Source organism: Haliotis cracherodii, unplaced genomic scaffold (assembly GCF_022045235.1).
Source record: "Haliotis cracherodii isolate W230 unplaced genomic scaffold, xgHalCrac1.p SCAF_11, whole genome shotgun sequence".
In the NCBI taxonomy this organism is placed as follows: domain Eukaryota; kingdom Metazoa; phylum Mollusca; class Gastropoda; order Lepetellida; family Haliotidae; genus Haliotis; species Haliotis cracherodii.
The window spans coordinates 14,316,700-14,378,783 of NW_027266266.1; the positions used below are offsets into that span (position 1 = coordinate 14,316,700).

The 62,084-nt window shown below is 42.2% G+C and overlaps 3 protein-coding genes across 3 annotated transcripts; 2 read left to right on the plus strand and 1 right to left on the minus strand.

Moving 5' to 3' along the window:
* Positions 1 to 776: 776 nt before the first annotated feature.
* Positions 777 to 7,903, plus strand: LOC139455422 (F-box/LRR-repeat protein 15-like). Its single transcript, XM_071236977.1, has 5 exons — positions 777 to 1,274; positions 2,526 to 2,701; positions 3,460 to 3,575; positions 4,705 to 4,921; positions 6,369 to 7,903. The coding sequence occupies exons 1-5, from the start codon at positions 1,112 to 1,114 to the stop codon at positions 6,708 to 6,710; spliced, it is 1,014 nt and encodes a 337-aa protein (XP_071093078.1). The 5' UTR covers positions 777 to 1,111; the 3' UTR covers positions 6,711 to 7,903.
* Positions 7,904 to 7,982: 79 nt separating this feature from the next.
* LOC139455423 (peptidyl-tRNA hydrolase 2, mitochondrial-like) lies at positions 7,983 to 14,091 on the minus strand. The gene is made up of 5 exons (XM_071236978.1): positions 13,659 to 14,091; positions 12,424 to 12,522; positions 10,764 to 10,885; positions 9,640 to 9,752; positions 7,983 to 8,093 (listed from the first exon to the last, which is right to left on the minus strand). The coding sequence occupies exons 1-5, from the start codon at positions 13,785 to 13,787 to the stop codon at positions 8,044 to 8,046; spliced, it is 513 nt and encodes a 170-aa protein (XP_071093079.1). The 5' UTR covers positions 13,788 to 14,091; the 3' UTR covers positions 7,983 to 8,043.
* Positions 14,092 to 14,270: 179 nt separating this feature from the next.
* LOC139455425 (anaphase-promoting complex subunit 7-like) lies at positions 14,271 to 43,936 on the plus strand. The gene is made up of 17 exons (XM_071236979.1): positions 14,271 to 14,364; positions 14,774 to 14,902; positions 16,168 to 16,239; positions 17,346 to 17,429; positions 18,694 to 18,809; positions 20,059 to 20,172; positions 22,142 to 22,229; positions 23,000 to 23,095; positions 29,966 to 30,054; positions 30,853 to 30,982; positions 32,453 to 32,594; positions 33,582 to 33,682; positions 34,644 to 34,688; positions 35,701 to 35,813; positions 36,350 to 36,466; positions 37,847 to 37,964; positions 40,659 to 43,936. The coding sequence occupies exons 1-17, from the start codon at positions 14,299 to 14,301 to the stop codon at positions 40,713 to 40,715; spliced, it is 1,677 nt and encodes a 558-aa protein (XP_071093080.1). The 5' UTR covers positions 14,271 to 14,298; the 3' UTR covers positions 40,716 to 43,936.
* The last annotated feature ends 18,148 nt before the right edge of the window (positions 43,937 to 62,084 follow it).

Here is a 62,084-nt window from a genome sequence, read left to right on the forward strand (position 1 = left end):
GATCTGCGGTGCATATGGTTAGGTCGATAGCCGACATTTTTTGGTTTATCTTATCGTACCTCGTGGGTTGGTTGCTATTAAGGAGTACTAGGTCGTTTGTTTCTATCCATTCGGAGATTAATTTGCCATGATTATCTATTTTATCATCTATGCTCCACGTAGGATGGTGAGCGTTAAAGTCTCCTAGGAATATAGTAGATTTATCGCTTATTCGGAGTAGTTTGTTTAGATCCTCAGGTTGGACTTTTTGTTCCGCCCAGTGGTAAATATTTATGATGTTTATGTTTCGGTTATTTAATGTGATTTTAATGCCGTTGGCTTCTAGGTTTGGCGTGTCTATTTTTATTTCTTCGTAATTTGATTTACAGAGTGCAGTAAGCAAGTATATATACAAGTAGGAGGCAATGTTTATACAGTAGGGTAGATATTGTATACTGGAGTAGAGAAGCCTGTTGTGTACACACAAGGGCAGTGATGATGACCATGGGTGAAGTCAGTGCCATGAACAAAGGATGAAGCCAGTAATGTAAACAACGGGATTATGGCTGATTGGGGTCTTTGATGAGTTGATGGTACGCCAGGGGTATGTAATAGCCTTGGTCACGGTTGATTGAGGGCTGAAGTCTTTTGATGTTGATGGCTTCTTGTTTAAAATGATATTTTACAGGCGCTTTGACTACTTTTTCACTATTACATTGAACGCTGTAATAAATATCAAATGTTTAGAGTAACCTCCCTTCCCAAACAAATGTAAACAAATGACGAAATTGACAGAAAGTTGTCGGGAAGAAATCTTCAGTGCATGGCTGATTGGGCCAAGATAATATTATGTCAATAATTGTGCGAAAAGTTTGTATTGTATTTGAGTTGAAGAGCTGTTATGGATGTCAATCGTTTTGGCCCTGCGCCAGTTTAATCATTCACTGTTGAGTGTAGTCAGCCTTATCATTGTAGGTTGCACAACCGTTCGCAAACAACATTCGCCGACATGAATAAATGCCAACATTTTCTGATGACTCGTTCATTCTAGCAGTACTCGCCGTCGACATTCGATCATTTTCAAGAATATTGTTCTTAACGTTTGTGTGACCGGGAAATTCTAATTTTCATCATGAGTGACAACGGCAATGTATCTCAGTCGACCAATTCGAAAAAAAAAACTGGGTGGGTAGGACCGCCGACCAAGGAATGGCTTGAAAACAGGTTGCCCAAGAGGCTGTGCTATCTGCTCCGGTATGGGGCTCTCAAAGAAGGCCTTCACGTTGATGATCACGGTAAGTTAAAGAAAACACATCGTGTATTCCTGTCACTGACCACCAAATCCAATTACCGTATTTGACGTAATAAGCGCTCCGCTCTGATAAGCGCCCACGGCTAAGAGTTGCACCCGACTCGCCTAAAATCCAACTCGCCTAAAAAAATCTGACCTGACTCGCCTAAAAAATATATATGATATTTTGGTATGCGTTTGGCAAATATAACTTAGGTTAGGCCTAATGATCACAATTACTAGTAATATATTCATACACAAGTATGGAAATAATATAAAAAACAACAACGTATCATCCATAGAATTTGTCTTCTATCATATTTACATCTGCACTTCATGCTGAGTCAGTGAGTCAGAGCCCAGTCGCTTACGCTACTGGGACCGAGACTACAACACTAACATTTAGTTACATTATGTGTATAAAATGCATTACTATGCATTTCTGATAGTTACATACTTATTCTAAAATACAAAAAAACTACCGTAGTTCGATCAAAAATATTTTTGGCGAGTCGGGTCAAAATCTTGTTAGGCGAGTCGGATTTTAGGCAAGTTGGGTGTATCCCACGGCTAATATATTTGCTAATATATTGGCACGTTAACAATCCCAATTAGCACCCTTTCCGATTGATCAATGTAAACAAGACTGATTCATTCGCATATAATACACACTCCTTTGTTATATGCACTATTAATTATGGACCATTAAATTCTGGAAAATATATATCTGCCGTACATAAACATTTCAGGCTGTCAGCATGAACCATGAAATTTATCTTTCAACTCTTGTTTTTTTTCACCCAAAAAATATTTTAATAAGAGCCCCCCCTATTTCTACTTTTGAGAGCGCCCTGGGCGCTTGTTACGTCGAATATGGTAGTCTCCTCTTACGACAAGCGTGTGTTGATGAAGACCAATTCTAACACCGTATCTTCATGCGGCTCCCCCATGAAGATCCATGTTGGAATTGACATATATAACAACTCATGCTTGTCCCCAATAAAGATCTGGGTTAGAATTGATCTTCAACAACCCATACTTGTCGGAAGAGGCCAATAAAAACATCTGGCTGTCAGACTCACAGACTGGGATCATCGTGTCCTAATTGCATAGATCAATGTTCATGATGTCAATCACTGGACTTTCTGGTCCAGACTATTTACAGACAGCATCATAAAGCTGGCATATTGCTGAGTATCACGTTAAACAACAAAGAAACCACACAAAAAAACAGAGGATGATGTACTCCTTGCAGGGTTTGTGGACATCGAGGAGCTGTGTTCTGTGAACCTCCTCCAGGACCACGGACTGGAGGATGTGTTGGAGGAAATCAAGACATCGACATCATGGCGGAAGACAAAACGGTTCCAGTGGAAGGAGGAACGTGGGAAGATCTATGTGCGAGCACAGTACGCTCGGCGCCTGGAGAAGGTATTGTACATCACTCCATGACTTTGACATTATCAAATTACAGTGAACTATAACAAGGGTTAAGACGATAGGGCAGGCGTAAGACACATACAGAAATAAGTATTGTAGTGGCAGTAAAATGTACAATACATTGTAATTGTATAAAATAATTCAATTATTTCAGGCCATTTAATTTTGGTTTGAAAGTATTAATAAAATAACTTTCTTTTATCTTTCTCAATGCATCTTTGTCACATTTGTAAAAACGGAATATATATACATTTATTTGTGTTTAATACACACTCGTGTGTTTATATGGACACGTAATTACGGGCGATTATTAAATTCTGTAAAAATATATCTGTCATGTATAATACGCACAGACTTTTCTTTTGTATCATTTAAGGCTGTCAGCATAAACCACGTAATGTGCGATCTTTCAACTCTTTCACCAAAATTATTTTCTAATAAGAGCCCCCTATTTCTAATTTGAGAGCGCCCTGGGCGCTTATTACGTCAAATATATCTTATGTAATTCTGTAACACAGGATTTCAGATTGAAGTTTGTTACTGGAAATGTAGGATAACAGTGAAATGGTAAGTGAGTGAGTGAGTTGGATTGAACACCGCTTTTAACAGTATTCCAGTTATGTCAGCTTAATGTGGGAGGAAAGCCCGAAGTGATGCAGGTCTCAGACGTTTACACACAGTAAGATTCTATTGATCATTTTTAGTGCACAGTTGTCAATAAGATGATCATAAACTGTTTCCTTCTCCAGAATCCATGCCACGAAGACAGCAAGGTGTCAACTCTGTTTGAGCACTGCATACAAAGTGTCATCACCAACATAGAAGATTATGATCTGGACGATTTCCCTGATGAATTTATCATAAGGTGAGAACATCAGTACAAATTACTAACTTCACGTTATTTGCAGTGAGCCACTTTTAACAGTGTTCCATCTATCAAAGCATATCAGCTTGATGTGGGATGAAAGCCCGAAGTGATGCAGGTCTCAGACATTTACCACCTTGGTGACACCTCGAGCACAGGTTTGGTGCTGACAAACAGAGAAACATAAATGGGGCGAACCAGGATTCAAACCCACAATGATAGGTTTCTGGTGTGTCTAAGGGACACAATTCTGTACAGCCAATTGCAGTGCTTCAGATGACTGGGCCACCCGAGCCCCGATATTTACTGTAGAGACTACAACATTGATGGACCACCAACACAGACATACCTTATACAAGATATTACGTTATCCTCAGGGTGAGTGAGTGAGTGAGTGAGTTGGGTTTAAGGCCGCTTTTAACAGTATTCCAGTTATATCGCGGCGTGTCAGTTTAATGTGGGAGTAAAGCCCGAAGTGATGCAGGTCTCAGACGTTTACCACTTCGGTGAAACCCACAAGCACGGGTATGGTGCTGACAAACCTAGAAACATAATCGGGGCGAACCGGGATTCGAACCCACTTATCCTCAGGGACCTATCATTTAATATTCTGGAGGAGGGTAGGGGGAACCTAGGAGTTTGTATTCAGATTACCGGGAGATATTTTTTCCAGCTTTTCAGCTATGGCTACAAGTTTTTTATTTATAACTATGAGCCTGAATTTCAATTTAATTTGTTTAATATGCAGGTAATTTTATTTTCAAAGTCTGAGTGAGTGAGTGAGTGAGTTTGGTTTTACGCCGCTTTTAGCAATATTCAAGCAATATCACCAGAAATGGGCTTCACACATTGTACCCATGTCAGGAATCGAACCCGGGTCCTCGGCATGACGAGCAAACTCTTTAACCACTAGGCTACCTAACCACCCCTTTAACTGTCTGCAGCATAATTATTTCTTTCAAGAATTTTTAGGATTTTTTTTTGGTGGGGGGGGGGGGAATATGAAAGGCGTCTACAGAAATTCATCTAGACCAGCTCAGAAGCTGATATCTTACACCAAGACCACAACTGTCTTTTCAAAATGTGGTAGAAGACTTGATTATCAAAAATTCTCTTTGTGTTTTGCCAGTACAATGATTCATCGTCTGAAGCGTCAGAAGAAGCTGAACAACAAAGCCCTGCAGACCCTGCTGGTGCCCGCCCTGGAGCACGTGGACCTGGAGGGGCTGTACCTCACCAACAACATCCTGAAGATGGTGTGGACCAAGTGCCCCCACATCAAGACCCTCAGCCTCATGAACTGTGGATATATCATGACTGATAATCTCATGTCTCAACTAGTCAAGGTACATGATAGATCGAGCCTTGAAGGTCCTGGGTAAAACAGGTCTTCAGCAACCCATGCTTGCCGTAAAAGGCAACTATGCTTGTCGTAAGAGGTGACTAACGGGATCGGGTGCTCAGGCTCACTGACTTGGTTGATGCATGTCATTGTATCCCAATTGCGTGGATGTCCATCATTGGATTTTCTGATCCAGCCTCGATTATTTACAGACTGCCATCATATAGCTGGGATATTGCTGAGTGCGGCGTTAAAAAAGAAACCAACAAACAAAAAACATGATACATGTAGATGATTTAAGTAGTAAATGTATATGACACACAACCTTATGTCACAACTTGTTAACATTCATGACGGTAAAGTGCTTATTTTGTTTGTTTGGTGTTTAACGCTGCACTCAGACGTGTTCAAGCTATGAAGGCTGTCTGTAAATACCTGAGACTGGACAAGACAATCCAGTTATTTATATCATGCGCATGCATCAATCCACGTAATTGGGATACGATGACATTGATCAACCAGGTCTGATACCGTTAGTCGCCTCTTATGACAAGCATAGTCTCCTTTTACGGCAAGCATAGGTTGCTGAAGACCTATTCTAACCCAGATCTTCACAGGTCGACAGTCCAGCAAAAATTACAAAATAGTGTATAATAGGATAAGCAACTTATGCTTATATGAGTTCATTTCTGCTGCTGTCTATCTCTTCAGCAAGATAACAAGCATTCTACTAGTTCCTATTTTTCAATGGGTACCATATTTGCTATATTAAGCACCCCTTGATTCTCAATCTCATTAAAATCAGACCTCAGTTCTCGCTACCGCTGAACAAAGAACTGAGGACATCCCATTAGGGGTCACGTCAGAACGACCTTTCATCCGACCAATCAGAGCATCGCTTACCAGATTATGAAAGTGACAGTCGGAATGCGATTTCTAATCATGCAACCTCAAAAACTTTATTCCGATTGATAGACCATTTATTCGCTATTCCAGAATGTTCTTTTGTGCAGGTTTCAAATTTGTAATCAAGAATTTGTCAAAATATGTTTCAAAGCGTAGTCGCCAATTTGAAATTAGAGCCATAAAGCACGAGAAAGCTGCCTTCTGATTGGTCAATCCATTTGTCGGTCAAAGTTTGCGCAAGGTCGGTCTGACGTCACCCATAATGGGATGTCCTCAGATCTTTGTTTAGCAGTAGCGAAAACTAAGACCTGATTTTAATGAGATTGCTTGATTCTAAACCAGTCTGTAAGTAACCTGTATAAGCGCCGCCTCCTTAGTCTGTTAACTACCGCTCTATCTGTGAAAACTATTGTAACTTGTTCTTAGGTTTTAGTAAGCATACTCTGGTGATAATTTTCTGAGCACCCAGCACATATATTATGGCGAGTACAATAGTTAATCTTAAGATTTTGATGTTATTAAACTGTTTTTTCAATCTATTTCAGAAACTGCCAGATCTGACGTCACTCAATTTAGCCCGGTGTCAGCATTTAACAGACATTACACTCAAATCTATCAAAAAACACTCCAAGAAGTTACGAAATATTAACATATCTATGGTAAGGAACTTTACAGAGGCATGTGTGTTGGATTTTATAATAAGTCTTCCTGGCCTAGAGCAGGTGGACATGTACGATGTGAGGATATCCACAGAGGGACGAGAAACACTGGCGGAGATTGGCAAGCACAGAAAGTTGAAAATTATTCTGTATGAATTCCACAGTGAAGAGGCAGCACAGAAAAACCCATCAGAGATGTTGCCAAATTTTGGACAAGTTTGGTACTGAAGACAAGTTCCTCGAGGCTGTCATAACTTGATGTTATGGGGATTTGTGTGCCGGTGGGATTGGTCAAGGCAATCATATTTTGCTGACCATTCCCAATTACCCTCCCGCTAAATAACGCTTTTTCATGTCCCCACATACCTACAAAATGTTCAAATTCACTCTCATAACACCCACCCAACTGACAATGGTTTTGATTCACATGAAGCAGGAATATTTTTTGGACTATGTTTATTTTCTACTCAAAAGAAGTAAAGGAATACCTGATTTTTTCATTCGACTACAGCTAATCTGTCAGTTTGTGAAGATAGCAAGTGATATTATTTAATTGAGTGAGTGAGTGAGTTGGGTTTAACACCACTTTTAACAGTATTCTAGTTATATCACGGCGTGTCAGCTTAATGTGGGAGGAAACCCTGAAGGGATGCAGGTCTCAGTGCGAACCGGGAATCGAACCCACAATCATAGGTTTCTGGCGTGCCCAAGGGACGCAACTCTGCACATCGAATCACGGTGCCTTAGATGACTGGGCCACCCGTGCCCCCTATTATTTAATCTAACTGCTACCAGCTAAAAATACAACCGAGTTCTGACAAAATACAACCAAGTTCCCAGTCTGTGGTAATAGATGAAGCCTGCATTTATCAAGGAAATTATCTGCTTGTCAAACATCTTTGCAACTTTGCAACTTAAATCTATTGATAAAATATGATAAATTTAAATGAAATACGTATTTTCAGACATTGTGAAGAGTGATAGATTTTATAAATGAATGATATGACAGGTAGGTTCATGCAACTGTATTGTATATATTATTTTGACGTGGCTATGATTTGGCCAGTATACCGGTCTGCGGAGCTATCAAGCTGAGTACTTTGAAGCTGAACCCTGTTTCCCCAAGCAATCTCAGGGTTATGCAAGGGCCTGCGGAAATTTATAACTATCAGCCCGAGAACAAATCTGTTGGCCTCGGGCCTATGTCTATTTCAATTATGCTATTGTGTTTTTGAGTGCATTTCATAATAATATACCACTCAACATTTGATAGGGATAATATACACATGACATGAGTGAATCAGTTTTGTGAACCATGGAAAGATGGATATATCCTTGTCAAAAATGGAGTGGTACAATAGTAATAACACTTGAACATTCCCTCCAATTTGAGCTACCAGTACTACTATAAATGCTGAGTGACATGTTTTAAAGCTTTGTATATCGATTTGAATATGAAATAAAAAGTAACTATTTTACTGTTTTTGTGTTAAGATTTATTAAAAATCCAAGAGTACAATTTATTATTTACAGTTAAATGTGCATAATGTACAAGATATGGTCACAACAGCTTGAGATGTCCGGTCACTCTGTCCACAAGTTCGGAAGGGCCTGAAACATATCAGGTATATACACCAATGTTGAGATGAAACACACAAGAACATACGATGAAACGCACAAGATCTTAAAACACGTAACGATCTGGGTAAGAATAGGTCTTCAGCAACCCATGCTTGTCGAAAGCGACGACTATGCTTGTCAGAAGAGGTGACTAACAGGATCGGGTGGTCAGGCTCGTTGACTTGATTGCAACAATTATGCAACAATTAACTCAATTAACGCAATGTTTCTAAATTTCCAAGAATGAAAGTACTATTTTTAGAACATTGGTGCATCTGGTGAATCTCTGGATAACTGCTTAGTAATGTCAACATGTTCCTTTTTTGTGACATGCACAGCTAGGCACAATACAAAGTGACTGAATGCAGTGTTCCCATTTACAGGTTATTAGCAGTTTTTAACCGGTAGAAATTTGACAAGGACCGGTAATTCATGTGGCTGCCAGTCCCTGTGGACCGGCAAATAGAGTACCTTATAAATCCTTGTTGTTGAACAAAACATTGGCGATATTCATACAAGTATATTTTTCGAATGAAGTCAGCTCGTCTGTTACCCTCAGGGTTTTCGCTTGTCTGTTTTTAGTGCAAGGAAATAACATTTTGCCTAGGTTAAATCGAGGTTAAATATATATTTGCAGCGACTTAAGTCTTGAAATATAAAAAACAGAGAAAATAGTGACTGAAATTAGTGTGAATGAACTAAAACCAGGTTTTTATACATATTTTTAATTGTTGAAAGCTGGGACTGACAAAAATTAGGGGGACTGGTAATTTTTAGTGTTTTGCTTTGGTTCGAGGTTAAATATATATTTGCAGCGACTTAAGTCATGAAATATAAAAAACGGAGAAAATAGTGACTGAAATTAGTGTGAATGAATTAAAACCAGGTTTTTATACATATTTTTAATTTAGTCTCCCCAAAATTAGGGGGGACTGGTAATTTTTAGTGTTGCCAGTCCACCAGGACTGGCAGGTTCGAAAGCCAGCGGGAACACTGTGAATGTAGTTTTACTGCTGAGTCAGACTGGGTCATGGCAGCTTGTAAATAATCAAGTCTTGGGCCAGACAGACTGGTGACATGGTGACATGATCCATGCCATTTGAACAGGATGTATTATTTATTTATTGTTTGTTTAACGCGGCACTCCGCAATATTCCCGTTATACGATGGCAGCCGGTGAATATGGTGAATAGTCTAGCCTGGGCCAGACATCTGCTGACCGATATTGTGAACAACAGTCCACACCGCTAGGGTAAGAGGACATGCTATCAACCAAGTCGCCGAGCCTGACTACCAGATTCATTTGATCGCCTCTTGTAGGGCCAGCATGAGTTGCAAGGGGCCTACTCTAAACTGGAATCACCACAGGGACATTCGAGCAGGATAACACACAGTTGGCCAAGTCAACAAGGCTGACCACTGATCGTCTTTAGTCTGTTATAATGACAAGCAAAGGATACTGGATGGAACAGTCTACTACATCAAATATCCATCAATGGCTATATACTTTGTTTGTTAAATAAACTCAAGCACTGACCTGGTCCGACCCCCAGCACTGTCCTTGACCCTGGAGCTATCTGGGTGCGTCCTGCATCCTGGATGATGCTTGTCGTCAGACCTGCTGACTGGGCCGACTTTGCCAGCGCTAACCTGAAACAGCACAATAATAATTAGTGACAAAAGCAGATTGAAATAGACCAAACTAGGAGAAAAATATACAGTTTTCAATTTTTAGAAAAGTTACATGTAGATTTAACCACGCTCACAGAAACCGGTCGTGCAGAATCAAATATTAGCCCAATTCATGGTAGAATGTTGTTTTGTGCTTGTTGTCAGTTCTTTATCTATATCAACAAAACAATCAGGTTAGCCTGAAAATAATCTAGTCCAAGCCAGGAACTCACTCCAGCGGTTGTGCTTGACAAAATTTCATGTCATTGATCGATGACACACGCACCAGGCACACCGCCAGGTCACATTAAGAAAAGCATGGAGTGCCTGTGTTGACCTAGAATCCCCACTGTCAGACACTGTCAGACACTTTGGTGAAGCCAATGATCATGTGTATGATAAACCAAGCATTATATTGTGGTGAGGGGAAATAGGGTTTAATGTTGTGTCCAAGATTATTGCACTTATATAGCGACGTGCATGCACTTGTGTGGGGGGCTGCTTGTACTAGTCTGGACTGATGCCAATTTTATAGTACTAGCCCATTGGTTGTTTGGTTGGTTTGGTGTTTAACGCTGCACTCAGCAATATTACAGCTGACGGTGGTCTGTAAATAATCGAGTCCATGCACTTGGGATCCATGACATGCATCAACCAAGTCAGCAAGCCTGACTACCTGATCCCGTTAGTTGCCTCTTACAACAAGCATAGTCGCCTTTTACGGCAAGAATGGGTTGCTGAAGATTTAATCTACATGAATACCCAGTCCTCATTTTATCCCCTTATTGCCAAACGTCAGTCAGGGTAACAACAAATACCATCTTTTGGCATCATTTGTTTATGACACGACTGGGGACTGAACCCCAACCTGCAGCTCTCCAGGCAGACACACTACAACAAGACCACAGAGGCGGTCGCATCATAATGTGATCTGGAATGAAAGCATAGTGTTTGGTTCACACCAGCAGTTGATGGATGCCCTGGACTTACAAGGATGGTTCGTCATCTGTCTTGACCACCACTTTAGGCTGACCGCTTGACCGCCACTTATACAGATGGTCCTGGTTGTTACGAAATGCCTTCTCGGCCCCGGCTACAGCAGCATGAGCACACTGAAATACAAGGACATGCGAAGTGTTGGTTGGTTGGTTGGTTGGTTGGTTTGTTGTTTAACGCCGCACTCAGCAATATTCCAGCTATATGACGGCGGTCTGTAAATAATTAAGTCTGGACCAGACAATCCTGTGATTGTTATTATGAGCATCCATCCACGCAATTGGGATCGATGACATGCATCAACCAAGTCAGCGAGCCTGACCACCCGATCCCGTTAGTCGCCTTTTACGACAAGCATGGTCACCCTTTACGGCAAGCATGGGTTGCTGATGACGTATTCTACCCCGGAATCTTCATGGGTTGACACGAGAAGTGAATAATTCACTGCCACAGATACATTTACATTTACTAGGATAACCGTGGGTATGATGGACTATCAGAATGCAGAAAATTTAATTTTGAACATGTAATGATCAGCCTAGTTCATATTTAGCATTACACTGCAGTTATATATTGGTAATTTATATCTATACAAAGGAGAATAATGAAACTTATTATGAGTCAATATTTTGTGTACTTCTAGTCGATACTATCAATACTAAAATTTCCTCTATCATGTCTATGCCATCCCTACCCTATCCTTCTAAACTGATCGTGCTGAAATAAACTGAAAAAATCTAGACTGGACTGAAACATGAGAGGTACTTTACACTTGGGAATCAAACGCAAGGGGACAGCTCTGTCAATTGAGTATTACTCAAGATAAATTGTCATGGGAGCATAGCCAATAGTTACATATTACTCAAAAGAATTTAAGGACCACCCGATTCTTTCATATTACTATAGTTAATATGTCATGGCATGACTACGGCAACAGGAAAAAATAGGTTGAGTTCTTATTGCTTTTTTAGCAGTATATATATATACAGTAGAACACGGATATAATGAACTACAAGGGACCAGAGAAATCAGTTCTTTATATCCGTTGTTCATTATACATGTTATCGCTCGGACGTGTCCGCCATCTTGGATAAGACAAAACGAAATACACGTAATTGCAGTATCCTCTACGTCTTGGTGATTGGCAGCTCGTAAAATTTATATGTTTAATGTTTGTTTTACAGACAAGATTACATGTACAGGTAAGATTAACAAAATGCAAATTTAACACGGTTGATCCGTCACCGCTGATTGTACTGATTCGCCGCCATTGTGTTGATTCGCCGCTGATTGCATACAGCCAATTGTCAGTGACACTTGACACTGAGTGAGATTTTTTAGTTCGCTATACACGTCACTAATTAGTGATAGATGGGCTTGTCGGTGATCAGATATCAGTTCGCTGTTTCTGTTAGTTCGCTGTAGAGAGTTCATCATATACGTAAATTTTATATGATATTATATAGGAGATAAATTGTTTTTTTTTTAACAGTTCGTTGTATCCGTTTGTTCACTATATCTGTGTTCGTTATATCCTCGTTCTACTGTATATATTTTACATGCTGCACCCCACCAATATGTCATGTCAAGCATGCATAACTTTCTTGAAAACCAAACCATCCTTACGATTTTGTTTAGAGGTGTCATTTCTCACCTGAGCGGCAATCTTCCCCTTCCCCATCTTGAGGTCAGTGCGGACGACGATCACCATTTTGTATTCCCCCGAGTCAGAAGCCAAGAGAGGGCGGGATAACTGCAATAGAAAAACACGTCTTGTTCAATACATTATGGCATCAATTTGCAAAAACCTTAATTAATAGAGACAGGGCATTATTGAATATTGTAAAAAACATAACATATCTGGCCAATCCAGCAGACTTTAATAACACTATCCTGCAACAAAGATCCGTTAAATTTAACTATCAATACCAAATCAATTTTGAATTTCGATTTGATTACCATACTTTAAAATGGGTAGGACCTGTGAAGATCCGGGGTAGAAAAGGTCTTCAGCAACCCATGCTTGCCATAAAAGGCGACTATGCTTGTCATAAGAGGCGACTGAGGAGATTGAGTAGTCAGGCTCCCTGACTTGGTTGATGCAGGTTATCATATCCCAATTGTGAATCACTGGATTGTTTGGTGCAGACTGGATTATTTACAGACCGCCATCATATAGCTGGAACATTGCTGAGTGCGGTGTTAAACAACAAACACACAAACAAAATTGGTAGGAACGATTATTTAAACACTATTGTCATGCATGTCAGAGAACTACTGTAAACATGGTAAAGTCAGAGAAGACTAAAATCACATGGGTCTTAATTCTCTTAACTCTTAATTCTCTTAACCTGGTAATATAAGGATTAAAAAGACAACAATAATTTTCTTGACAGAAAAGTATTGGGTTCAGCACGGACTTGTATGTATATAGTTATATAGGTCCGTGGGTTCAGTTACAGTAACTCTGGTACTCAGGTCAGGTGGGTCCTGAGTAGGACCCGGTTTCCCACATGACTACCAAGACCTATGGTTGGTCATGTGATATACTGTTGATGACATTAACAATAAAACTCAATGGTTACACTACAAGTATAGCTAATGTTCACATTTCTTTCTCACTGTGCAAGCATTCGTTCTGAATTTTATATGTCAGAGTAAGGATAAAGCATCAATCAACTGCAGTGTATGCATGATCAGATCGTTTTGTACGTGTATCTAAATAGTTTTTGCGAGGGCTGCAGTAAAACAATTCCTATTCGGACATTTTGTACCCAACTCTTGAGACCTATAGTGGGTATTCGGGTAGGGCTGGGTAATGGTGTGTCGAGTACCCGGGTAGTAAAATTGGACTCGTCCCAGCCCTAGTTACTTGTATGTATAACTTACATCATCTGAATTATTTGCCGTGAACTTGATTCGCCTGGCAGACCTTGCCTTGAAAATCCAGCCAACTGCAATACCAATTCCAAGGCCCAACACGAATGTTGCTGTCTGTTTCTGATCAATTGACAACATCTTTTTCTTGCTTCAAGCGAAGTAAAACGCTTAGTCCTGATGTGGTATGATCCAGCGTTGTGCAATTGTGTCCACTGATGCGCTAACTGTATAATCAGTGATAATTGTGTATTGTCTTGGAAGTCTGGTTGTGTAAACTTGGCTCTAACATGTATAGATTTTACAAAGAGAACTACAGTCTGACCTTGTTATGAAGCATGTTCATGCGAATAAATGATTATAGTTTGACGGGCTAATCAGCTGGTAATAGAATAAGCTGATCAACTCGCACAAGTTTTACTTCACGTGTTGAAAGCTATAATAATAATAAAGCCGGCGGATGTTGATAGCGAGCACTTCCTGTTCTTTCTTACACTGAAAATGGTTGCAAAAGAACGTGTTTTCATTGGTTGATATTTACAGTACAGCCAATCAACGCTCTCGATTTCTACACTGAAAACAGAGAATATAAAATGTATTATTAGAAGCGAGTTTAGTTACGATTTGCGGGAGAACGAGAGAAGGAAAGAAGATGAACTTATACGATCATATCAAACAACTGCATCAAGCAGAGCTTTATGGCGATTTAAAACATTTGGTAATGATGTATTTAAATGCCCACGCGCAACAATTATATTTGCTTTGGCAACAATTTCCGTATAATCTGTTTTCACGTCAGGGATTTCTCTCATGAATAGCATTTTCATAAATTTTGGTCTAGACCTATTTTGTATTTTGAATTGCATTGATTTGAGTTTAATTTTTTCCTTCTCATATAGCAATAAAGTGTTTTACAAAAACAAAAGCATTCCATTATTCAACAGATTACAGTCAGTGTAGCAGTATTGAAGTTTTTTTTATGTTATGGGTTCTGGATTGTCCAATGAGTTAATTTTTTTCTATGCCAGTATGGGATAATCAAGAATGAAATATTGTTTTTTGAAACGGTAAAATATATAATAGAGTCAGGTTATTCAATGAGTTTAGAGTTCTAGTGTTTGTTTCAGTCCTCCTTTGTGCTGTCTTTATGTGACAACAGTGCAGAAGTGGAGGTACTGTCCCTTCCACAGAAATACCAGTGTCTTGTACACTTTGGTGACGCCTTGTACCACACAGAGGAGTTCAAGAAAGCTGAGGTAGGCCCGCTGCCTCATCTCTCTCGTAGCCAATAAGCTTACAATTTACAACACTGTAACAACATGCTTACAATTTACAACACTGTAATAACATGCTTACAATTTAAGACACTGTAACATCATGTTTACAATTTACAACACTGTAACATCATGCTTGCGATTCTACAACACTGAAACAACATGCTTACAATTTGCAACACTGTAACATCATGCTTACAATTTGCAACACTGTGACATCATGCTTACAATTTACAACACTGTAACAACATAGTTACCCGTTAAATACTAGCATCCAGCGAAAGTAGACAGATGTTCACAATAAACTCTGACCCTGCCGAGTATCCATTTGGATGACTAGTGACTAATGAACAAAACTAAACAGATCATGGTTTTAGGTATAGTCTTATGCTGGACAGGGGCTTGTCTAAGGCATTGCAGTTCACTGTGCAGAGTTGCATCCCTTAGATGTATCAGAAACCTATGTGAATTTGAAGTAACTTGAATTGCCCAATACTTGATTTGCCCAGATTATGTTTCTAGGTTTGTCATTTTATAGGTTTCACCACAGTAGTAACTGATATTCTGTATAAACTTACTCACTTACTCACACACTCCCTCACTCACTCGTATATCATTGTAAACTAATATGAAGAAACACAATCAAATATGACTGATTTAGTCTTCATACTAATCATTGCTGATCACCCATCAGTATGTATTTCACAACATTACTGCCCCATATTCAGATACAAACCGACCCGTGAAGATCAAGGGTAGAATAGATCATCAGCAACCCATGCTTGCTGTTAAAGGCGACTATGCTTGTTGTAAGAGGCGACTAACAGGATCTGGTGGTCAGGCTTGCTGACTTGGTTGATGCATGCAATCTATCCCAATTGCCTGGACCATGAAGATTCCGGGGTAGAATAGGTCTTCAGCAACCCATGCTTGCCGTAATAGGACACAAATCAATACAAGCTTAAAAGTCTGAGGTTTATCTTTCACATCATTCTTCAAAATTTTCAGCTTGTAAACAGTAATAGGCAGCGTCTTGAGTGTAAAAAGTGCAGCTTCAGTGGCAGAGAGATTAGTGATGCCATTTGATTGTGAAATCATGGTAACCGATGAGGTCACAATGGTCTGCAAAGCATTCTGATGCATTTCATTGTAGCAATATCTTCTAGCGATATATCTCCTGTGGATGCCAATTTTGGATAATTAATGTGTTTAACATGTTTAAGCTAACATTTCATGATATGTTTCAGAGTATATTCAGGAAATCTCTGCTCCTGAAGAAGGCTATCAACAAATCAAAAGGCAAATGTTCAGGATCAGCTGTGAGTTGAAAGATAATGTTCAGACAAACAGGACTAGTATGACAACAGATGAAGTCCTATTAATGGTTTCAGAGAAGCACTACTTCTTTATAAACCCCTGAAGATCCGGGGTAGAATAGGTCTTCAGGAACCCATGCTTGTCATAAGAGGCGACTAACGGGATCGGGTGGTCAGGCTCGCTGACTTGGTTGATGCATGTCATCGATCCCAATTTCGTGGATCGATGTTCTTGATGTAAATCACTGGATTGTCTGTTCCAGACTCGATTGTTTACAGACAGCCGCCTTATAGCTGGACTTTTGCTGAGTGCGGCGTAAAACAACAAACCAAACCAAAAAACTTCTTTATGAAATGCTCATGATGCTGTGTACTCATCATTATACTTCATCATATGATGGAGGGCATGGGTGGCAGAGTTGCGTCCCTTGGGCCCGTAAAAAAATCTATGATCGTGGGTTCAAATCTCGGTTCGCCCCGATTATGTTTCTAGGTTTGTCAGCACCAAACCTGGCTCGTGGGTTTCAGCAAAATGGTAAACGTCTGAGACCTGCATCTCTACAGGCTTTCCTCCCACATGAAATTGACACTCTGTGAAATAACTGGAATATTCTTTAAAGCGACGTTAAATCCAGCTCACTCACTCACTCACTCACTCACTCACTCACTCACTCACTCACTGAAATTATGGTTGTCTGAACAATTATTGAAAAATGACTTATGGTTTTCATTAACTTGAAATACATGTTAAATGGATATGAGTAAGTTTTGAAACCATTTTTGCAAAGTATAAATGATTGCCGATAGACGAGAAGACTTTGATATATATATATATATAAATATCCCCATATTATGGATTTTCTGACACTTAAAAAACATTGGTAATTTTCTCATTAATAACAGATACTAACTGTAAAATATCTCACTCACTTATAAAAGATAACTTTATCTTGAATTAGACCATCATTTGAGTATTTACAATGTCTGTGTGATGCCACAACCCTTCTTGTAGTGCAAGTAGTCGAATAAACATGGCCGTTCAAAAACATAAGATGTCCGAAAATCTATGATCCGATGATATATATTGCTTGGAATGGTTTACTTTTCAGGATGTCATCTCGGAAGTTGATGTCAAGTTCAAGCTATATCAGTGTCTATTCCAACAAAAACAAAACACAGAAGCCCTCAATGTGGTAAGTGGTCAACAGAGTGTGTATAGTCTACTAAACCTCCATGTATCTTGAGGAATGTTGGAACGAAGAATTAAGCATGAACGTAATGACCTCCTTGTAGGCATTGTTTGTGGCGTACAGTAACATTGATGTATTGCACTAGGGGCGTACAGTAGTATTGATGTATTGCACTAGTGGCGTACAGTAGTATTGATGTATTGCACTAGTGGCGTACAGTAGTATTGATGTATTGCACAAGTGGCATAAAGTAGTACTGATGTATTGCACAAGTGGCGTACAGTAGTATTGATGTATTGCACTAGTCACGTACAGTAGTATTGATGTATTGCACTAGTGGCGTACAGTAGTACTGATGTATTGCACTAGTGGCATACAGTAGTATTGATGTATTCCACTTGTGGCGTACAGTATTGTTGATGTATTGCACTAGTGGCATACAGTAGTATTGATGTATTGCACTAGTGGCATACCGTAGTATTGATGTATTGCACTAGTGGCGTACAGTGGTATTGATGTATTGCACTAGTGGCGTACAGTAGTACTGATGTATTGCACTAGTGGCGTACAGTAGCATTGATGTATTGCACTGGTGGCATAAAGTAGTATTGATGTATTGCACAAGTGGCGTACAGTTGTATTGATGTATTGCACTAGTGGCGTACAGTAGTATTGATGTATTGCACAAGTGGCATAAAGTAGTACTGATGTATTGCACAAGTGGCGTACAGTAGTATTGATGTATTGCACTAGTCACGTACAGTAGTATTGATGTATTGCACTAGTGGCATACAGTAATATTGATGTATTGCACTAGTGGCATACAGTAGTATTGATGTATTGCACTGGTGGCATAAAGTAGTATTGATGTATTGCACTAGTCACGTACAGTAGTATTGATGTATTGCACTAGTGGCGTACAGTAATATTGATGTATTGCACTAGTGGCGTACAGTAGCATTGATGTATTGCACTGGTGGCATAAAGTAGTATTGATGTATTGCACTAGTTGCGTACAGTTCTATTAATTAATTTTTTGCACACTGAAGTGCAATTTGGTGTGCAGGCAGGTCATCAAAGTCATGAAAAACAAGATATTTATTTACATAAGTCCAATCTTAAATTAAATGACAACTATTACTTCCTACTTGTCCTACCATACTGTATTGGTTACCAGAGGACTGCCACTGTCATGATATGTTGGGGTAGGTTACAGAAGTGTTTTTCAAGTATCTTAGCTGTGCTAATATCTGTTTTCTGTGTTAAGCTTGAAAGCATCAACACAAAGCAGCGCACTGCCAAGATCAACCTGGCGCTGGCCAAACTGTACCTGCGAGATGGACGAGACAGATCAGCCATGACATGCTACAAGGAGGTCGTGAGGTGAAATAATGTTGCTACCCTGTGCCTGTTTGGTGCAGTGGTGAATAACAGAAAACATACATGATGCATGCATAATGGAGTGGATCGTGAAGATCAGGGGTAGAATAGGTCTTCAGCACACCATGCTTGCCGGAAAAGGCGACTATGCTTGTCGTAAGAGGCGACTAACGGGATCGGGTGGTCAGGCTCGCTGACTTGGTTGATGCATGTCATCGTATCCCCATTGTGTAGATTGATGCTCATAATGTTGATCACTGGATTGTCTGGTCCATGCTCAACTTTTTACAGACCACCGTCATATAGCTGGCATATTGTTGAGTGCAGCGTTAAACAACAAACAAACAAAACATAACAGCGTATAGATCATGGAGGGCATACATCTAAGGCTGTTTACATCATGGGGTGCATGTATTACAGGGTGCATAGATGTCAGAGTGTATATTAATAAGAGTGTCAGAGAGTATGTATATAATGTGTAGAGTTTAAGATGGCCGTCGGTCAATTTCAATTTGACAGATGGTTTGTTTAAGGAGTCAGATTTCTGACTGATCAAAATCCTGAGCAAGGAATCAATCATGCATTTCATAATTTCATAATTAAAAAGTAAATAGTAAGGATTAGTTCTACTTACAGTTTTGATTTAATAAAACAATGTACAGCCATCAGAATAATAGTTGAAGTTCTGAGCAGTGCGTGTCTTTGCATCATATTTTCTGTATGACACGAAATGCTGTCAGGAGCTATAGTGACTTTGTCAAATGCTTTTGTTTTTGGACATCATTGGCCGGGTGGGGGCACGGGTGGCCCAGTCGTCTAAGGCGTGGCAATTCGCTGTGCAGAGTTGCATTCCTTGGGCACGCCAGAAACCTATGATTGTGGGTTCGAATCCCGGGTCTGCCCAGATTATGTTTCTAGGTTTGTCAGCACCATACCCGTGCTCGTGGGTTTCACCGAAGTGGTAAGCGTCTGAGACCTGCATCACTTCGGGCTTTCCTCCCACATTAAGCTGACATTGCGCAATATAACTGGAATACTGTTAAAAGTGGCGTTAAACCCAACTTACTCACTAACTCATTGGCAAGGCATTGTTAAGTGATTAAAGGCCTCTCCAAACAGAATGTTTGTTTTGTTTATCATGTTTATTTGACTTATTGACTTTTGCCGTTGACTTATTACATTGCTTGGGTCCAAGTCGTTGGCGTATATGCAGCTCTTTGTGAGGAAATCACTGGTGTTTGTGTATCGACAGGGAGCATCCCCTGGCTCTGGAGGCAGCAGTGGGGTTGTTGACGCTGGGAATGAAGGGAGCGGATGTAGCCTCACTCATCATGAACAGTCTTCCCCACGGCACCAGCTGTGAATGGTAGGGGAGCTTACATCCACTGTGTTTTCATCAACAAATGTCATCTTATGCATGGTAAATGGACACGGATAGAGCGAACGAACGGATACAACAAACTGTTGCCAAGTCCCTGATTTATCTCCTATATATTATCATACAAAATTTACGTACAAAACAAACTCTCTAAAGCGAACTAACGTATATAGCGAACTGATACATGATCACCGACAATCCCAAATACCACTAATTAGTGTGTGTATAGCGAACTGAGAAATCTCATTCAGTGTCGAGTGTCACTGACCATTGGCTGTACGCAATTGGTGGTGAATCAACACAATCAGCGGTGACAGTTCAACCGGGTTAAACTTGCTTGATGGTAATCTTACCTGTACATGTAATTGGACTAATCTTGTCTGTACAACAAATTGCATGTATTGTGTTTTATTTCCGAGTGAAAATGTATATAACGAACTGATTTCTCCGGCCCCCTGTAGTTCGTTATGTTCATGTTTTACTGTATAGTCTGGAAGGTAATTTAAGGTACCAACGTTTACTACAATATCTGAAAAACTATTGGACCTACTCCATTCAAAGTTGTTATGACATTATTAAACAGTCATACATAACTGGATATTACATTTAAAGACAATCTGTGCATGAATAAAAAATCTGTCTATTTAGCTATCACTATATTCCATCAACAACCAGACATGTTCGTCACAGGTGGAACGAGCATTCATTGTAACAGCCATCTGCATAATGCTACCCCTGCGTCACAGGGCCATATGACACAGTTGAACCAATCGACTCAACTCGAAAGGTTGCACGGGAATCACGCATCCACGAATACTGTGTTAGCGTTTGGGTGTCTCAAGCAGTTATTTAATAATACCTTCCTGACTATAGTTGGTTGTTCGTGCAAGAGCAAACCTCTTCATTTTTAAGGTGGAAAGGTGTGGTACACATATCTGAATTTCAGTTTCTTATCAATCTGAGAAATGAATCTTTATGTGGACATGACCTAGGAACCAAGAGATTTTAAGCCTTTCAATTTTTATTCCCCCGGCTTCTAATGAGGGTGACTCGTGAAGATCCGGGGTAGAATAGGTCTACAGTGCTTGTCGTAAAAGGCGACTAACGGGATCAGGTGGTCAGGCATGCTGACTTGGTTGATGCATGTCATGGATCCCAATTGCGTAGATTAATGCTCATGATATTAATCACTGGATTGTCTGGTGCAGACTCGATTATTTACAGACCGCCGTCATATAGCTGGAATATTGCTGAAAATCTGAAAATTGGAAAGATTTTTCATCCAAACCTGGTACATGTATTAACCACGGGCTGAAGTGGTGCCTTTTGCTATTTAGGAATTTTTCAAAATTTCATTTCCATGGAAACAAGTAGACTTAGCTGAAAAGGAGGGAGGTGTACTTTCCGGAGCAGAAATAAAAAACTTTTCAAGATTTTTCATCCACCTTGGTACATGTATTTATCAGGGGTTGAAGTGGTGCCTTTTGCTATTTAGGATTTTTTTTTTAAATCCTGTTTTCATGGCAACAAGTTTGACTTTGCCTCTGTTCGTAGTGGTGTGTTTGTCCCAACCACATCTCTTAAACTAATAAGTACTCTTTCTTGAAACTGTGCACACACAAAGACCAGGTTGTCAACTGGTGCCTGTTGCTATTATTTTTTCTGTTTCCATGGCAACAAGTTTATTCATATTGGTGTGTATGTGACATAGAAATACAAAGCTACGATTCCCAATTCAATGGTATTGTTTTGATAGCTCAATAACTACTTTTGTATACAGACAGACAGATAAGATAGAAATTCTCAAGTTGGACTTAAAGTAACTGTCAGATGTTTTGTTTTTTTTAAATTTGTGGGGGCCGGGGGACCCGTCTTCTGATTGCTCTTGTATGGAGTCGTAAACCAAGATTTAAAAAACTCATCGCTTGGAAATATGAATATGTCCTAATTATTTCAGGTTATCATCGTGGATCAAAGGTCACGCATATCTCTCATCTAAGGAGTATTCCAATGCAGTTCAGACATTCAGACACATGGAAACCAAGGTGGGTGGACTGATTGTTTACTGTACTACTGACATATAATATGTGAGTGAGTGAGTGAGTGAGTTGGGTTTATCGCCGCTTTTAACAGTATTCCAGTTACATCACGGCATGTCAGCTTAATGTCGGAGGAAAGCCCAAAGTGATGCAGGTCTCAGACGTTTACCACTTTGATGAAATCTACGAGCACGGGTATGGTGCTGACAAACCTAGAAACATAATCAGGGCGAACCGGGATTTGAACCCACTATCACAGGTTTCTGGCGTGTCCAAGGGACGCAACTCTGCACAGCGAATCACGGCGACTGGACCACCCGTGCCCCCTATAATACATGAAAGAATTTTAGATTTTTCTTAATTACAGTAGAGCGGTGTATAGTCTGGTGGTTAAAGCGTACGCTCGTCACGCTGAAGACCCTGGTTCGATTTCCCACATGGGTACAATGTGTAAAGCCCATTTCTGGTGTCCCCTGCCGTGATATTGCTGGAATAATGCTAAAAGCAGCGTATAATTATTCATTCATTATTCAAATGGTGTATGATAAATATAGTGGATAGAGCATCTGCCTGGACAGCAGTAGGCCCATGGTTCGATCCCCGTCCGCGTCATACCAAAAGACGTCAAAAGATGGTACTTGTTGTTACCCTGCCTGACACTCAGCATTAAGGGGATACAAAGACTGGTCAGCTCGGAGTCAGTATACAGTGTCTTGAGTGGAATGTTCATGTTAAACTGCGGCATGGTATCTCAGTTACCTTGTGTCCTGTTCCAGACCTGTTTGAAGGACAATGTGCAGCTGTTGAACTGTGTCGGGGAGGCTAGGTTCTATGATGGCCAGTACAGTCAAGCCATGGCAGTCTTCCAGAGGGTAAGTATTCACAACTTTGAAAGTGAAGTTGTCACATGACCGTGAAACTAACATTCATATCGTCACATCATTACTTTTACTTACTACGTTTTTCACGAGATACTATTCTTGAAATGACGTAAACACCCACGAACTACTTCCACATTCCTGGGGAAACCCCTGGGAATTCCCCATCACGAATAATACAGAAACCTTGTTTCTGATCATTTCGATCCTTCAAATTTTTGCATCTATTGAGATAAGTCAGATTTTGACAGCATGCCCATTCAAGAATAAACCGCCTCTGTGGTCTTGTGGTAGAGCATCTGCCTGGAGGGCAGAAGGTCCGGGGTTAGATCCCCAGCCGTGTCATACCAATAGACGTTAAAAGATGGTACTTGTTGTTACCCTGTCTGGTGCTAGGCATTATGGGGCTAAAACAAGGCCTGGTTGGCTCGGAGTCAGTATGACTGTGTCTGAGGGGGGTATTTATGTTAAACTGCGGGATGGTATCTCAGTAGCCTAGCATCAGTCTGGACTAGTGCAAGCTATTTCCATGCATGTCGCTATATAAGTGCAATAATCTTGGACATGGCGTTAAACTCCATTTCACCTCACCATTGAAGAATATGCTTGCTACAACCCATCGCAAGCTCCGACGTTCATACAGTTTGGCCCTCACACTACGAACGTTCATACTCCCAATGAACTGAAAGTGAAAGTCAATTCTTGATCATCAACAGTCTTATATCTCCTCTCTGTTTTGATAAATATCTCATTCACTACCATTGTACTGTTTGTGAGACCATTTTGAATGGCACGAATAACCTTCCAATCAGGGATGCGAAAACAATAGCTTGGTTTGCCAATCAAATGCCATGGAATCACTTGCTATTTATGCACTTGCTTGTCTGTTTATGGAATGTATACTACTCAAAAGAAGTTACTCAAAAGGGTGTTATTTATATTACATTAAGTAATACGTTACCACTGTTATACCGAGGCTGTTGTCTCCCACAACTGCTGCTATAGCGAAATCTACCACAGAGATCTCAATTACCTCATGCAGCACGTGCGTAGCCACCTAGCTGCCATGTGACACCCTTCACTCTTGTCTCCTTCGTCTGCTAAGCAAGACAGGTTTCCCTCCTGCTGAAGCGTTCATTGAATATTTGATGATATTTATTATAGTTTATTCTCTAATAAACTGTGCTTTTATGGGGCGTTGCGGTAGCTACGCTTGGTTATAATTTTCCCGCCCTTTTTTCTATATACTTGCGGGGTTCGCGTATGCACGTTGTGTTTTACGTTTCACCCGTTCTTGTATGTTTTGAGGGTTAACATCACTTATTTCTTTCTATAAAAGTTATATGTGTATGTTATATGTTCACATTGCTCGTTGATTTTCTTGTGAAAATGCTCGTTTGGGAATCATTGTGGTGCGTGCGTTGTAACCATGTTTTGTTCTTTGTTTATAGAATACAAACAATGTCTGACATGGAATTGTCCCCAGTCTCCACCCCCTCTACCCCTGCTCCTCGGAGTTGCGCGGTGTGCAGAAATTTTTTGTCGTCCCGGGATCCTCACGATCGTTGCCCGCGGTGCAGGGTTCCTTGCGGGGACACCCGGTGCACCCTGTGCGAAGGTCTGGGGCCTGCGGAGTTTGAGCGTTACCGACTGTACGTCCAGTCCGTCTCCACCCCTGTGGTGGCCGGTTCGTCCGGTCGTGGTCCCCGTGCGGGTACCACCCCTCGGCTGCGGCGGATCCCTTTGCGGCCCTCGGGCTGTCTGGGGATTCCGTCGCCGCATTGTTGTCGAAACTTGTGGACTCCAAGCTGGCGGCCTTATCGCAAGATAGGCCGCTGGCTGTTCCGTCCCCGGCCTCTTCGGTGGCCGCGGGTTCGGACGCGGGGTCCACCGGTACGGCGGCGGCTGCCATGGTTACCGGTCCTTCCCCCGAACCGTTGCATCCGCTATCGGTTAAGGACCGCGTGGCCATGGTTTATGACCTCTTCGAGGACATGCCAAAGCCCCTGCCGATACCGCGGGGAATCCACGGTTCCGTGGGTTCCTCCGAGGTGTACGACGAGACGTCCGACAAGGCTTTCCCGGCATCAACCTTGCTGCGCAGGATTAAGCCTTCTTTGGAGAAGGCCTTCGCGGCTGCCTCCGGCCGGGGTCTCCCATTACCTCCACCGTCGTGGAGAAAAGGGTCTTTCCCGGTACATGACCTTGCCTTTCCCGAGGCTGGTCCTTCCGCGGAAGCCCATGTGGAGCGTTTGGGGGTCCGTGCCCCACCGGTTGCCACGGTGCCACAAGGTACCTTGCAACAGCTGGACACCCTCGCTCGACACTCCATGCTGGCAATGTCTCACGGAGACACATACCTGGCTGCAGCGGCCAGTCTGGTCGAAGGTTCTCCTACGGACCGAGACCAGCGCATTTACAACTGCATGCTCGGTTTAAATGCTTCCCTGGAGAACGTTGCCGGGGCTTCGGCCTTTATTTCCGGCACGTGCTATTTTCTTCGGCGCCAGTCGTATCTGGTTGCTTCAGGGTTGGACGCTGCCAATCAGGAGGTGCTCCTTTCGCAGCCTTGGTCTGCTCGGACCCTGTTTAATAACAAGATCCCTGGGGTTCTGAAGGAACAACAGGCCGCTGTGTCTGCCGAGGCCTCTCGGCACACACTGGATCTTGTGGGGTCCTTGCATAGGCGCCTGGGTGCCACTCCGAAGAGGAGCGCGCCCCAGGATGCTGCGTCCGGCAGGCCTAAGGGGTCTAAGGACGGCAAGGCCCCTCCAGGTGACTCTCATTGGAGGGGTTCGTATGCAGAAAGCGCCCACTTCGGTTGGCCCGTAGGCGAACCCGAGTCACATGGCCCTGGACAGTTGCGCCTGCCGCAGCCTGTCAGGCCCCCCTCTCCTTCCCCAGTGGGAGCCAGACTCCAGACTTACTGGGAGAATTGGGAACAAGTGTTCGACGACCCGTGGGTGGTCAACACGATTCGGTACGGCTATCGGCTTGATCTCAAAGCGAATCCGCCGCTCACCGTTGCCCCGTCGGCAGGTTTCTATTCGGAAACCGATCTTCCCTTCCTCGCCGATGCCATCGGCAGGTTGGTGGAGAAGAGGGCAGTTCCGGAGTTAGCTCTACCAGAAATAACACCGGGGTTTTACTCCAGGATATTTCTCGTTCCCAAGAAGGACAGTGCCGAACTCAGAATGATTCACAACTTGAAATCGTTCAACGAGTTCTACCTGCGCACGCCGCCCAAGTTCAGAATGTTGAGCTTGGCGGAACTGAAAGCACTGATCATGCCGGCCGACTGGCTCGCTTCGATCGACCTGAAGGATGCTTATCTGCATGTTCCGATTCACCCGGATCATCACAAGTATCTCAGGTTTGTCTTTCAAGGCAGGCACTACGAATGGGTTGTACTCCCATTCGGTTTTTCATCCGCTCCCTGGCTGTTCACCCGGTTAACCCGGTTAACCACCCCCATAGTTCATCGGAGGTCGGTTCAACACGGTGTCCCATCGCCTCTTTGTCCCCCCAGACCTGTGGAACAAGATTCAGGCGATGATTGCCAAAGTCTTAGCGGTGCAACAGACAGTTCACTTTTGGGAACAGCTGTTAGGGCTACTTGTATCAGCCCAGGACTGCACCGAACGGGGTCGTCTCCAACTCCGCCCACTGCAACGTTTTTTAATCCAGTTGTTAGCAACGGAGGTGAACAGTGCGACCGTCGCCCTCCCGGATCGGCTCCGACCGCATCTGGAGTGGTGGACGGTCCCTTACAATGTTTTATCAGGAGTCTCTATGCGGCCCTACCGGGCCACGTTGAACCTATATATAGACGCCTCTCTAGTGGGCTGGGGCGCTCATGTAGAGGGGGAGGTGAGCTCGGGGCTGTGGTGCGCAGACGAACTAGGTCTTGACATCAATTGTCTCGAGTTCAAGGCAGTGATCAACGCAGTCAATAACTGGAAGCATCGTCTCGTCGACGCCCGGCTCATGCTGGCGACCGACAACACGACGGTAGTGTCCTATGTGAACAAACTGGGGGGAACCCACAGTCACTCGCTACTCGATTTCATGTTCGAGTTTTACGCTCTGGTGGACAGTGTCCCGTGCCAGATACGCGCCCGTCACATCCCAGGTGTGCGGAACGTACTGGTCGATGCTCTATCGAGGCCTCGGGATCCGAGCCCCACAGAGTGGATGCTGAACCCAGTGGTGTTTCAGTGGCTGTGCGAACGTTTCGGTCGTCCGATGGTCGACCTGTTCGCAACGCGGTTCAACAATCAGCTCCCGTTGTTTGTATCACCAGTCCCGGACCCGAGGGCCATCGATCACGATGCTCTCGCGTTAGACTGGACGGGCTTGGACGCTTATGCTTACCCGCCGACAGCGTTGATACCACACATTCTAAGCCGGCTCCGAGGAGTTCGCTGTCGAATGTTACTGATCGCGCCCATGTGGCCGAACAGATCGTGGTACCCCAATTTGCTGACCCAGGTCACGCAGTCGCCACTTCCACTGCCTGTGAGACCGGATCTGCTGATCCACCCTCACACCCGTCAGCTTCATCCAAACGCAGGGCAGTTCAATCTGCACGCGTGGATGTTGTCACCGAGCGTCTGAGGAGTAAAGGTTTTTCTCGCCGGTCGTCTCGGGCATACGTCAGTATGCATCGTGATTCTACCCAGAAGGTGTATAATGCGCGTTGGGTTATTTTCACGAAGTGGTGTTGCAAACATCACATTCATTCGCCAGATAAGGTATCTGTGCAGGATATTGCTCGTTTCATGTCTCACTTGCGAGAGACCCGGAAACTCTCCGGGGGTTCCATTGCCAACTATGTCTCGTCCGTTGCTACGGTACGGGACGTTGCTATGGGTACCAGTCTCTCCAAAGAGCCGGTGATACGGGGTATTATCAAGGGTTTCAAACAGCACGATCTTAAGAAGGGCCGCCTTCGGGCACCGGCCTGGGATCTTTCCCTAGTGTTGCAATCACTTACGGAAGCTCCGTATGAACCCTTGCATAGTGCTTCGTTCCGGCATGTGACTTGGAAAACAGCATTTCTCCTCTCCTTTGCCATGGTGGCACGTGTATTCGAAATTCATGCACTCGATGTCGCCAAGGTACGATTCGATAGGGGTGACGAAGGAGCGGTCCGCCTGGGCCTGCTCATGGGCTTCGTCGCCAAGAATCAGAGAAGCGGGCAAACGGAGAGAGAATTCACTGTAAGATCACTCAAAGAAATCTTACATCCTGCTGATACTGAGGACAGAACGCTGTGTCCGGTTAGGGCCCTTAAGTATTATCTTAAGGCTTCGAATGAACGTAGACAAGGGCGTGACCGTCTGTTCATATCGTGTAACCCTAATCGCACGGTTGACATAATTCGCAACTCGATTGCGTTGTGGCTTCGTTCTGTCATCAATCTGGCTTACCGGTCTCGGGGGTTACCGGTAGCGGGGTCAAACCCGCACGAGATCAGGGCGCTAGCGGCAACATTTGCCCTACACTCGAATATCTCTGTTCGCAGAATATTACGAGGTTGTTACTGGCGTTCTGACACGTTTTTTGCCAATCATTACCTCAAACAGGTCGCTGATGCCGTCGTGGAGAGTGTGCACCGTCTTGGCCCGCGGATCGCGGCGCAAGTGGGAACCTAAGGGGTGTGCCCAGCGCAATTCCGACCTCCTCAGGCGTCAGACCTTGCACGGTGGTCAGTCTGGGTCGACTCAAATGTTCCCACTGCCGTGTTTACAGGAGTTGGGGTCCCGCAAACCAGCGCACTCACACCACAGGTGAGGGCGGCTTTTTGTGTGCTTTGTCCTTATTTGTATTTTGACAATTATGTATTTAATTGTCTGTCGTGTATCCCAACCTTGTGATGCATGCTTACAAATACTGGAATTAGGTCACACGCCTAATGCATACTTTAAGTAGGCTTGCTCTGGGATATACGGTCTGAATGAAATTAATTTCCCTCTTTTCGACTGTTTAACCTGATCTAAGATTAAGCTCACGCGGATACAGTGTTCTCATCCGCTGCGGCGATGAAATACCTATCCAGTGGGGCCGTTTGGAGTCACCAATCATTTTGGCAATGACGATTGAGCCTTACGGTATGTGCTTGACAGTGCTTTGGTATTCCTATTGGGTAACGCCTAGCTAGGTGCATGCGCATAGAGTGCTTCCGCCTAGGTGTTTACTTCCGCTGGTCGGAAGGAACGCTAGCAGTCAGGATTCGGGTTGTAGGTGCTCCCCACCGCCTACTGTGGTAGTCAGCCTCGGTATAACAGTGGTAACGTATTACTTAATGTAATTTGTAGAATTTTCCTATTCGGAATATTCTATATGTAATACGATACCACTGGGCTGCTGCCCGCCCGTCCGTCCCCCGAGCACTTGCTCTAGCAGGAGACAAGAGTGAAGGGTGTCACATGGCAGCTAGGTGGCTACGCACGTGCTGCATGAGGTAATTGAGATCTCTGTGGTAGATTTCGCTATAGCAGCAGTTGTGGGAGACAACAGCCTCGGTATAACAGTGGTAACGTATTACATATAGAATATTCTGAATAGGAAAATTCTACAATTTTTTTGTTTCTTGACGCACTCAGTAATATTGTAAATAATCGAGTCTGGACCAGTCAATCCAGTGATTGATATCATGAGCATCGATCCACGCAACTGGAATCGATGACATGCATCAACCAAGTCAGCGAGTCTGACCACCCGACAAGCATAGTCTCCTGTTACGGCAAGCGTGGGTTGTTGAAGACCTATTCTACCCTGATTTCCACGGGGTGTTCTTTAGCTTCTTTTGAGTAGTATATATGGTGGTGCATGAGGTTAGTATTTCTGGTTCTGTTTTAGGTACATGCATTAGATCCACTTGTCCTGAAAAACATGGACCTGTACGCCTTCCTGCTTAAACGAGAAAAGAAATTCAAAGAACTACAAGGGTGAGACCAAGTCATTGTTCAAACACAGCCATTATTTGTTTGTAATCTAACACCGCACTCGACAATAATTGGCTGCCAAGTGACTGATATTATGAGCACCATTCCACAGAATCAGGGTTTGATGACATGCAGTCCATTTAGCTCCCTCCTACGACAAGGATAGATTCCTGGGGACCTATTCTAACAAGGAATCCCCACGGATAAAGCTTCACTAAGTTATATCATCATGTTGTTTGTAATGAAAATATTGTAATCACCCAAATAGACATGGTGTTGACCCCGGTAAATTTTTATTACCTGCGGGGCTCGGTTGGCCCAGTTGCCTAAGGCTGTGCAATTTGCCGCACAGAGTTGTGTCCCTTGGAGATGCCAGAAACCTATGATCGTTGGTTCGAATCCCAGTTCACCCGATTATGTTTCTAGGTTCGTCAGCACCATACCCGTGCTCGTGGGTTTCACCAAAGTGGAAAAAATGTCTGAGACCAACATCACTTCAGGCTATCCTCCCACCTTAAGCTGACATGCCGTGATGTAACTGGAATACTTTTAAAAGCGGCGTCTAACCAAACTCACTCACTCCCTCACTGACTCTAACACCCATGCTATTCTATTGATACATCCGATCAAATAAATCACGTCCAGTTCAAAGCACCATTAAACAGAACTCAGTTATATCACCTACAGATGTCTGGAAGCTGGTATGTGTTTTGTATTGTTTTATATTTAACCTGTCTATCACAGCAACTGTTTGAAATATTTTGACTAGTTATATATTCTTGATATTGCATTATTCAACAGGCTGGCTCAGCAGCTCATGTGCATCTCCGATGGCGCCACAGAACCGTGGGTTGCCATGGGTTACTATTCTCTCATGTGCATCACAAAGCCCAAAGAGAGAGCGGCAAGAGCGGTCTACTTTGCTCAGAAGGTAACCATGCTCTCTGTACTTATTGCTGGTAGGTGTAACAAAGTATGGACCCGTGAAGATTCAGGGGTAGAATATCTCTTCAGCAACCCATGATTGCCATAAAAAGGCGACTATGCTTGTCGTAAGAGGCGACTTACAGGATCGGGTGGTCAGACTCGCTGACTTGGTTGATGCATGTCATCACTCCCAATTGCGTGGATCGATGCTCATGTTATCAATCACTGGATTGTCTGGTCCAGACCCGATTATCTACAGACCGCCGTCATATAGCTGGAATATTGCTGAGTGCGACGTAAAACAACAAACCAACTAACAAAATGTGACAGTAGCTGACATACAACGGGGCCACGTGTGACCTGTTTCATGATCGTTGTGGCTGTCAATTTTAATATTTTAACAAGATGCCAAAGGTCACAACCAAATATGTTGTAATCTGAAACTGACTGGCAATATGTAACAGTCAGGTGGCCTCTTGAAAAAGTGGATTTTAAATTAACTACAAAACCTGTTTTTTCACATACTTGTCCAATAAAGTGAATATGTGACCGCTGACACTGATTTCCAGCTGCTGCTTGTTTTGTTTCTTTCAAAATGAAGTAAACACACTTTCCATGAATATGCAACTATATATATAACTATTGAAGTCTTTGTTCAGCAACCCATGTAAAAGGTGACTATACTTGTCATAAGAGGCGACTAAAGGGATCGGGTTGTCAGACTCGCTGACTTGGTTGATGCAGGTCATCGATCCCAATTGCATGGATCGATGATACTCATGACATCAATCACTGGATTGTCTGGTCCAGACTCGATTATTAACAGACCGCTGTTATATAGCTGGAATATTGCTGAGTGTGGCGTTAAACAACAAAGAAATTGTTTAGGTGAGTTTGCATTTTCCTGAAATAAAAAAAGGCATAAAATGTATATAAACAGGTCTGAAATGCTCTAATTGAATTCCAACACAGAGTTATGAAAATTGACCCCTTAAAAAAGCTGTATAAACAAGAGGTCACCCTCACTGTACAAGCCAGAATTTTCTTATGCCTCCAGCCCTGAAGACCAGTAGATATGAAACCAGAAACACTGCTTCTATTTTAACTTCTCACTCAGTACTACCTATGTTTCCTTTGTGACGAGGGGGGCAGGGGTGGCCCAGTCATCTAAGGCGCCGCAATTCGCTGTGCAGAGTTGCATCCCTTGGGCACGCCAGAAACCTATGATTGAGGGTTTGAATCTCGGTTCGTCCCAGTTATGTTTCTAGGTTTGTCAGCACCATACCCGTGCTCGTGGGTTTCACCGAAGTGGTAAACGTCTGAGACCTGCATCACTTCGGGCTTTCCTCCCACATTAAGCTGACACTCCGTGATATACCTGGAATACTGTTAAAAGCAGCGTTAAACCCAACTCACTCACTCACACCTTTGTGACGATGTTGTGGTCCATGTTGAAGTGTTGTTGTTGTTGCAGGCGTACCAGATAGATCCCAGGTCTATACAGGCCCTCATCCTCAAGGGTACAGCGCTGCTGGAGCTGAAGAAGATACAGGATGCCACACTTCACTTCCTGGAAGCTGTTCGACTCGCTCCACATCGATTTGAAGCTTACAACGGTAAACACGGAACATATCCTGCCTCTGTGTTGTTGTGTATGCCATCCATCCTACATCACAGGACCCGTGAAGATCCGGGTTAGAGTAGGTCTTCAGCAGCCCATGCTTGCCGTGAGAGGCGAACATGCTTGTCGCAAGAGGCAACTAACAGGATTGGGTGATCAGGCTCGCTGACTTTATTGATGCATGTCATCGTATCTCAGTTTGCGTGGGGGCGGTCGGGTAGCCTTGTAGTTTTAAGCGTTCACTCGTCACGCCGAAGACCCGGGTTCCATTCCCAACATGGGTACAATGTGTGAAGCCCATTTCTGGTGTCCCCCGCCGTGATATTGCTGGAATATTGCTAAAAGCGGCGTAAAACAAAACTCACTCACTCACTCAGTTTGCATGGATAGATGCTCTTGCTATCAATCACTGAATTGCCTGGTCCAGACACGGCGTAAAACAACAAACACACACTCATACATAACAGTGGCTTGAAATGTGTGTGCAGGCCCTGGCCCTGGAACCTGGTGGACGATAGTGTGAACATCTACATGTTACCATGGCAACAAAGATATGGGTCATTAGATTAGAAACAATATTCCATCATCAATTTGCCTTTAAAGTCTGAATTTCACAGCAGTTTGAGAGTGGGTATAATATCTGTGAAATATGGAAATGACATGAATTTGTCTGTAGACATAGGTATTGTGTGTTTGAAGACATAGGTGTTGGTGGTGTGGTCTACTGGTTAAAGCTTTCACTCGTCATCCTGAAATCCCGGGTTCGATTCACAACATGGGAACAATGTGTGAAGTCTGGTGTCCCTTGCTGTAATATTGCTGGAATATTGCAAAAAGCGATGTAAAACCATACTCAGTCACTGTAGGCATTGTATGATATAAGTGTGATGTCAAACATCAGGGACTGTTTTGTAGCAACAATCAGCACGAGGATGTTCTTACTAGGAATGCAAGTCTCTGTTAAAGACAGTGTCTTTTTCAGGTCTGATCGAGTGCTACCTTTCCAACAACAAAATCAAAGATGCTCTGACCTGGGCGGGACGGATGATACGAACACATGGGAACAGTGCAAGAACATTCACTGTACGTCTTTGTAGACAGTAGTGCAGTGTTTGTGACAACTAAGTCACTGGTTTATAACAAATTATAGCTCAAATGATTAAAACGCCCGCAGAAATGAGTGGGCCAATGTAACTTGATAATGCCCTCATATTGCTTGACGACGGGCCATTATCACGCCCGTTGTTAGGTGACGTCATAGAATAGGGATAGGTGACGTCACGTTCAATAGTGACGTCATCTGGTTTGTTCTATGACGTTTCCATATTTGTAAAACTGGGTCAGTGATATTCGTGTTCATTGCATTAAATATTTCAAAACCAATATCAATCTCCGGACTGTCTGATCCAGACACCATTATTTATAGGCCAGAGTCAAGTAGCTGAAATATTGCTGAGTGCGGAGTTAACCTACAATCAGACAAACATTGTCTGCTGTTTTAATTATCTGCATGGACCCGTGAAGATTCCAGGGTAGTATAGGTCTTCAGCAACACATGCTTGTCGTAAAAGGTGACTATGCTTGTTGTAAAAGGCGTCTAACGGGATCGGGTGGTCAGACTCCCCGACTTGGTTGATGCATGTCATCAATCCCAATTGCGTGGATCGATGCTCATGATATTAATCACTGGTTTGTCTGGTCCAGACTCAATTATTTACTGACCACCGTCATATAGCTGGAATATTGCTGAGTGCGTCGTTAAACAACAAACCAACCAACCAACCAACCACTGAGTCTGACTACTCATCCAGTAAATCCCTTGTACGACAAGCATATAGATTGCTGGTGGCCTACTCTAACCTGGAATTGCCACAGGGTCACTGGAAATGTTCAATACAGTGTTGGGGACTATACTGCCTAAATATTGCTGAGTGTTGTTGCATACTCAATACTAATTTGTATATCGTTGCTAACAATAGATTTGAAAATATACCAATAGGTAAAGTGATTTAGTTTTTTTATTTGAGAGTTGTTCGTTTTTCAGTTGTATGCTTCAGTGTTGTCAAAAGATCCAAATATGATATCCAAGGTAGGTAACTCTCCTCTACTCACTGATAGCCAATGTATGTCCCATGCTTTCGTGTATAGCTTGCAGCAGATGATTCAGAGAGTAAGTAATTACACTGTGTCAAAATTCTTATTGTAAAAGGGGGCACGGGTGGCCCAGTCTTCTAAGGCCCCAGAAACCTATGATTGTGGGTTCGAATCCCGGTTGCCGCAATTATGTTTCTAGGTTTGCTCGTGGCTCGTGGGTTTCACCGAAGTGCTAAACGTCTGAGACCTCCATCACTTGAGGCTTTCCTCCCACATTAAGCTGACACGCCGTGATATGACTGGAATACTGTTAAAAGCGTCGTTAAACCATACTCACTCACTCACTCACTTATTGTAAAACACCCCACAATCACAGAACCAGTGAGGACCAGTTGATAGCTTTGACAAGATTCGAATGTCACCTGCATGACATGAGATCAAAGATACATGTATCTTCGATCTCATGTCATGCAGGTGATGTTCATCCCCCAGCCAACTTGTCATGGCTTGGGGGGCGGTCGGGTAGCCTAGTGGTTAAAGCGTTCGCTTGTCACGCCGAAGACCCGGGATCGATTCCCGACATGGGTACAATGTGTGAAGCCCATTTCTGGTGTCCCCCGCCGTGATATTGCTGGAATATTGCTAAAAGCGGCGTAAAACCTAGGGCTGTTCTAGGGCTGATTTCTGATTACAATTGTTGATGAATTTGATTGACAGGTTGCAGAAGTGTGATGTGTCTGTACAGGTGTAGTATCTCAACCTTTCATAATGAACAGTAACATGTCTTGACTAAACATATAGTTTATTCACCCAGAATTCTCACATACATTGAGTCAGTGTTCACATACTTCAAACATGGCCGCCGAGAGAAGCGATCAGGCATGCATCTCTATATATAGTAGCAAGAGTTATACTCTCAAACCCCTGAGCCTGCACGAGATAGTCTCGAACCAATAGCTCTTACACGATACATTATTACATGTAAGATAATGTATGGCTGTATTCAGGCGAAGCCCTATCTGGAGAAGGCGATGAAGATGGATCCGTCATCCCTGGACCCTGTGTACAACATGTGTGAGATCCTGGCCCAGGAACAGCAGCATGACCGGGGCATAGAACTGTGAGTGTAGTCTCTCAGATGTTGCAAGCCACTGTCAACAGGTTGAATGTTGTCTGTTGTGGTTCGAACCTCCATAATTTGGTTGAATGATGTCTGATTATGTGTTGCGAGCCTCCATGAATAGGTTGAATGATTATTATATGTTGCAAGCCTCCATGAATAGGTTTTATGATGTATGATTATGCGTTGCAAGCCTCCATGAAAAGGTTTTATGATGTATGATTATGTGTTCCAAGCCTCCATGAATAGGTTGAATGATGTATGATTTTGTGTTGCAAGCCTCCGTGAAAAGGAGGAATGGAACATCCACACATTGTGAAACCCCCATGTACACTTTTTTAGAATGTCAGAAATAGTTAATTAAGCTAGAAGGTATCACATCAATGAAGGTTGCTTATTAAAAGTAGTTCCTGCTAGGTGGCCTTTCTTGCAGATTTTATTACCGTGTTTATCAAACTTGTTTACTGCATCCCTGACACTATGATGAAAACACTCAACACTCGTGTACTGATCGCGATCTCGTCCTCGTCCTGCAGCCTCCAGAAGCAGCTAGAGAGTCACTCGACAGGCCGACTGCATCAACTTCTGGGGGACTTCCTGGCCCAGACCAACAGGATCCAGGAGGCCATGGACCAGTACATCATCACACTCACGTAAGTGCAGCAGCAGGGGCCAGTAGTGTGGCTGGTGAGTGAGTGAGTGAGTGGGTGAGTATGGTCTTACGCCGCTTTTAGCAATATTCCAGCAATATCACGGCGGGGGACACCAGAAATGGGCTTCGCACATTGTACCCATGTCGGGAATCGAACCCAGGTCTTCGGTGTGACGAGCGGATGCTTTAACCACCAGGCTACCCGACCGCCCCAGTAGTGTGGCTGGAGTGTAATAATAATAATAATTATAATAATGATAATAATTTATGCATTTGTATAGTGCAGCATTCACTTGTTTTGGGACTGCAGAGGGCGCACATTCTTGTAAGGTGGAATAAGTTCTGTCAAGTAGGCTGGAGCTAGATGGTTGGCACATTTGTAGGCAAAGAGAAGAAGTTTGTAGTCAAGTGTACGTACAAGCTGGCAATTCTGTGATCCTGTAGATCACTTGCTACTGTCTCCAGTGTTCATTGCACTTGAGCAGGCATCAGTGCAGCTGTAAATCACATGCTAGTGTCTTCTTTGATGTCTGTCGTGTCATAAGCCTCCGTGAACAGGTTGAATGATGTCTGTTGTGTCTCAAGCCTCCATGAACAGGTTGATTGATGTCTGTTGTGTCTCAAGCCTCCCTGAACAGGTTGAATGATGTCTGTTTTGTCTCAAGCCTCCCTGAACAGGTTGAATGATGTCTGTTGTGTCTCAAGCCTCCATGAACAGGTTGAACCATGTCTGTTGTGTCTCAAGCCTCCATGAACAGGTTGAATGATGTCTTTTGTGTCTCAAGCCTCCATGAACAGGTTGAATGATGTCTGTTGTGTCTCAAGCCTCCATGAACAGGTTGAATGATGTCTGTTGTGTCTCAAGCCTCCCTGAACAGGTTGAATGATGTCTGTTGTGTCTCAAGCCTCCATGAATAGGTTGAATGATGTCTGTTGTGTCTCAAGCCTCCATGAACAGGTTGAATGATTTCTGTTGTGTCTCAAGCCTCCATGAACAGGTTGAACGATGTCTGTTGTGTCTCAAGCCTCCATGAACAGGTTGAATGATGTCTGTTGTGTCATAAGCCTCCCTGAACAGGTTGAATGATGTCTGTTGTGTCATAAGCCTCCATGAACAGGTTGAATGATGTCTGTTGTGTCATAAGCCTCCATGAACAGGTTTGAATGATGTCTGTTGTGTCATAAGCCTCCCTGAACAGGTTGAATGATGTCTGTTGTGTCATAAGCCTCCATGAACAGGTTTGAATGATGTCTGTTGTGTCATAAGCCTCCCTGAACAGGTTGAATGATGTCTGTTGTGTCATAAGCCTCCATGAACAGGTTGAACGATGTCTGTTGTGTCTCAAGCCTCCATGAACAGGTTGAATGATGTCTGTTGCAGGATGGAGCCGCTGAACGTGAAGGCTCGCGAGGGAATCGAGCGGCTGGAGAAGGACAACGACATGGGGCTGGAGGGAGGCTACGATGTGGAGGTCGAGATGGGGGGAAGTGACAATGATGTGAGTGATGACGATGTCATCTGAATAAATGTCAGTGGTCATCAAGTGAATTCATTCTATTTGTAAATACATACTCAGTACAACTCTAAGAAAGATATTATGCAAATGTCAATGAAGGAACCTTTTTGCCACAATAGAGAATTTCATCTCAGTGTTAGTCATAGGAAATTGTTCTTGTTGACCTAAAGATTTGGTAATTTGGGGTATGCTAGTTATGATCCACTTGTCTGAATTGAACTGTCAGTTAATGTAATTTTACTCATTATGTCTGTCCGTGCATCTTTGAAAATAATGTCTCTTAATAATTGTATCACAGATGACTGTCATATGTTGTTATTGGTCAAACAATTGAAGACGTATGTTCTGTGAACATCATATACTAGTTTATTGTGGACACATCCTCTTGCCATCTGTCTGTTGTTGGGATCTTGAACAAAGGGCTTGACTTAGATATATTTCTATTAGGTTCCTTGTGTCAGAGGTATGCTGGTGTAGATTTGATACCTTTCATCGACCTATCAGATTCAAGTACCCTCCAATGCCTATAGAAATTGGAGATGCCCCATATTTGGGTTTCAACTTAATGTTAATGTCTTGATTCATCAAATATTTAGTCACACCTGCTAGTCGCCGATCACATAATGTTTGTCAACTTTGTAAATGTCCTCAGTGACAAATGCCAAGTTTTATTCATATTCAGGATGGAGAATAATAATAAGAAGCATTCATATGCTGTGAGAAAACATGGGGTTGCGTTCTTTTAGACCCATTTAACATTGTTTTCAACCAGTCAGATTGGGCCCACATTCACATTTTACACTATGGTATCAAACCCCATTCAATAACTCACTCATTGAAGACATGCAAGAGAGTGTATGGTAACGCCCCAATATTGCACATAATGTCAGAAAGATTGAGTGTAAAAACGTTTTAGGACCATTATGACGTCATGCCATTGTTGTTTTGAGCCAGGAGTTCACTGGCCATTCTGAACAAACTATAGATTATCATGCAAAATTTTTGTGATACCATGACATAGCTTATGTCATAGAATTGACTCGAATCTGTTGAATTTGGATGTGGAATGAACTCATCCCTTCTAGGAATCAACACATTCTCATGAATTTCCCATTACATAACATATGTTGATCAGTTGATCGCTTTGCTTCATTGTTGTCACATTGTTCATGACGTCACAAATAGATGACATCTGTTCATCTGATCGATAGGCAGACTCAATGATCAAAATTAAGCATGAAAGTCAAGGGATCCCTGCCGTATCCCAATTTTTGAAAAATTTGGATGGTCCTCGGATTCAAGTACCGTATTTGATGTAATAAGCGCCCAGGGCGCTCTCAAAATTAGAAACAGGGTGCTCTTATTAAAATCATATTTTGGTGAAAAAAAAACAGTTGAAAAATAAATTTCGTGTTGTGTACGACAGATATATTTTTCCAGAATTTAATTGCCCATAAGTAAGGTTGCATATAACACACGTGTGCGTATCATACGCGAATGAATAAGTCTTGTGAACATTGATCAATCGGAAAGGGTGCTAATTGGGATTGTTCACTAGCCAATATATTCGCAAATATCACCATGGGCGCTTATTAGAGCAGGGCGCTTATTAGAGCGGGGCACTTATTACGTCGAATACGGTATTATTGGAGCAAACCTCAAGAACCCCAGAACCCCTCTTAATTTCAAACCCTACTGACTTTAGCGAAAAGCTCCGTGCTGGGTTGACAGTTCATGCGATTTTCTTCATTTCAAGTGCGAATTTATGCAAAGTGTGCAGACTGGTTTTACATTTATGACACCATAAATACAAAAAATAGTAAATTCAATTCCTATAAATAAGTATGTCAACAATATCAACTTCCTAGACTGTACTAAATCTGTGACATCATTTGGAGCGATAATGTAACAGAAGTCATGCCCATTTTATTATCAGGAAACCGCTGTCCATTTATTTATTTATTTGTGTTTATGGAAACAAATGCATTAAAATTGCTTGGTTAGCCAATCAAATGTCACAGAATCACTTGCAATTTAAGTGTTTCGTCTTCTTAAATTCACAAGGAGTAATATACTACTCACAAATACTTAAGGGTCACCCGATTCTTTCATATTACAACCGTATTCGACATAATAAGCGCCCCGCTCTAATAAGCGCCCACGGCAAGATTTCCTAATATATTGGCTAGTGAACAATCCCAATTAGCACCCCTTGCGACCCCTATTCGCATATAATACGCACTCGTGTGTTATATGCACCCTTTATTATTGGCAATTAAACTCTGGAAAAATATATCTGTCGAATATAAGCATTTCAGGCTGTCAGCATAATCCACAAAATTTATCTTTCAACTCTGTTTTTTTCACCCAAATAAAATTCTAATAAGAGCCCCCTATTTCTAGTTTTGAGAGCGCCCTGGGCGTTTATTACGTCGAATACGGTATAGCTAATCTGTCATGGCATGAAAGAATCGGGTGATCCTTCACTTTTTTTTAGTAGTATCTAAAGAATAACCGATTTGAAACTCAGAATTACAGAATTTCTGTAGCTCGTGAATGAATTCTGTAAGTCATCGCCAGACAGTCAGGTGTTACATCATTCATTATGACGGGACAGGAACTCCATGATTCCTTGTATCCCATTGGTTATTGTCTAATTGTGTGTTCTGTTTGCAGGCTGACTTTGAAGGCAGTGACATGGAGAGCACATGGTCAGAGACCGACTTCAGTTAACATAGGCTCAATGCTAGTCCTTTTCCCAGTGCTAGTGCTGTGTGTGATCCCTGCATAAAGGGATGGAAATTAACTGAAAAACCAAACAAGCACACGGGGCTAGGATTTGTTCAATCTTATTAAAATGAGATCTTGTTCTCGCTACCGCTAAACAAAGATCTGAGGACATCCCATTAAGGGTCACGTCAGAACGACCTTTCATCCAACCAATCAGACCGTCGCTTACCAGATCCTGAAAGTGACAGTCGGAATGTGTTTTCTAATCATGCAACCTCGAAATATTTAACAGAGGGTATTCCGAACGACAGTTACGGGTTTTATGATTATATCCATACAATCTAAGCCATCCATAAGCCATTCCAGAATGTTGTTTCGGTCAGTTTTAACTTTTGTATTTGAGAATACGTAAAAATATGTTTCGAAGCGAAGTCGCCAGTTTGAAACTAGTGCCGTAAAGCTCGAGAAAGCTGCCTTCTGATTGGCTAATGTCAGTCATTTCATTGGTCGGTCAATGTTCGCGAAAGGTCATTCTGACGTGACCCGTGACACGTGATCTTTGTTTAGCGGTAGCGAAAACTAAGATCTGATTTTAATGAGGTTGGGATTTGTTCTGCTGGCCCTGCAAGAGATTACTAGTGCTTATAAAAATTAAGAAGAGTTTCACCCTAAAATAAATAACAGTCTTGGTTCACAGGCACCGCCACACATAAAGTCCTTCGCACGTTCGTTTTTATTTCCATTGTCAAAGAATATAAAAATCCTTATGCTTAAAAACAATGCGATCCAATATAGCACGCAGTTACTTCCCATGTTTACTTTACATGTGCAGTGCTTTACTGCGTATCTCGCGTTATGGTCATGGTGGCAATAGGAGTTTGTATGATTGTTTTTTGTTGAGAGGCCCTTTCCCAGGTTGATGGAACATTACTGTTTATTTGGTTACATACTAGTTTGAACAAGCCACACACAAAAAACACACCGCCCGCCTCACTATATTTTAAAAAATCGTTGCCTGAGAACCAATTCTATTATTTTTTTAAGTCCAAATATCAGTCTTTACCGACTTTAAAGGTTGTGCCAAATGTCTAGCATAATGATTTGACAAGGGGAATCAAGACGATATGTGAGTCAAACGTGTAAAAAAACTTAGGGCTAGTAGCATAATCTGTTAGCCCAAGGTAATTTCTAAGAGTCTTGGGCCTATGGGCAAGCGTTAATTTCCATCCCTGCAGCATACAGGCATAAAATGGCAAATCAAAACAGCATATTGTTAGAACTTACATCTCAGCTGCTCAACCAGTAATAGACACTTAAACTTGTAAATTATTGGGTTATCTTCGCCTGTGTCTGTTTTGTAGATGTTTAGTTTGTCTCAGTTGCTGGTATGATTGCATTTATTAGATTGTGTGGTACCTTTTTCCATAAGCTTCAGGAACCAGATGGTTAAACATGTTAAATGCATGCTGGTTTTACAGTATGTTATTGTTGTACATCTGACGTCTGCAAGGCCCTTTTATTTTTCATTTGTTGGTTTACACGACCCCCCAACACAGCCTGTTTCATCTCTTACAACTGTTGGGTGTCCATCTTCCTGATACAAGGGATTTAACTGACTACAAAAGTCCAGTTTCCGCCCTTGACGATCTATGATGGAATTTTGTGGCTCGATCGTAGCGCCACCTGTGGCAATTAGGAGTTATGTCCCTTATATGTCCCTCCTATTGACCAATCAGATTCCACCTATCATATCACAAACAGTCAAGACGATCTGATCCGTGATCAAGATCGTTGGTGTAATAGAACAGAATGGGTCTTACCTTACGAAGTGGATCAAACCTTTTGAGCACCTTGATTAAAAACATGAAAGATTGGGTCGTGCTTAGTTAATGGTACACATCCTTTGCAAATCCTTGTTTATGAACTGGATGTCTTTATTCGTTGCGCGATTTTGGTTGGACTGTGCATAGACTCGTTAGTCCAGCCTAAATATAACTCCTTAGTTCCAGCCTAGTTCGGCAAGGGTGGAAACTGGACTTTTACAGTCAGTTAAATCCCTTGCCTCAGGAAGATGGGAGGCCCCTGACACAGCATTAGAGTCAGCAATTTAAATGCTGATAGAGAAACTTATTAATATTCTCCCCGAATTTCGCTGCAGATATTTGTGGCTGTAGTTAAAGATCATAGAATCTGCTGAATGTAGTGTCACCTGTCAAAGCTAAGCTAATATTCTGCCATGTTAAAACCGGTTTCTTCATCGTTCATTGCTGGAGGGAGCACAGGTGGCCTAGTCGTCTAAGGCGCCGCAATTCGCTGTGCAGAATTTGCGTCCCTTGGGCATGCAAGAAACCTATGATTGTTCGGTTCGAATCCCAGTTCGCCCCGATTATGTTTCTAGGTTTGTCAGCACCATACCCGTGCACGTGGGTTTCACCAAAGTGGTAAACGTCTGAGACCTGCATCACTTCGGGCTTTCCTCCCACATTAAGCTGACACGCCGTGATATAACTGGAATACTGTTAAAAGCGGCGTTAAACCCAACTCACTCACTCATTGCTGGAAAGTTCATTTTGACCATCTTCCCGAGGCAACAGCATCCACTAGCCTTTTGTATCAAAGTCTTGTTTCCACCCTTGCCCACTTTCCTGTGTTAAAATCAACATACACGACTGGTACACCTTCGTATGAAAGTGATTAGCCGCTGCCTGGCTGTGTTGACACGAATTTGTCTTTTCAAATTTTTTAACTCCCCCCAACGATGGCCTATGTTTTTGTGTCAGGGATAAAATCGTGAATGTTTTCGTTATCTGACCGACTAGGCCGTCGCCTATGATAGTCGCTATACGAGACAAGAACAGCTGATTGGATATCGCGTTTACATTACAAGGGGCACAACTCGTAAGGTGGTGCCTGGGTCGAGCCAAGAAAAGTGGCCTTGATGTGGCAAGGGAAGAAACTAGGCTTTGATAAAGGCTAGTGGACACGCTTGCATGAGGGAAGATGGAAGTGGACCTGCTTCATTGAACAGGGGACAAAACAAATTTGAAACTAACAAATGCAAAATAAAAGGCCTTGTTGATACTTGTTTTAGTGGTCACATTAATTGTTGATGTCTGCAGTGTCAGGAATCATAGTAGTTGAATTGAATATGAAGCTGAATTGGAAATAGTTTCTCCATCTTTGGTATATTATTACATCTTTACGGATGTATGGAAACCTGTTCGGGCCATAACAGTTTGTTTTCAATTTCTCTTTAAAATTAAGGATAAAATTGAAATTACTTGTATTTTGAAAATTCAAGATACTTTGTTGAAATTTCCTCATACTATGTTGAAAATTGAAAATACTTAACTTGTAATTTCAAGTGCACTAACAATGTTTAATTTTCTTGAAAAAAAGATATGGTCCTAATGGGTTTCCATACATCTGTGCAGTAGAACTGCCAGAGTTTTTCATTTGAGATAATCAAAGATATGCCTGATCAAACATTGCATTTATGTAGACATATACAGAGTTACAATATCATTCAGGTTCTCAGACCTATCAACATCGGTGAAAGAACCCCCAATTGACAGCAGTTCATTTCAACATCAAGACATATTTATCTTTGTTTGTTGCCTAGGAAACATTGTATTTTCATCCTAACAGCATTGCATATGTTTTAGTTATGTTTGAATAAGAATTTAATGTCAATATGTTGTCAAGGTTAGAGGAAGGTAAGGTGAGGTATAATTCTTCACGTTAGAGGCAATTTTGTTTGACTTAGTAGCAGAGGTGCATAGGGAAGGGTTGACAGTCAGAGTATTTGTGATGATCATTATTCGAAATATATATGCTTTTGTCCTGCATTTATTCTGTTAGGAACCGACAAGTTTCTCTTTGAGGGCATCGTCAATACTTTCAGATTTTGAATACCCTACGTTCCCCCTGTTAATGCTTACAACTCTGAGGGGCACGGGTGGCCCAGTCGCTGCGATTCAAGGTGCAGAGTTGTGTCCCTTAGGCACGCCAGAAACCTATGATTGTGGGTTTGAAACCCGGTTCGCCCTTATTATGTTTCTAGGTTTGTCAGCACCATACTCGTGCTGGTGGGTTTCACCAAAGTGGTAAACGTCTGAGACCTGCATCACTTCGGGCTTTACTCCCACATTAAGTCGACTCGCCGTGATATAACTGGAATACTGTTAAAAGTGGCGTTAAACCCAACTCACTCGCCTACAACTCCATTGCAATGCAATTACTAGTTTCAACGACCACCTCCGTAGTCTAGTGGTACAGTGTCTGCCTGGAGAGTGGAAGGTCAGGGGTTCGATCCCTGGTCGTGTCATAACAAAGGACATTAAAAGATGTACTTGTTGTTTCCCTCCCTGGCGCTCGGCATTACGGCGATAAAACAGGTACTGGTCGGCTTGGAGTCCGTATACTGTGTCTGAGTGGGGTATTCATGTTAAACTGGGGCATGGTATCTCAGTGGGCTAGCACTTGTACTAGTCCAGACTAGTACATGCAGCCACACACATGCACATCGTTATATAAGTGTAATAATCTTGAATGCGATGTTAAACCCCATTCCACCTCCCCAATTTTTAACCTGAGAATCAATACTTCTCAAGAATGCAGGGGGCGGTCGGGTAGCCTAGTGGTTAAAGCGGGTTCGATTCCTGACATGGGTACAATGTGTGAAGCCCATTTCTGGTGTCCCCCGCCGTGATTTGCTGGAATATTGCTAAAAATGGCGTAAAACCATACTCACTCACTCACTCACTCAAGAACGCAGTGTATACAAACCTGTGAAGTATTGACAATGCTGTGAAGGGAAGTGGATGGGATTTTCATTCAAGTACTGATTTGTATTAAGGACATTAAACAGTTAAACATTATGTTACCAGAATCTTGTTAATCTAAAAAGATTTTTTAGGGGTTTAGGAAATGAAAAAGTTTTGTTTTTTTTCGGTTCCAATGGTCTCTTGTCTGAAACTCCTAGAACCATGGAAGATGAACTGGTTGGTATATTAGTGGTGGTGTGGACTAGTTGAGGCAGCATGTTTGTATTCCCGTTTTGCTGACCTTAGTTTTAGCTCATCTTTACAAATGTCCCTGAAAGCTGTTCCTTGGTTGGATGAGAATATACTATAGTTGTCGCCACTTGAATAGAATCACAAATTATTGCGATTATTAATTAACGAGGATAGCTGCATATGTGTTTATACTTATAAAGTGAAAACAAGCAATTCTGGTGAATGTCACTTTCAGTAATGACAAAATTGGAAAGTGTGCTTTTCAAGGAATATCCATATTGCTAGCGATAAACAGCATCTTTGAGTTATGATCGAGTGGTTACAATCTGGGTTGGTATATATTTAGCAGTGAACTTGGTCAATAGTGCTTTGAATACATCTGCACGTTTTTTTCTTTCAGTTTGTGTTGGTATTATACGTTCAGCTCTATTGACCTAGTTTCGAGAAGCATTACAGCAATTATATTTATTAATTAATAATCGCGTTATTTCAAGATTCTGTTTCAAGTTGCGAGGACTACAGATTGCTACTTCATGGCAATATTTCCATATCTAGTACACTTTTAGCCACACGAACATGAAATTGTGAATTTCGTTCAAGTATTGTTGATTGTTCTTTTCTTGTGTGAGAAATACTTTTCTTGTTGGTGTAATGTTTAACAAACAGGAGAGCATCCTGTGTATGTGATCTGATCAGTGCCAAGAATGTACACCGAGCAATTGACCGAAGGCAACAATAGTGCTTCCCATCATACACCTGCCCAATGAGATTGACAGATACAAACCTGGGCCCTGTCCCACAATGCCATCTTAGCGCTAAGATGATCTTATCTCCCATTGTTTAGTTGGTTGGGTGGTTGGTTTGTTGTTTAACGCCGCACTCAGTAATATTCAAGCTATATGACGGGGGTCTGTAAATAATCCAGTCTGGACCAGACAATCCAGTGATTGATATCATGAGCATCGATCCACACAATTTTGATCGATGACATGCATCAACCAAGTCAGCGAGCCTGACCACCCGACCATTGTTTAGCATAGACTATATGGACAGTTATAGCTCTTATATCACTTTGTGGAATGCCAAGGCCTGTTCCTAAACTGATGCGATGATCCCTCATCCCCGTTAGGCCATCCATATTATCATTTTATGTTGCTCATCTTCATGCCCAGCTTCACAGACATCAAGTTAGACAGAAATAAACAGCGTTCCCGTTTACCGGTAATTACCAGTTTTTTACCGGTAACATTAGGCTTGACCTTGCAAAGTCCATGTGAACTGGCAAATAAAGACCCTTATAAATCGTTGTTGTTGAACAAAACACCAATGATGTTCATATACGTTCATTTTTCGAACTAAGTCAGCTTGTCTGCTACCATCAGGGTTTCCCCATATCTCTTTCTAGGTTAAATATCCATTTGTAGTGACTTCGTCTCGAAATATTTTAAAAAAAGAAGAGAAAATTGTGACTAAAGTTTGTGTGAATGATGTAGAGCTAAGTTACTTCAGACCTTTCAGACATCTTTGCACTGAACATGATGTTGAAAGAATTAAAACCAAATAATTTTCATACGTTTCTTTATTTGTTGAAAGTTGGGACTGGCAAAAATAAGGGGTGACTGGTCATTTTTAGAACTACCAGTCCACAAGGACTGGTAGTTTCAAAAGCCAGTGGAAACCCTGAAAAATATATTAAAAAATAAAAATAAAATAATTTTTTGTGAGGAGAATAAAACTGATACGTTGTCCGTTGTTTAAGATATGTGCAAATATTGGTTCAGTGTCATCACCGATGGATAGGTCCCCAGCAACCCAGACTTGTAAGAGGTGGCTAAGTGGATCGGTTGGTCAGGCTTGGTGACTTGGTTGCTGCATGTCATTGTATCCCAACTGCAAGGATCATTGCTCTTGAGGCCAATGACTGGATTATCTGGTCCAGACTCAAATTTATGGACCATCATGGAATAAGGATGAGTAGGTTAATGAATGGAACTATTTTCAAAATACCGGTACAACAGTTGAACTGTCAGCACTGGCAGACAGAACAGTTGTGAGCTTAAGACTGAAAAGGTAATAGGGAGAGGTATTTCCTCAAATGTCTGGCAATAAAATACACCTTGGAATAGTGTTAATTGTTTTCCAGGACGGGATGATATTTATTAAAGTAGCAAATGTGCAGAGATGAGAGCTTTTTATCATTGAGTGGGGTATCATTGGTTGGATAGGGTATGAGAAACACAATAGTCTTCTTTGTACATATGTGTTGACCTCCATGAGTTGTGAATGTGTAGATGAAGATACAGTCCATCCAAAAGGAGAAGAGATGGCGCAGCATGTTGGTAGTTCAGGCCAACCTTTGTATAACTAGGATGTTGCTGACAAACATATCAGTACGAATCTGGCATCAAACCCACAATTGTAGATTACTGGCATACCTGAGGTGGGCAACTCTGCGCATCAATTTGCAAGACTGTGAAAGTGTCCCTCTGAATGCCACTGAACGAGTTTATGAAAAGATCTGTTTTCTTAAGAATTAAGAACTATTATTGTGAGCCTTTGGGGATGCAAAATACTATGACTGTTTATTAGATGAGTCAAAATTGTAAATTGCATGCCACACTTACATTTCCATTCTGCAAAGAATTAAACTCAGGATGTCAGTGGTTGGTTTTCCTCAGTCTAACATTGAAATCCCCATCTACAGTGCGATTCTGATGCAGAACATGTACAATTAGAATGGTAATGGTGTGGGAGTACAGGAAGGAGGCGCCGCAGGACTGGAACTCGCCCGTCATCAGAGCTCCACAGCCTGGCCAGACCAGCATCCTAGGGGAGACACAAGAAAGAAGAGATTAAAATACCCTGCTTCTTACTGTATCAGTATTTGTTGTGGCCTTGTGATAGAGGCTAGGCCACAATAAACGGATTGTGTTATTTATTGTTAGCTTATTTCTGTTCACATGACATAGGTTTGTTCGAAGAACTGAGGATGTTGATATTCTCTGTTCACAGATGTTGCTGTCGTATCTGATAGTACTAATACATGTTGTTAATTTCTTTTAACTAAACAGGTAATTAATCTCATGATAATAAAATCCTACCTAAATCCAATTGTGTGGTGATTCAAAAGAACAAATAACCGTTGTGTTCCTACCCTTGCTAACGTCTCCAGTTGAACATTGATGCCCGTTGTAGCACTGCCAGGGGCTTAGGCCGAGTTTACTCCCGATTTGACAAGCTTGACAGTAAATTAAAAATGTGTTTACATTTTGAATACCTTTAGATACCTTAAATTAAGATACATGGTTTTTTTCATTTTATGGAAAATGTTTCAGTCACAAATAAACTTATTGTTGTTAGCTACCCATGTGTTGTTGTATGTTTATAAGACGACCTGAACTGAGTGAGTGAGTGAGTGAGTGAGTGAGTGAGTTGGGTTTAACACTGCTTTTAACATTATTCCAGTTATATTGCGGCATGTCAGTTTAATGTGGGAGTAAAGCCCGAAGTGATGCAGGTCTCAGACGTTTACCACTTCGATGAAACCCACGAGCACGGGTATGGTGCTGACAAACCTAGAAACATAATCGGGGCGAACCGGGATTTGAACCCACAATCATAGGTTTCAGCGTGACAAAGGGACGCAACTCTGCACAGCGAATCTAGACGACTGGGCCACCTGTGCCGCCCGTGCCCCCACAACCTGAACTGAAGGACATGGATGGTCCAGTCGTCTGAGGCGCTGCAATTCGCTGTGCAGAGTTGCGTCCCTTGAAAGGCCAGAAACCGATGATAGTGAGTTCGAAATCAGGTTTGCCCTCATTATGTGTCTAGGTTTGACAGCACCATACCCATACTCATGGATTTCACTGAAGTGGTAAACGTCTGATATTTCCATTACTCTAGGTTTTCTCCTTCATTAAGCTGACAGGTGCAAATATAAATGGATTAATGTTCAAAGCCCTGTTGAAGGAAGTATGCTTGTCGTAAGAGGCGATTTAGGGGACCAGATGGTCAGGCTCGTTGATTTGGTTCATGCATGTTATTGTATCCTAAATGCTAGATCGATGCTCAATCGCTGGCAATCACTGGGTTTGAGCAGCTCCCCAGCAAACCATGCTTGTATAAGCGACTAAATGGATCGAATGTTCGGGGCGGTATGTTTGATCACGTATCACTGGTTTTGTCTTGCCAGACTTATTTATCTGCTGACCGTTATCATGGTGCTGGTGTATCACCCCCCTGGCGTCCCGTGAAGATCCGGGGTAGAATAGGTCTACATAAACCCATGCTTGTAAAAGGCGACTAACGTGATCGGGTGGTCAGACTCTAATGTATTATGCTATATGCGCTATCATCGAGTTCCGTGTGAGACGTCTGCCACTGAACGATACCTTACCTTCAGAAAAGCTCTTTCCAAAGTTTGGTTAGTTGTAGTCGTCTTTAGCACACCAGTTAGAGCGACCAACAGGATCGGGCGGTCACGCTAGCTGATTTGGTTGATGCATGTCACTGACGGACACTACCCCTGCTGCAATATCCCTGATTTGACTTACCGTATGTTCCCGTGTTTCCACCCTTTGCATGTGTGACTGGTTCCTATGGTTGGGCAAGATACGCTCTGGTATCATCACTATTTGATTCAAAAACACATGCTTATGATAAAGTCGAAATCGTACATTGGACTCTGCTTTATTATGAAAAGGGTTTGTCGCTATTATTCATCCTTATTGAAGAACTAATCCTGAGTTTGACGAATGTGTACACACCAACAAACCGTTATTCAAAAATAATAGGGGCTGACGGGTAGCCTAGCGGATAAAACGTTCGCTCTTCACGCCGACGACCCGGGTTCGATTCCCGACATGGGTACAATGTGTGAAGCCCATTTCTGGTGTCCCCCGCCGTGATATTGCTGGAATATTGCTAAAAGTGGCGTAAAACCATACTCACTCACTCACTAAAAAAATACACATTTAGAAATTCCAGTTATAACTGTCCAGGTCCAAATGAGAATGTCATCTGAAATGTCATCGCAATTCGCTAAGCACAGTGGCCTCCCTTGTGCACGAAGGAAACCTACGATAGATTTTTGCACTTTTATTGCGACGTCGGTGTGGGTGTGGGTGTGCATGCTTGCGTGCGTGCGTGTGTGTGTGTGTGCGTGTATGTGTGCTGTACTGTACTAGTCCGGACTAATGCCGGTTTTATACTGATACCATGCCCGCTGAGATACAATACTACGGTTTAACATGAATACCACACTCAAACACAATATACTCCAAGCCGGCCAGTTATTGTTTTAGCTCATTAATGCCGAGCGGTAGGCAGGATAACAACGGGTACCATCTTTAAACGTATTTTGGTATGACGCGACCGGGGATCGAACCCCCGACCTTCCGCTCTCCTGACAGACGCTCTGTATACTAGACCACGGAGACTGTCTTCAACTGGAATACTGCTAAAAGCAGCGTAAAACCCCAAGCACTCACTCACTCAGAACTACAAGTTTTCATTCAGACACAATTCCTAAATGTCTTACAAGGAAGTGTAGACCACCCACTGCTCGAGCGTGTGGCAGTCATTGTACCCATGACTAAATAATCAAACATGTTATCACAGTTATGAGTCTCGTTGTGTAATGTATGCTGGAGCAGTTATTGTACTCATGGCGTGTTGGTAGTCTATTAGGGTTTTGCGTCAAAATGATCACACCGTTTATTGTTTTAGGCGCCGATCAGTTATGTTCCAGGCGGCCTGTAAAAACAAACAGGTGAGGTGAAATTGGGTTTAACGTCGCGTCCAAGATTATTGCAGTTATGTACGTCTGTGTGTTTGTATGGCTGTTTGTACTAGTCCGGACTAATTTATAGTGCTAGGTCACTGGGATACTATGCCGCAGTTTAACATGAATACCCCACTCAGACACAGTATGCTGACTCCGAGCCGACCAGTCCTTGTTTTAGCCCCTTAATGCCGAGCGCCAGACAGGGTATTAACAAGTACCTTCTTTTAACGTATTTTGGTATGACGCGGCCGGGGATAGAACTCCGGACCTTCCGCTCTCCGGGCGGACTCTCTACCACTAGACCATGGAGGCGGTCAAATACAGATTGACAGACAACTGTTTATTTGGGGTCCTCCCAGTTGTCAGACACCCAGTTGTCAGACACTGGGATATTTTTTAACTGCCACACAACCCTTTGCGCATAATGATATGACCCAGACACTGGCATTTGCTTTTAATTTTTATACGGTTTGGTTAAACTGTAAATATGTTTGTTTTCACTGAAGTTTGTGAGATGGTGCTTACTGCTTGTTTGGTTTAACTGTAAATATGTTTGTCTTCACTGAAGTTTGTGATATGGTGCTTCCTGCTTGTTTGGTTAAACTGTAAATATGTTTGTCTTCACTGAAGTTTGTGATATGGTGCTTCCTGCTTGTTTGGTTAAACTGTAAATATGTTTGTCTTCACTGAAGTTTGTGATATGGTGCTTCCTGCTTGTTTGGTTAAACTGTAAATATGTTTGTCTTCACTGAAGTTTGTGAGATGGTGCTTCCTGCTTGTTTGGTTAAACTGTAAATATGTTTGTCTTCACTGAAGTTTGTGATATGGTGCTTCCTGCTTGTTTGGTTAAACTGTAAATATGTTTGTCTTCACTGAAGTTTGTGATATGGTGCTTCCTGCTTGTTTGGTTAAACTGTAAATATGTTTGTCTTCACTGAAGTTTGTGATATGGTGCTTCCTGCTTGTTTGGTTAAACTGTAAATATGTTTGTCTTCACTGAAGTTTGTGATATGGTGCTTACTGCTTGTTTGGTTAAACTGTAAATATGTTTGTTTTCACTGAAGTTTGTGAGATGGTGCTTACTGCTTGTTTGGTTAAACTGTAAATATGTTTGTCTTCACTGAAGTTTGTGATATGGTGCTTACTGCTTGTTTGGTTAAACTGTAAATATGTTTGCTTTCACTGAAGTTTGTGAGATGGTGCTTACTGCTTGTTTGGTTAAACTGTAAATATGTTTGTCTTCACTGAAGTTTGTGATATGGTGCTTCCTGCTTGTTTGGTTAAACTGTAAATATGTTTGTCTTCACTGAAGTTTGTGATATGGTGCTTACTGCTTGTTTGGTTAAACTGTAAATATGTTTGTCTTCACTGAAGTTTGTGATATGGTGCTTCCTGCTTGTTTGGTTAAACTGTAAATATGTTTGTCTTCACTGAAGTTTGTGATATGATCATTACTGCTTGTTTGGTTAAACTGTAAATATGTTTGTTTTCACTGAAGTTTGTGAGATGGTGCTTACAGCTTGTTTGGTTAAACTGTAAATATGTTTGCCTTCACTGAAGTTTGTGATATGGTGCTTCCTGCTTGTTTGGTTAAACTGTAAATATGTTTGTCTTCACTGAAGTTTGTGATATGGTGCTTACTGCTTGTTTGGTTAAACTGTAAATATGTTTGTTTTCACTGAAGTTTGTGAGATGGTGCTTCCTGCTTGTTTGGTTAAACTGTAAATATGTTTGTCTTCACTGAAGTTTGTGATATGGTGCTTCCTGCTTGTTTGGTTAAACTGTAAATATGTTTGTCTTCACTGAGGTTTGTGAGATGGTGCTTCCTTCTTGTTTGGTTAAACTGTAAATATGTTTGTCTTCACTGAAGTTTGTGATATGGTGCTTCCTGCTTGTTTGGTTAAACTGTAAATATGTTTGTCTTCACTGAAGTTTGTGATATGGTGCTTCCTGCTTGTTTGGTTAGACTGTAAATATGTTTGTCTTCACTGAAGTTTGTGATATGGTGCTTCCTGCTTGTTTGGTTAAACTGTAAATATGTTTGTCTTCACTGAAGTTTGTGATATGGTGCTACCTTCTTGTTTGGTTAAACTGTAAATATGTTTGTCTTCACTGAAGTTTGTGATATGGTGCTTACTGCTTGTTTGGTTAAACGGTAAATATGTTTGTCTTCACTGAAGTTTGTGATATGATCATTACTGCTTGTTTGGTTAAACTGTAAATATGTTTGTCTTCACTGAAGTTTGTGATATGGTGCTTACTGCTTGTTTGGTTAAACTGTAAATATGTTTGTCTTCACTGAAGTTTGTGATATGGTGCTTCCTGTTTGTTTTTACAAGTGAATTTAATAGGCCTCGTTAACATAACCAGTTTGAATTCGCAAGTGAGTAGGCCAATTAAAACTGCAATTAATCCCTTTGAAGTTTATGTACTTCATATTTTAATACTTTAAGGGTGACGCCTCCCTCGCCCGAAGGAACAACTGTGTCAGGCAGTGAAGACCCAAATGCAATTCCTGGATGCAGCAGGTTAAATTCAAACTCTGGCTTGAATGACTGACAGTACAGGGACATTTATGGGGAAGTAAATATTACTATATTCATAATGATTGATGGTCATAATATATTATGTATATGTTATGTATTATACTTCATGTTTATAGGGGCGGTCGGGTAGCCTAGTGGTTAAAGCGTTCGCTCGTCACGCCGACGTCCCGGGTTCGATTCCCGACATGGGTACAATGTGTGAAGCCCATTTCCCGCCGTGATATTGCTGGAATATTGCTGAAAGCGGCGTAAAACCATACTCACTCACTCAATCATGTTTATAATGTAAAACTCCTTTAACTGGGCAATATACTCAAGCAATAATGATTCAAGAATAAACACTGATTTGTTTAAATTTAGTTTTCTTTTGTACCAGTTGTCAGGCAGTTGTTGACGACAGGACTAGTCTATTCGGATTTAAGGGAGTGTATCCCACACCTGACGTGCCCTCAAACATAAAAGTTGCTGTTTTTAGCTGTCCTACAAATGGGGTGTCTGACAAATGGGAGATAACCGTTTATTAACGTTTCACCTTTGATTACATCAGAAATAGGACAATAATTACATATACAAAGCCACTCTGTAAAATAGTTATTATGACAGACGATGTTAAATTATACAAAAAATAAAAATATACAGATATACACACATCCTGAACTGTAAAAGGTAATCCATATAAAATATGTCTACGTCTGTGTAAACTTTGGTAGCAGGATTTGGCACTGGAATAACTTACATCCTAATTATGCTGAATAAAACATAACTTGTCATCAATGCTGAAAGTACTAAAATCTGTATCATATTACTGACATTTTTCTAAAACCTGATGTTTTTTTCACATCATCGTAGAGGGAGCAAAAAAGAAGGACATGAGCTTCATTTTCCATGGGCAATCAAAACATACTCTAGTTTCATCTGAAATATTTCGAAAGGGCCCAGTTTCTATTTTGATTGACGCTACGCCACATCTAAACTTGGCTAAAGCTGAACGGTATGTCTTAGGCATATGTCGTAATAGATAATTTCAGTTCCATGTAAATACACGTCCCACGTCGTCTGAATAGGCTGACACGCAATCACCCACGTCATGGGCCGTACCACCTGATTCACTAAGATAAGATTAGGTTTCCGGGACCTTTTCTAATCCAGAATTACAACTGGATTTTCACTGTAACCATGCAATCACCATGTTCGTGAGCGAGTTAAAATTTAAATCCCACCGGCAGTATAGTCATATCGTGACTATAACAAGTAACACATTAACAATAAATACATGTACATTTAGACTATCAAACACCTGTCAATAAAGGACAGTACTATAGCAAGACTATCACAGATTTTATGTGTGTGTGGCTGCTTGTACTAGTCCGGACTGATGCCGATTTATAGTGCTAGCTCACTGAGATACCATGCCGCAGTTTAACATGAATACCCCACACAGACACAGTATACTGACTCCGAGCCGACCAGTCCTTGTTTTAGCCCCTTAATGCCGAGAGCCAGACATGGTAACAACAAGTACCATCTTTTAACGTCTTTTGGTATGACGCGGCTGGGGATCGAACCCCGGACCTTCCGCTTTCCGGGTGGACGCTCTACCATTAGACCACGGAGGCGGTTACGGACTGTAGGACCTAGCCACATAAAGAAATTGTGCACGGAGAAAATATAGATATAAGGGCACACCGTCCATATATGAAATATAGGTTTGAACACAGCAATTATTGGAGACATTCAAACGCTCATATATGCGATATGACGTCATTGATGGGGGCCTATGGACGTGCAATGTGTTACTGCACGTGCATCCTGTGCAACTGTACACAGCATGTGCAACTCAAAATTCGCTGTCACTTTGGAAAGCATGATCTGTGGTCATTCAAAAATTCAAAACTTCTCAGGCGCAGACAAGCATATCACAAGCAAATCAAGCCAAGATTGACAGCTGCACAGCGTCATGAAGCCATTGGAATGATCCGAGCGGGAATGAGGCAACAACAGGTGGCATCACATTTCCAATGCCATCGTAACACGATATCGGCATTGGTGAGGCGTTATCAGAACACAAATGACGTTGCCGACCACCCACGTTCAGGACGTTCCCGAGTAACGACGCCAAGACAGGACAGATGGATTCGAGTTACACATCTCCGACACAGGTTCCAAACGGCAGTAACGACGTCCCAGACAATTCCTGGACTGCGCCGTATCCATCCCAACACTGTCAGGAATCGTTTACGTCAGTACGGGACTCGACCACGACGCCCTGCCATACGTCCCATCCTGACACACCGTCATCGCGTCAACCGTCTCAGATGGTGTCTAAATCATGTTCGCCAACCTCGAATATGGTTGAGAAATGTTGTCTTTACAGATGAATCGAGGTTCAACATTTCCCACAGTGACGGGCGCCAACGTGTCTACCGGCGTTTGGGAGAACGTTATGCACGCAACTGTATTGTGGAGAGGAATCGTTTTGGAGGTGGCTCTGTGATGATTTGGGGTGGGATAACAGCACGGCACCGAACCCCTTTGGTGATTGTTCAGGGCAATCTCACCGGTGTTGGCTACAGAGATCAGATTCTGAGGCCTGTGGTCATTCCTTTCCTGCAACGTCATGGCCCGGGATTGACATTTCAATAGGACAACGCTCGTCCTCACACGGCTAGGGTCGCAATGGATTTCCTTCACCATAACAATGTCATGTTACTGCCATGGCCTGCAAATTCTCCAGATCTCTCCCCAATAGAGCATGTGTGGGATGAAATGGAGCGCCGTCTGCGTCGTCTTCCACATCCTCCAGATAACGTCCGTGACTTGGCACAGGATTTGAGGAGGATATGACAGGCCATTCCCCAGGCCTTCCATGCCCATTTGGTGGACTCCATGCGTCGCCGATGCACTGCTGTGATTCACGCACAGGGTGGTCATACCCGTTATTGACTTTGTCGTTTGACCCACTACTCCATTTTGATCTTCTGACGTCATCGTAACAGATGCTGTTCAGGTCCCGTTGACATTTTCTTATGGTCCCATCATTCAGCTGCTTCAGCGTCTGCATCATTTTGTTCTTGCTGTGTTGTATTTCAATCCAGAATATATTTTCTCCGTGCACATTTTCTTTATGTGGCTAGTATATTTATGTTAGCAACACCCTTCGTCACCATTCACAATATGATACCATTTGGCATTCATCCCATATCAGTTTATGTTTATGTATGCCTTGCTTAGAAAAGGTGAAGTGAGGCGAGTCGTGTCGTGGTCAAGATTTTCCGATATGGCTCGTATGGTAAAAGCCTACGACATGCATCACTTCTGGCTTTCCTCAGAACATAAGCAGAGTCTACATGATATAACTGGAATACTGCTGTAAGCTCACTCACGCAATGTACATTTCAGATTATTCAAATGTTAAAGCTTTCAATGATATATTAATGAACTGACTTCAATTCCTTTTGGCGTTCATAGAGGTTGGTTGGTTGGTTGGTTGGTTGGATGGTTTGTTGTTTAACGCCGCACTCAACAATTTTCCAGCTAGATGACGGCGGTCTGTAAATAATCGGGTCTGGACCAGACAATCCAGTGATTGACATCATGAGCATCGATCCACGCAATTGGGATCGATGACATGTATCAACCAAGTCAGGAAGCCTGACCATCGATCCCGTTAGTCGCCTTTTACGACAAGCATAGTCGCCTCTTACGACAAGCATAGTCGCCTTTTACGGCAAGCATAGTCGCCTTAGAGGCATCAACTTTATAACCGTGCACATGGTGTGTAAATCCCCCCCCGTGTGTGCACACTGAATTTTACGTTCATAATTCCATAAATGCAAAAACATATTATAATAAATATGTGAACAATAATATTTTTACAGGCTGCCTACTGAATCATTAACACAAAAAAATGTAGACAACAATACGAAATCGGCGACATCATTTGGCGTAATTATGCAACACAAGGCCCACCCGGTATATTCTAAACGACTCAAGTAACAGTAGTTCGTTAGTGGGCGTGGCTTAAATATGTTCGGTTTACTCAAAACAAAGTGCTTGGTTAGCCAATCAAATGCCACAGAAAGACTTGCGATTTATTTATGTTTAAGATGTAAATAGCTCTGGTTAACAATCATCAATTTCAGTTTCAAAGTCAATGTTGAAACATTCTGTGAAGACCATAAATCATTCACAAACATTTGTGAATTTTGAAATAAATTAACAAATTACATACCATTCCTGTCGATAGTTGTCCCTTGAGGCCTGTGCACCTGTGAAGATCCGGGGTAGAAAAGGTCTTCAGCAACCAATGCTTGCTGTAAAAGGCGACTATGCTTGTCGTAAGAGGCGACTAACAGGATCGGGTTGTCAGGTTGGCTGACTTGGTTGATGCCTGTCATATAGCTGGAATATTGGTGAGTGCGGCGTTAAACAATAACCAAACTAAATTTCATCCGCATGTGCAAGCACTATATAGTCATGTCACGGTAACATTTGATGCAACAGCTAACTTTCTGGAATCGGTTGCAAGTGGTTGCTGATACATGTGATATTGTACAATGCAGAAGATGGCGTAACCAACAACACAGAGAACAACGATGGTGACCATGGCAGAGAGTACCACACATACCGCACATCTTCGAACGAGACGTCTTTGAGTCGGTGAATCAGTTTGTGCCTCGCTGTCACGTACTGATGGAGAACGAAAGGGGTGACCACCTGAATTCCTCCTGGGACGCGTACCAGCATTTACAGAAATTGTTGGCGAATGGTTTGGCAAACCATTTCCTTTTGACTTGTTCTTACTTCCATTAATTTCGGGTGGTATATACCTGTTTATGTTTCTGCGAATATGATGAGCATACACCTGTTGCACTGCATGTCGGGGTATTGCATTTTCTTGATTAGGGTTGACATGTGTATCAGACAAACATCTTGGAAGTTCCTTACTGATGTTAACATATACGTTCTCTTTCATTACCATCGGTGGTCTAAGCAGTCTTTCTCTCAAGTCATCCAGCCATTTCTCCCCTGTCACTTCAATGGTAGGAAAAAACCCGCGCAGAGAAAGTTGAAAATGTTGAGTTTGTAAGTAAATTACATTGAGAACCCGTCGGTGCACGGCATTGGAAGTTGCCACATTATGTCCATATATATACGCTTTGCTTTGAGGGTTTGTCACTACTATCAATGACCACGTTGACTCTGAAATCAATTGGTCTCTTTGGGAGATTTCAAAACATCCCTCACCACCCTGTTGGTGGTAGTCCAAGCATATTATTCCAGACTTAGACAGCCGATCCTTTACCTTTGACGCCAACGATTTTCCATGGTCGCTGTTATCGTCATACATTATGTTAACACTGATCCTTGTAGGTCGTGTCTCCATTGCAATGCAAGTGCTACTAATTCATGAATGTTTGAAATATTTCCCTTGTATGAGGTATTTACCAATACCTTTGCAACGGCTTAACTCCAACTGAACATGCCCCTTCCAGTGGTCGATGACAAATGGCTGTATGAAGTATATTGTATGTGAAAATTACTTCCTGAAATAGTATCGGCCGTTGTCCTGTGGGCATACGTGATTCTCATTGATGTGTCCGATAAAGCAGAATGGTCGTAATGGCGTAATGTTCTGCTCTGATGCATACTTGCACAAAGATAGCAATCGCCTGCCTATGTCTATGTGTGTGTTCGTGTGTGTTACCTATCCAAACTTTAGGGATATTCATCTTCAATTCAACTAAGGTTACACAGTGCACGTATTCCTTCAAGTATATCAGCATATCATTCAACTTCAATTACTGTTTTTTGTTTTGTTTTGTTTGTTGTTTAACGCCCCACACTCAGCAATATTCCAGCTATTATTTGACGGCGGCCTGTTAATAATCGAGTCTGGACCAGACAATCCAGTAATTGACATCATGAGCATCGACCCACGCAATTGGGATATAATGACATGCATCAACCAAGTCAGCGAGCCTGATCACCCGATCCCGTTAGTCGCCTTTTACGGCAAGCATGGGTTGCTGAAGACCTATTCTGCTATTTCCCCTAAACCACTTAGGGTTATCATATTTGGATGAAATTTCACATGTGTAATGATACATGTATCTATGGGTTATGCCTGAATTTGCAGCACCGAACTATTAATCTTACCACTTTTACAGGTGTTATGATCGAGTAGGGTGTAACAATGGAGCTAGTAGAATACCAAGCAGTGATTAGGTTTTTATATTTGAAACGTCGCACACCAAAAGAAACTTTCGATGAAATGAAAGCAACTCATGGGGAAGATGCCCCATCATATGACGTTGTTAAACAATGGCATCGCCAGTTCAAATTCTAGGTCCATCGGAAGTGGGTCAGGGGAAATCTTTAATGAACACCCCTCGTAGATCTTGTACATACATGTACTCATATAAAATGTGACAAAATTGATCACTTGCGTTTTACGTGAAGGTATACTTGGATTAATAAAACAGCAATGGTAATTTTGTTTTCCTTTAAAAACGAAACATCATCGACATTTCAAAAGCGAAACCATTACTTGACTGCCAGTTACTGCACGTTCACTGACAGCCAGGTATTAGAGTAGCAATATGACTTACCGTTGGTCTCTTACCAGCAACATGATACTACTTTGTCAAAGGAAGAGTATGCTAAATACCGGAATATACCAGGTACGTCTTAACGTTTGACATTCTAATCGACACATAGCTCTGGGTAAATCACGGGATTGTTTCTGATCTTCCGGTCAAGTCGCCCCATGTGTGTTCAACTGTGTTTGTTGCTGTTACGCTTTCAATTGCCTTTGCATTGCAATGCCTCAAATGATTAAGGCATGCATCACGGCAATATTGCAAGATGGACACGAGTGAGAGAGTGAATTGGGTTTAACGCCGCTTTTAACAGTATTCCAGTTATATCACGTGTCAGCATAATGTGGGAGGAAAGCCCCAAGTGATGCAGGTCTTAGACGTTTGCCACTTCGGTGAAACCAAAGAGCACGGGTATGGTGCTGACAAACTTAGAAACATAATCGGGGCGAACCGGGATTCGAACCCACAATCATAGGTTTGTGGCGTGCCCAAGGGACGCAACTCTGCACAGCGAATCGCGGCGCCTTAGACGACTGGGCCACCCGCGCCCCCGGACACAACGACTTCGTTGAAGGTCCACATGACGTCAGTGATACTCATTTAATTTATGTGCTTCTAGCACGCTGCTTCATGTTTAAAGCAATGTTCAAAATCAGCTGTGCAGTTAGGTATTAGTCCAAACCATGTTGAGTGAGTGAGTGAGTTGTGTACTACGCCGCTGGATTTGAGGTGTAAGATTGAAGATTTTTAACTTCAAGACAAGGTGATAAAAATGACAGCGACCCATGCGGCTAAAGTTCTTTAATCAATGTTGCTATGACATGGCAATACTGCCCAAAGCGTATCTTGAAACCCTGTGGTCGCCATGCAACAACCCATGATGAACATTAGATAATGGATCTTTGGTCAGGTTCTGCGAATCGGTTGGTTCTGTGCCATGGTACCACGATGGCAGGGTTTGTCGCTCAAAATGTAAGTCACTGTTATTGTCTAGTCCAGACTTGATTATTTACTTGTTTTGTTAAACGCCGCGACCGGCAATATTCCAGCTATATGACGCCGGACTGTAAATAACCAAGTTTGTACCGGACAGTCCAGTGATTGACACAGTCAAGCGAGCCTGACCACCGAAATCTCGTTCGCTTCTTACGACAAGCATGGGTTAATGAAGACCAATAAATTATTGTAGTTTTGTACAACCCCATGCGGATTTCAGGTTAGAATAGATAACCTGCAGCATGTTCTGGTCCTAATTGGATATTTGATGGGTCCATTCGTCAGGCTCGGTACCTTGGTTGATTACGTGTCGTCAATGGAGAATCTGGTCCAAAATCGAGTCCCCGTTATCAAGTTAGAATGTTGGCTATTTGATGAAAGAGTGGGTGTTTGTTGTTTAACGCCGCACTCGGCAATATTTC

Excerpts from the sequence above, each read along its gene's own strand:
- LOC139455423 (XM_071236978.1), bottom strand. The coding sequence starts at position 13,787 with ATGTTGTCAATTGATCAGAAACAGACAGCAACATTCGTGTTGGGCCTT. Across the intron at positions 12,523-13,658 it reads CGGCAAATAATTCAGATGAT|TTATCCCGCCCTCTCTTGGC; the intron begins GTAAGTTATACA and ends TTTCTATTGCAG. Across the intron at positions 8,094-9,639 it reads AGTGCTGGGGGTCGGACCAG|GCCCTTCCGAACTTGTGGAC; the intron begins GTCAGTGCTTGA and ends GATATGTTTCAG.
- LOC139455425 (XM_071236979.1), top strand. The coding sequence starts at position 14,299 with ATGAACTTATACGATCATATCAAACAACTGCATCAAGCAGAGCTTTAT. Across the intron at positions 14,365-14,773 it reads ATGGCGATTTAAAACATTTG|TCCTCCTTTGTGCTGTCTTT; the intron begins GTAATGATGTAT and ends TGTTTGTTTCAG. Across the intron at positions 30,983-32,452 it reads CGGTCTACTTTGCTCAGAAG|GCGTACCAGATAGATCCCAG; the intron begins GTAACCATGCTC and ends TTGTTGTTGCAG.
- LOC139455422 (XM_071236977.1), top strand. The coding sequence starts at position 1,112 with ATGAGTGACAACGGCAATGTATCTCAGTCGACCAATTCGAAAAAAAAA. Across the intron at positions 2,702-3,459 it reads ACGCTCGGCGCCTGGAGAAG|AATCCATGCCACGAAGACAG; the intron begins GTATTGTACATC and ends TTCCTTCTCCAG. Across the intron at positions 3,576-4,704 it reads CCTGATGAATTTATCATAAG|TACAATGATTCATCGTCTGA; the intron begins GTGAGAACATCA and ends GTGTTTTGCCAG.